Source organism: Coloeus monedula, assembly GCF_965178545.1.
Source record: "Coloeus monedula genome assembly, chromosome: 24".
NCBI lineage: Eukaryota > Metazoa > Chordata > Aves > Passeriformes > Corvidae > Coloeus > Coloeus monedula.
The window spans coordinates 2794142-2857766 of NC_138804.1; the positions used below are offsets into that span (position 1 = coordinate 2794142).

Here is a 63625-nt window from a genome sequence, read left to right on the forward strand (position 1 = left end):
CCCGTTTGTGCAGCGCTGATGAGGAGGGAAAATGGGGACAAAAGGGAGAATGATCCCATTTGAGGGGGTGACTGACGGCTCCCTGCTCGGGGGAGGCTGCAGCAGGCATTAATTCCTGACACACTCGTGATCAGGATCAACTGCATCGAGCTAAATCCGGACTCAACAGGAGCTGCTGGGACTCGAGGGGCTGGTGCAGAGCTCCAGGAGGAAACAGCAGCTGGGGGCTGGAGAGGCTGCCCTCAGCCTTTGGAACAGGTCTTACTGGCATTGTCCACCTCCTGGAGAACCTTGCTGCTGGTTCCTGGGAGTCACTGGGGAAATCCCTGACCCGGGAGCAGCAGCTCCTTTGGCTGGGGTTGGATTGGCTGTACCCAAGCAGAGCCCTGTGCCCACGGGAAATTCAACACCAAAATCCTGGTGCCTTTTGCAGTTCTCTTCAATATTTGGGTTGCAGTGACCTTTCAAATGAGAGTTTGGCAAAGAGGGACGACGTGCCAGGGCTGGGCTCACTGTTCAGCACGGCCCAGGGAACTCAACAAGACAACGTGCTTAATTCCCGTATTAAGGAAAAAAAAATCCTGGTGTCTGTTGGTGCCCCAGGGATGGTCACCACAGACCTCCCCGTCTGACGAGGTGCCAGTTCTCGTGCAGTGTGAGTAATGCTCTTTGTCAGCTCCGATAAAGCCTGAAATCTATCACCAGCCCTTTCCTCCAAAGGTTTTGTTACAGAGAAAAGTAATTACAATTTGTCCTTAATTCCAAAAGTGTGCCTGGAAAACTGCCTGGGAGGAGGCTGGGGGGGGAGGGGGCTGGTCCAGGGCAGAGTCACAGCCTCGTGCCACCTCTGGGACCCTGAGCTGCCACCTCGGGGGCTGCTAAAGCTGGAAATGGAGTAGGGGAGGCACAATGGGCAGCTGGGGAGTTGGCTGCTCTCGAGCAGGTCCTGTGACACCGATGCTGCAGCTCCTGGTCCTTTGGCAGCTCCTGGCCATGCTGGGGAGGGGAGTCACCCCTGTGAGCATCCCCACAAGTCCCTGCCCTGGCCAGCTGGGCCTCTGGGCTGATGGATGACACAGAATTTGTTTTTCAACCCCAGTTGTTCAGCGGAAGGGGAAAAGCTCTCCTACTGCCTCTGGACCTGATGCGATGAGACATGTGATGGGGAAGATGAATTGAGGGCTGCATCTGAAGTGCCAGATACATAATCCATCCTAAATAGGCTTCATTAGTGCTAACAATTAAAGTTACCATTGTGGATTGGATACGTTTTCTATTAACTTTGCCCTTGTCTGCAGCTTGGACTCACCTCGCAATAATGAGCTGTGTCACTTCTGATCTATTTCTCATAATAGCTCCTTTCTCCTCTAAATCTGGGCAAAATATGATTTATAGGCAGGGCTGTCGTCTGGGTGTCAGGCACAGGGAAGGGGTAAATGTGGGCTGGAGCTCATAGCCCTTGCTGGCTCTGTGGGGAGCAAAAACCGTCCTGGGACTGGGATTTGGGGTGATGTCCACACCTCAGGGGTTGTCAGGACAGAGGTGAGCTGGGGCAGGGGCCTTCCTCGTCCTGCTGGAGCAAAAGGAGTGACACCATCTGAGGATTGAGTCCTGAGCCCCAAACCCCTTGGCAAGGATCCACCTGCCATGGATGTGACCATGTTTCCTTTCCCCTTGGACAAACACGATCCCAACAGGCAGCAGATGTTCCAGCAGCCAAGTTTTCCCAGGACAGGTGGTTTTTTGGGGATCTCTTTGCATGTCTACACCACCTTTCTTGCCTCAACTCTGAGGAAACGTGCCTGGCTTTCTTACTGGTACAGAGTGCCCTGCCATGGAGCGTGACTGGTACAGCTCAAGGGACTGGGGCTGGACTCATCCTCCTGGCTTGGCCAGAGCTGTGGGCAGCAGGAGGGTTGGAAACCTGCCCCTGTCTCCTCCACATCCAAATCTCCTTTGTCTCAGTTGAGCTCCAAAGCTCTGCCAAATGGAGAGCAAGCCACAGCAGCAGCAAAAGCCCTCCTGACAAATACATCCCCCTCCTTCAAGGCTGACTGTCACCTCATTATATCAGCAGTGATGAAGGGAGGAAACTGGCAATCCTCTGCGAGGTGTTTTGGTGATAAATTGAGAGTGCCTGCTGTAAAGCTGTAGCATATTATGATTCTGGGTAGATAAAGCAGGAGGCAGCAGTGGCCTGACCCTTTTCTTCTGGGCACCACAGTTTGGAGGAACACACTCAGCCAGGGCATCTTTGAGTTTAAATAATTATTTATTGTGTTTAATGTGAAGCCTGTGTTTCATGCAGGCAGAGGCAAGAGAAGTTCCCATTTGATGTTTTTGTCGTGTTTCCCACCCCAGAGCTATCCCGAGTCCTGGCTCAGCAGCACAGGTGGAATGAGCAGGACTGGCTCACTCTGCCCGCTCCCCTGTCCCTGCAGGGCTTGGATCTCCAGCAGGGTTGTTTGGAGAAAAAAACATCCAGGACAGAAAAAAACCCCAAGGAGTTGTGACAAACAAGATCCATCAGCCCAAGTTAAACAGCGTGCAATGCTCTGGGACCTTTCCTGATAATTAAAAGCAATGTGATGGCTCCGTGCTGGTGAGAATTTATTCTGTCACTTGGCCTCAAAGAAGCCTCTGTGCCAGGAAGTGTCACTCGTGGGTGTCAGGGCTGTCACTGGAGTGCTCTGGTGTGGCTGTTGGGGGTTGTGGCCCTCCACAGTACAGATGGATGAGCAGGCAGGGCTGGATCTTGTCACCTTCTCCCTGTCACCTTCTCCCTGTCACCCTCTCCCTGTCACCTTCTCCCTGTCACCTTCTCCCTGTCACCCTCTCCCTGCCTGCTGGCCCTTCCCGAGCAGTGGCACTCCACACTGGGCTTGTGTTGGAGGAATTCACATCCATCCCAAGGAAATACTTCCCATCAGCGAGGCAGCATCACTGCCAGCAGGCAGTTGCCATGGCAATGAGGGTCTGGAGTGGCCTGGGCAGAGGATGACTGGGTTTTTTTGTTTGTTTGTTTTGGGATTTTTTGGGGGTTTTATTATTATTATTATTATTATTATTATTATTATTATTACTATTATTTTTATCTGGCCCTGGTTTCCTCTGTGGGAGCCAGAGCTCTGCAAGGCCTCTGCTCCAGAGTGTGGGGACAGGAGCTGGGCAGCAAGGGGAGATGGGCAGCAGTGAGGGGGTGCAGGAGGAGTGGGAAGTTCCACTGGGGAGGGAAGGAAGGCATTGATGTCCACATCAGCACCATCTTCTGGCTGGAGAGGGCTGGCAGGGCAGGGGCAGAACCAGCGTGGCACCCACATCTTTTTGGCACCCACATGGCCAGAGCAGGACCCTCCCTGCGTGCTGGCACTGCCTGGAGGTGACCCCAGCCCAGTGTGGGGGTGCGGTGCCAGCACTGCCTGGTGTGGGAGGACACCAAAGCCCTTTGGAGGAAGGTGTGGCCCCCTCCACCCGGCCTCAGGCTGGGCCTCTGTGCAATGGGAGGCTCCTACAGCTGGCTGAGCAGTTTCTCAGCAGGCTGAGCAGTTTCTCCTGCTGTTCCTGCTGTGACAGAGCAGTCCCAGGCAGCCGGCGTGTCCAGGGGAAGGTGTGGCTGCTCAGGGGGTGTTGCACACATTGGTGCTGCAAACGAGGGCACCGAGTCTGTCAGACAGAGTGACATGACCCCTGATCAGCTGGGTGAGCTCAGAGAAGGGGATGATTTCGCTTGGCTGGGGCTGAAGTCGCAGCACCACATCAGCTCTGTGCAGGCCTGCTCGGAGCTCAGCTGGGCACAGCCTCCTGTCCTCCATCCCCTTCCCCTCTGACCCGAGATAGCTGAGCACAATCCCCAGATTTGTCCCTACTCTTCTTCTGAGAGGCCGTGGATGGGGCTGTAAATCTTCCCCAGCACCAGGATGTTCCCTGTGTGGGTCTGTGCAGGACAACTGCAGGGTGAGATTTCAGCATCGCCCACCCCCTGCTCTCCTGCCGAAAGCCTGGCACGTCCTGCACTGCACAGGAACCTCAGGGAGAGCCCAAGGTCACCAGGATGTCATAGCAGCCCTTGGAATTGAGATTTTATCTTGTGGAGCTGTTTGGTGCTTTGCTCTCAAAGCCATCCTTCATCGCTCCTAAGGGAAGGGACTGCCTGGCCCGGAGCGCGCGGAGCTTTTCGTATACACGGTATCAATCTCTGAGAGGGAAGCACTTTTATATTGGAGATCTGATGGAGGAATAAATTCCCACAGAAGTAGAAAGGAGAAGCTAATAGGCTTTTTCACAATGAAAGAATAGATCTGCTGACAAAGGCACTTCCAGGGCATCAAAATAAACTGTATTTTCTGCGAAGACCACGGATGTCCCAGAGCCCCCTTGCCTCCACAGCCACCCAGCCAAGAGTGGCCATTCCTGGGATGCTCAGGGCTCGCTCCTGAGCCCCATCGGGGTCACCTCATGTGTCACCCACACAGAGAAGTCTTTGGTGGTGTGTCTTGGGTCAGTGATGTCCCTCCTGGGTTCTGCTCCCTCTGCTCACCCCCTGCTTGCCTGGACACCACTCTCCACTCCCAGCCAGCACAAGGGCATTGACCCACCCTGCCAGAGCCCTGCTCCTGGTGCTCTCCATTATGGAAGAAAAAGGCTCCCAGTGCCTTTTTCTTTTCCCCTCTTGAAAAAATGGGCATTAATTTGTCTTTCCTATCAATTCATTTTCCAGTTAAAACCACTCTCTGCCTGCCCTTGCTTCCCACCCCACAAGAAAACAAACCCTCTTGAGGAAATGGTGCTTAGGAGACCAAAATTTACTGAAGTCTTCCATGCTGCAATCCCCAAAGGGGTGGGGACGGGGGGAGAGGAAATTATTTGTTCAATTGATTATAAATGTTTTAATTTAAATGTCTAACGTAGAAGATAGTCAGATATAAACCAGCAAACTACTGAAGTGGTTTATGGGTCCTTAAAGAGCAGTAAACGCTTGTTCTGATTCTGCTAAGATCACTCAAACGACTTTTCCTCCCGAATTCAGGGTAGGGTGCAGTGGGAGGCAGAGAGGGGGAGATTTCCTCTTGTATTTCACATCCCCCCAGGCAAGTTGTGATAAACGTTTAACAATTCCCTTCTTTGGAGCCCGGAACTCGCCTTTGAAAAACACAATGGTTGCCCCGTGCTGCTGAGAGGTGGAACGAAAAAACAAAGAAGAAGAAATCTTCTGGGTCAAGGTCACCTCTTGCTGTAGGATCGCTCCTACACCTACCACATCCCTGTCATCCTGCTTGATATCCCGGCCAGCCCCACGGCCGGGGACGGCGCTGCCGTGATTCCACAGCGAGGGATGTTTCAGGTACATCTGTCTTTGTTCCCTGCCTGTGTTCCCTGCCTGCTGCACAGCACCAAAGCCCTCCGTACACAGCATTAATGAGCTGATTTACACAGGGAGAGCTCCAACCCGCGCTTTATCTTGTCAAAAACATAGAAATGCAGAGTTATGAGGCTTATTGTAGAGAGAAATGTTGCCTGCAAGCGAGAGATCCTGAACGGAAGTTTCTTGAGTGACTGAGGCAGAGGGAGTCCGTGGGTCTGTGTGTGGCTAGAGCAGAACAGACCACAGAATCATGGAATATCCCCCTGGAAGAGACCCACAAGGGTCATCCAGTCCAGCCCGTGGCCCTGCACAGACACCCCAACAATCCCACCCAGTGCATCCCTGAGAGCGTTGTCCAAACGCTCCCGGAGCTCTGGTAGCCTTGGAGCCGTGACCACTATGCTGGGATAAATTTGCCAAGCCAGGGCCTTGCTGCCACCAGGATTCTCCTGCTGATTTCAGCTCTCACCCCCTCCTCCTGCAGCTTCTTGCAGTCCAAACCCACTGTTGCCATCTCATTCCCTCGGCTCTGTTTTCCCTGCCACCGCAGTGTCCCTGCTCCCTGCCTGCTCGGTGACTCCGACAGCAGTGCCACTGCTCCTTCTCCTCCACTGTTCCTATTGTGTGTCTGAAAAGGAGCAGACAGCTTGGGAGAGGGTAAATTGGACATCTAATAAATGCATTTTCTCAGTTCTTTTTTCCTCTCTTGTCTCCAGATCGTCCTGCCCTGAAAACTATTTTCCTGGAGTCCTCATTGTTGACCCCTAGAGCTCCAGAGATGTTACCTAAACTAAATGGCTTTGCTTTTCATGCTCCAGCAAAATCTCTCTTGCTTCCAGCACAACTCATCTCCTACCAGGCCACACAGAAACAGTTACAGCAGCAAAAGGCTTCTACACTCACAATTACAAGTCATTGCGATGCACCACTGGGCTGAGCAAGAGTCTGTACAAAGAAATTTGGATTTGGGGATTATAGAGGGGGGGGGGGGTATTTTTATTTTTTGTCAGCCTTTTCCCAAGAGGAAAAAAAACCAGAAGTGGTTTCAAGGTAGGTTTCTCATCAGCAGGGGGCTGTGTTAGTGGTGTCAATGCCCGGCTGGCTCCATCAGCCGGACCCCACGGCATGGCCAGGGGGATATTGAGGGCTCCAGCTCCTCAGCACCAGGCAGGGCAGGTTTTCTGGGAAGCTCAAACCTCATGCCTGTCCTGAGAGCAGGAGCTGAGCAGCTGCCAGGGGAGAGCAGAGCCTGTGCAAGTGTTCAGGGACCTGGGGCACAGGCGTGTGGCAGCCACCTGGAGGGGTGGGCAGCAGTGCCAGGAGCTCAGGAGCGAACACCACAGTGCTGGGAATGCCAGGAGCCACCACTCCATTCTCTTCCAGGGCAGGCAGGAGCATCAGGAGCAGGAGAGAACCAAGCTGAGCTGTAACCTGCCTTGTTAGAAAGCAGAAAGTCTCTCACAAATGGATTTCCAATTTCCCATCCACCTGCTTAGCTGAGACAGATTTCTTGCTTTTATAATTACTTTTTGAGTAGTTACAGGATCTGGTATCCAAGCAACTTGATGCCTCTTAAATCCTCTTGTACATCTGTTTTTTTCTGTTGATTTCTACGTGTTGGGAAAACATCCACCAATCCCTTAAGGCAGACACAACTTTTCTCCATGGCTGTTTCTCTTCCCCAGAGTCAGCTGTGTAGGCACCATGCTGTGTCAGCTTTGGGGGGTTCAGGTCTGTGATGCAGCAGCTCCCACAGGCTCTGAGTGGCAGCTCTTGGTCTCATTTCCAATAAAATAGTGGCCAAAAAAGGCTGCAATTCATCTTGTCTTCCCAACAGCATCCCCAGGCAGCTTCCATGTCTCAGGATGTCTTCCCATGGCTCAGGTCCGTCCCTGCTCCATGGGCCATTCAGGCACATGCTCAAAACCTCTTCATTTTGGGGGTGTTCGTGCCCATCTGGGTCAAGACAGGTTGGAGATGCTTCAATTAAAGCACAGCCACAGTTAATTGCTCTGGACTGTCCTTCAGGGGCCGGGGCAGGAGCAGGAGCAGGGCTGGCAGTCACACAGTCACATCTCCCAGCAGTGCAGGAGTGCACAGGGCCCGAGCTCTGACTTTCCCCTCCTCCCATTCATCTACACTTGCACGGACAGCTGAAGGAGGAGGGAAGCAGGAATGGCACACGCTGCTGCTCCAGGCCCCAAGAGGCTCTTCATTACCATGCAGAGAGCACGGGGAAGTCAAGTCACCCTGCGAAAGGTCACACAGCAACACGCGCTCCGGGGCTCTGACCTCTGGTGGGGAAAGCGTAATTGAATTAACTTTTGCTGGCTGTTCACCTGCTGGAGTCATCTGGAGGTCTGCATGTGGGTCACATCGTGGGGGCTGCTGGTCCCTGTGTCCTGGCTGCAGCCCTGGCAGCACTGTCCCTCTGTCCCTCTGCCCCCAGGCTGGGTGTCCTTCAGCACAGACACAGCGCTTGGGCTTGGAGCTGTCGCTTGTGGTCGTGGTGGCAACAATTAGGCCATCAGTCAATAAACTAATACTCTCATTTAGAGTCATTAGGGACTGCGGATCCAAGCATCTGCTTCTGCTAATGACTTTAAAAGTTGGCTAAATATGGCAGACCTGCTCTCGCGGAGAAGGAAGCAACAGGAGTTCGATGCGGAATTGGGCTCTGGTGAACACGACATCAATTTTAATTAGCAGGCATCTACAGCTTCCCAACTAAACCAAAATAAGTGGCCAAGGGAGGGTGCTGGAGGCTGCTCAGGGCTCGTTTTGGGAGCCCAGTTTCCCGGCACAGGGGTCCCAGGTGGCTCTGCCAGGGGGAGTGAGCCCCAAGGGTGCCCTCCAGGCACCAGCCCAGCTTGTGCTCAGCGCTCCCTGGGCTGTGTGCACAGCGCTGCTCGGCTGTCACACAGATCTTTTAATCTGGTAAGGAATCATTCATTTCCACCTTCAGGCCTAACACAGGCTGCCAGGGGGATGCTGAAGTCTGAAAAGCCCTATCATAGATCTGTTGTAGCTCAGAGAGAAGGGAAAAAGCTTTTCCTCTAAATGACTGTAAATGTTTTTCGCTCGGAGATGGTGGCTCGGAGATGGGGCTGGCGATTTATGAGCTGGTGTTTGACCTCACTGATGGACACCTCCATCAGCTGTCACCTCCCAAGGCCACCATGTCATGGCGTGGTTTGGGGGGGAAGCAGCAGCCTCTTCACTCAAGACCCCTCAGGTTGGATGGTGGGAGTGCTCCATGTCCTGCCTGTGGAGCGTTAAACGTGGGAATGTTCTCTGGGATCTTGACAGGCAGAGGATGAAACACTCCACAGAGCCCAACACATCATCCTCCCACAGTGCAGCACCACTGTTTTCCTGATCGATCCATTCCTGCAGAATACCAGACATCATGTTTTTCGGGAATCTCATGTTCCCCAATGCAGGTTAAAAGCAGCAGGTAAAAGGAGCAATTTGAAAAGTCCTTTTCCCTTTTCTTGCGCAGTGAGGCAGATTGAGGCATTACCAGCAGTCAGGGACGTTTTAAGGCATGGCCTGCTCAGGATAAAAGCAAAGTCCCCACACAAGATTTGGCTTTCAGTGAAGATTTTCTCTCCCTGGCTGCCCCATCGTGTTCCCAACCTCGTGTTGCACCCACTCCCAGCCGTGGGATCAGGACAGGGTTATGGACAGCCCAGTGCTGAGAGTAGGTTTATTGCAGCTCTTCAGAGGGAGTTCTGATGAGTTTAAAAAGGAGAAAATCAGTCTGATTTTTAAGGTGGGATTTTCTTCAGTATCTACAGCAATCTACAGATCCAGAAAGGTCCTTGTGAGTGAAGATAAACTGTGTGGCACAGAGCAGGTGCCTTTCCATGGCAGTGCTGTGCTGGATGAGCACAGCTGGTGGGTGTAGCAGCTGTAGGGATTTGTATGAATTGCTTGGAAAGGCCAGGTTTGGTGGCTTTCCAGGCAGGGACCCCCAAAGAGCATCCTTGAAAGTGTGAATCCTTGAAAGTGAGAACTGGCTTAGGGGGCTGGAAAAGGGGAAAATCTCTTCCTCTGGAATAAAAGCCCAGCAGATATGGGGCATGGGAGAGTTTTCTGAGGAGGGAACTGACCAAGGGGCTGCTCAGGCACTGCTTGGTGGGCCTCAGGGTGAGGGTGGACATGCAGGAAGATGTGTCTGCTCCAACTGGGGCTGGAATTTAGGGGGCTGTTGGTCAGCAGAGCCGCTCCTGAGTCCTGGCAGGGGAAAGCCCCAGCCAGGGAATGCATCAGCAGCACTGGGAGCTGGGAAGCAGCAGCCCAGCCCTGCAGCTTGCTGGAGGAAGATGGAATGCTGCTTCCGTAGCCAACGCTCTTGATGCTCTTTTTAATACATATATTAAAAGGGTGCTAATAAGCAAATCCGTCAGTTATGCAAATGAGTGGCAATTGCATCTTGAAGAGCATCCCACAGTTTAATTACATCATAATTGCAATGTAACACTTTAATTACCATATGCATCACAAAATCATGAGCACTGTTTCTAATCTCTTCACTAATATTTCAAATCAAACAGATTGCACAGGGCCCGGCGCTGCGCTGCCATCCTGCACAGGGAAAGGACGGATTCATCCCATCCCCTGCAGGATGGAGGCTGGGAAGAGGTTCTCTGTCCCTGCCTGGCCATGCTGGTAGCAGATGGCTGCCTGAGTGTTCCTGGCGGGTGTCTCCGACCACATCCCACTGTCAGGGACGTGCTGGAGTTGTGTGCCTGCACTCCCGGGAGCAGAGAGAGGGTGGTGGCCACGCTGGGCACCGCTCCAGGATTTTCCCAGAGATCCTGGTTTAAACCTGGACCCTCTCAGTCTCCACCCCTGCCCAGTTTGGGGTGATCACACCAGCCTGGTGAGGCAGCTGATTAGATAAAGGGATGAAGATTTGCAAATGGCTGTCTTGGAAGAAGCGATTTGATGAAAGAGCTGCCCGTGATCCTCCCTTCCCCACCCAGCACAGAAAAATGAATTTCACATTCTCCCTCTCACCCCAGAGAGGAAAACAATAAAGCTTTCTGGGGCACAGCTTTAGCTGGAAGCCTGGGAATTCGATTTGAACCAGTTGATTCAGTAAATCTTCCCAGTTTGCATGTTTTACTTTTCCTCCCATCCGGCTTCTTTCGTTCCCCCATAAAGCCACATCTAATAAGTGACTTAAGAAAAGTAACAGATTGGCTTAAAAAGGGACTAAAATCCACATCTGGGGATTAAGAGATGAATGTTTTTAAACAGAGATGGGTGTGATGGAGTAATGGATCAGGAGAGGAGTGTGCTGGGCAGGTGAATCCCTCCTGTCTCCATGGCAGTCCCCAGCATGGAACTCTGCTGGGAAGGGGCTGGGGGCTCCCTGCTGGCCCCGTACCCGGCTCTCCTGGCACATGGAGCAGGACCAGGGTGGCCTCCCAGCCCTTTCCAGCACTACTGCTCTTACTGCAGGTTGCACAGTTGCTTTGCCATGAGCTGGCAGTGATTTAAAATCATCCTGCGCTAATCCATATAAATTCTTTTAATCGTGGATTTAATCTTCTAAGCATGCGGTAATTAAATTACACATCAGTCAGAGGCACATCAACAAAAGGTGTGAGTTTACAGGCCCGTGGGCAGGGCTTCAGGACAGCCCACGGCCAGGACAATCATTTGATTCCTCCACTGTTGCCTTGTCACTGGTTTTTCCCTTTCTGTCTCTTGCTCCCAACAGAGTCATTTCGGTTGGAAAAGCCCTCCGAGAGCATCGAGTCCAAGCTGTGCCACATCCCCACCTTGTCGCTGAGTGTCACATCCAGTCATTCCTTGGACACCTCCAGGCAGGGGGACTCCAAACCTCCCTGGGCAGCTCCAAGGCCTGACCACCTTTTCCATGCAGAAATTCCTGCTCATGTCCAGCCTGACTCTCTGCTGGCACAGCCTGAGGCCATTTCCTCTTGTCCTGCGCAACAAGGAGAAACAGGAGAGGAGAAGATACAGCCCCAGAAGGAGCTGATGGCCGGGACATGGCCTGGAGCAATCCACATGCTGGGATGTTCCTGGAGAGCAGGAGGAGACCTGGAGGAAAGCACTCCCGAGCTCCCCGAGCAGAACACTTTGATGGGCTGGCGTTAATGCAGGGAAACACCGTGATACCAGAAGCACATTAACAAATTAAACTTTGGCGCTGGGAAGGGGAAAGTCTCGGTGAACTGCGAGGTAGGGAGAGGACTGACTTCGGGAATGTGACAATTACTGTACTTAACATTTTTTTTACATTAAGAGCCAAATAGGAGCATATATTTAATTCATTAAACCAGTCTGAAGTGGCTCCCTCCATCCCAGAGCCGTTAATCGGTGCTCAGTATCTCCTAATGAAGGGGTCCCTGTAAGGTCAGCCCGACGCTCCTTAGCTAATCGGAGACTTATTTGTTTTGCAAATTGCTCTCCCATTTTGAACCACCGCGCAGTAATTTCCATGGCGGGGAAGCAGGAGAGAGTTCACGGGGCTGGGCTTTGAAGCCCTCAATCTGTCATTGGGAGGAGGATAAAAATAGCCTGGGAAAGAGAAGGAGCAGGATGCTGGGTTTGTTCCAGACAATCCAGCCCCGTCTTCCACGTCGGGACTGAGCGGTGGCTGGAGGGCTGTGTGGGCAGTGGCACCATCCTGCACATGCCAGGGGACTGGGGACATGGTGTGACACTGGGAACGCCTCACCATGCCTGGCTGGGCACTGCTGTCCTGCCCTGCCCTGCCCTATCCCTTCCATCCTCCTGTGAGGTCCACGCGGGACCTTGTGTGGTCCATGGGGGTCCTGCCCATGTCCTCTGCCTGAACATCTGCATCCTCAGATGCCCAAAAGCAGGGAGGCTGTGCACAGAAAGATGTTTCCAGGGATGGCAGCGTCCCTGGTCGGTCTGGCAAAGGTGGCTCTGTGGGAGTGGGGCTGTTCCAGGCAGGGATGCAGAGCACAAAGTGGGGATTTTAGGACAGAGGGTGAGCAGTGGGGACACCCACAGAGCCTGAGGAAAACACAAAGCATGAATTAGCTGTTTAAACCCTTTTCCTTCTCTCCCTGAGGCTGCTGCAGGTCTGGCTGCTGGCCTGGAGCACAACAGGTCCACTTTGACTGGGCATTCATGTTTATCTCTGGTAGAGGAAGCATCTCCCACCCTTTCCATGGATGAAGACCCTCTGCCCTCCTCCATTCCGCTGTTTTACGGATGTGCCCGTGGGAACAAGCTGGCTGACAAGGTGTCCCTTTGCATCCTGATCCAGCTCCGTTCCTGTGGCACACAGGGCACAGCTCCTTGTCCCCTCCCGAAAGGAATGAGATAGATTTGTCTTTACAAACAAACTGTGGGTCTGCTGTTAGGTAAAGATAGATGCTGAGAGATGAAAGAAGCAATGGGAAGAACCATAAATTCCATAGGAAAAGAATAAAGGGGGTATGCATTAGAAGGGGGTCTGTGTTAGGCAATTTGGGGAGTCTGTACCTCTCAAGTACCTCAGCCAATGGGAAAGAGAGAGGGAAATGTGGCCGGGAAATTGGGATAAAAGAAGGTTGCGCCCTCCAGCAACCTGAGAGACCCCAGGGAAATGCCCCATGGCCTCTCCCTTTATTCAAAAAAGGTAACAGGGCTCCTCTGTCTCCTCTTGGGACATAAACCTCTGGTGTTTGTGGATTAATTTTCCTGACACTCCTCACCCTCCAGGGCTGGAGAGGGTGAGGTGGGACCTGGACTTTGCTTTTGGAAAACAGGGAAGAAGGCCTGCATTTTGTATTTTAGGTCCAAAAGCAGAGTGAGGTGTAAATTGGGGCTGTCAGCCTTTCCTTCCCAATCCATCAGCCGGGAGCTGCTCCCTCCCCCTGTCCCACAGTGAGTGATTGAGAGCCCGGCGGCCGCTGCTCCCGATTTCCCTCTTACACTGAGAAATCAGTAGCGAGAGCAGAAGGCAGAAGCTCCCTGTGCTCATGCTGGGGCTGCTGCCCTGGCTCTCTGGTGACTGACCTTTGGCCATGAGCTTTTAGCAGGGATTTTCCCCTGGTTTCAGAGCAAGATGACTGGGAGCACCAGGAGCAGACCCCAGCTCTCCTGGCTGCTCTGCTCGTTCCACTTCGCAGTCGCTTGAACTTACAGCAGTGCAGGGGGAGAAAGAACCTTTATTTTCCAATATCACAGACAAAAAAAGACCCACCACCTTTACTCTCATTTCCCCTTAAAGTAATGATGTCTACAGTGTAAAGAAAGCATTCCACTGAGGCACAACTTTTTCCCAAATGTCATGGAAATGGAGGAACTTCAGCAACTGTATGTTTGTGCAAAAGAGGAGAGAAAGTAGATTAATTTTAAAAGGTTACATTGATTGCAGTCAGGCATGGACCTGCAGCAAGGAGCCCAGTGCAAGGAGGAGTGGGAACAAGCTGCTTTCCTCTCCATGGAGCCGTTCCACCTCAGCATCTCCCCAGGATGCTGGGGCACCCCCAGTGCCACAAGCCAAAAATCCTTAACTCTGAGAGGACCAAGCACGGGTGACCCTGGAGCCTGGGAGAGAGTAGCCCTGGCTCCTGAAACACGAGGCTTCGTCCATGAGCAGAGCCCTCATCGAGCTTGGGGTTGGTGGTGAGGAGTTCCCTGGGAACAAAGTAAAGGGTGAATTTTTACTGGGCTTTTATTTCTCTGCAGGATCTCTGACATCTGGGAAGAGTTCCTGATCCTTCAAGGTAATGGAGCTGGTTTCCTGCAGCTCTGTTGACACACAGAATGAACTCCAAAGCCTCTGTTTCCAGACAGGCTGGGGGAGAGGTGGGAGCACCAGACATGGTGGTGGAGAAAGTTGAGTTTGGTGTGGTCTCCCCATGCCAGCCTGGGGTTGTTTGGGGGCTGCAGTCCTGGCTTGGCTCTGCTCCTGAGGGCAGGGAAAGCTGCCTTTTGGAGACCTACCCAGTGTTCCCTGGTGTGCTCTTCCAGCATCTCCAGAAACCTTGGGTTCGGTTAATTCCTGGAGCAGTTTGTAAGCACCAGAAAGTGGCAAAGGCAGCCTGGAAGGACCAGCAACGCCTGTCTGCTGCACGAGGGAAGTGCTCCTGCAGCAGATGTGAGCTGTGAGCATCACCAGGGCAGTGTGGTGCTCAGAGCCTCCTGGTCCCTGGGATGGCTCTGCTGATTTGGCCTCACTTTAGCAGAGATGGGTCCAGTTACCTTCTTCAGGCACTGGCTGCCCTTGTGTTACACCATCTGGCCTGGCCACCGGCCCCTGCCGTGGGGATGGGATGGACACAGGCTCCTGGGGAAGTGTTTCTCCTTGCCACCAAGGCACCATGGCTGGTGCTAGTAACAACTTCCATCCTCTTCCAGGGCAGCAGGACATAACCTCAAGTGGTCACTTGCCATTGCAACTCATGGGATCTTCTTTTTCTCACAAGGACTAGAGCTGGGGGCAAAGTCACCCAAGAAGGAAACAAGAGCCCGAGTCTCTCTCATGAAAGCACAAGGGAATTTTTAAATCCCAATGACCAAATTTCCCTGCCAGAGCTCCTCTCCTCCTCTTCCCTAAGGAACGACCTCTGTGTGGCACCAACGCAGGTGCAGGACCGGTCCCTCCGCCGCCGCCTTCGCCTTCACTCCGGCATTTCCCACATCAAGCGTGAACCAAGGCTGACCTTCCCCGGCGGGCGGGAAGTGCCGGAGCTGTACCTGCATCTCCACATCAATGCCCGTCCCCTCAAGGTGCTCTCTGTGCTTGAAAGCCATCCCGGCGGGGTTGTGCCCCGCAGCGTGGGGCCGGGGAGGCCCATCCCAGCTCGGCGCAGCCGCCGGTTCCCCGCGCTGCCCGAGCGGTGTCGGGGCTCTGGGCTTCAATGGCAGGAGGAGGAAACGCTTCGCCTTGATCAGGAGGGATAAGAATAGCGAGCGGCAGGCGGCGGCCGGTGGGGTGCGGATGAAAGGCGGCTGGCTCTCATTCTTCCCCCGCCCGGGGTGATCTGCCCCTTCCTTTCCCGAGCCATAATTGCGTGGCACGCCGCAGATGAGTGTCACACTCCACCAAAGCCCGAGCACCGCGAGGCCAGGGCTCCGGGCTCGCCGTCAATGAGCGGGGAGGCAGCGAGGATGCTTTTGATGCCGCTCTTCTTCCTCTGACGTGCTGAAGAATTATCAGGCTCTGAGGAAGGCATTTCTCCAGCTTGGAGCTTTGCCTCGCTCTGCGAAGGAGAACAACTGCTGCTCTGCCATTCCGAGAGGGCAGAGCGACAGCACCGGCCCATCCCCCAGGAAGTGCTCAATGGGCGCCTGGCCAAGGCCAGACCCAAACCCACCATCCCTGAGCCCCCCACAGCACCCAGCCATCGCAATGGTGGACACACCTGTGACCCTTCCTGATATGGTCATTGGCTTTTGGTGGCTTCTGCTCTTGGAGGTCATGCTGGAGACAGCCTGGTGTGGGGAGCAGAGCCCTTCGAGGTGTTGTGACACCTCAGCACCGTGATTTCCAAGCCCAACAGCTGCAGTGGGGCATCGTGGCCTCCCACTTCCCTCTGTTTTTTCAGGTGCTTCCTCTGGCTTTGTTTTCATTAATTTATCACACGCATGCAGAACATAAGCGGGCTCGAACCTCCATCTCCAGCAGCTGATATCGAATAATTACCCAGCGTATCCCACCTGGAGAAGCGTCCCCAGCTGGCCAACAAATTGCAAAGAAGTTCACTGTATCCTTTAGAGCAAGAAATTACCCTGGAGTGTAAGTTACGGCTCCAGCAGCCCTACAGGTACAAAAAATAAAATGAAAAGGGTGGGTGAGATGGAGATTTAAGTGGTGCTGTAGAAAACACTGAGCTGGGGACACCTTGATCTGAGAAAACTGGGGGGTTCCCTTTGGAGAAAGGGGGCCTGGCAGCAGTGTCTGAAGGAGATAAAAGGGAAAAACCTGACACAAGAACCTGGGAACATCCCCTCAGCTCTCCCAGGGCAGGCATCTCACAGCTGAAGTCCTTTTCCCTGCATTGGCGTGATGCTGCACAACATCATCCCTACAGCTGGCTGGTATTTTTGGGGGGCTATTTTGTCCTATTTTTAGGAAATGCCAATATGGATTGGGAACTTTTTTTGGGTCTGGGAGGGAAAAGGTCAGCCTGAGCAAATTTCTCAACCTGAACCGAAAACAGAGAGGGGTGACAAACCCACTCCAGCTTCAGATGGAGCTAATTAAAGTGCTGACATTTTAAGACATGATGATGTGAAATCTCTTGCTTCAAGCCAAGTCTGGGCCCTTTTCAGAGTTCAGTTCTGCTGCCCCGAGTTTCCAGGAGAGGTGCAAGCCAGCTGAGAGGGGTGATGGGTTGTTTTTAATGGAGTATTGTCCTTACAGTGCAAGAAAGTTTTTAGCCTTTGGAAGAATCCTATAGCGTCAGGCTGCCTGGGCAGAGAACCCCAAAGAAGCGGAGCTCCCCAGCTCAGGCGCCTGTGAGAGGGTTTGAGTTTTGGCTCTGCTGTGTTTTACCCTGCAGGGACAACAGGGGAGGAGAGCCCCAGCCCCACAACATGGGGGTAATCTGGGGTAGGCACACCCCAAAACCTGTAGCACCACCCCAACAGCTCTCCCCGGCACGAACAGTGACATAAAATCCAACTGTGTGCCGTTTTCCAGAGGATGGAGGCTTTTGGGGTGCCCCCGGGAGGGGAGGGGAGGGTGGGCTGTGGCAGGGCCGTGTGCCATGTGCTGCCAGCGGGGCCGACACGCGAGGCCAGGGCTGGCTTGGGGGAGGGAGGGAGCTGCAATCAGGAGCTCTATTGTGGCTCTGGGCTGCCGGCACAATGCAGCATTGAGAGGCAAAGTCAGCTCGGCTCAGTGGGGTGCGGGAGGTGATTTGGGGGAAGGAGAGACAGGCTCTGACAGGTAGAATGAGACAGGAGTGATGGGGAGAAAGCCAGACTGATCCCAGTGCCTGCAAACGGCTTCTGGCTCCAAGCCGGGCTGCAGGTCTGGGAGGGTGAGTGAGCTGTGCTGCTGCACTGAGAATATCCCCGGGGTTGTTCCCAGGAGGGACCTGTCTGCACCAGCCCTGGAGACAGGGATGCACCCAGGCGTGAGCGAGACGCAGAGGGGTGGATGGACAGACAGACAAACGGGCTGATCTGCAGGGAGAGGTTGATTGGGGCATGGGGAAGCACGAGCCCAGGCTGCAGCAGGAAAACCCTTCTGTGTGAAGGGAGCTGGCAGGATGCTGGGGTCAGCAGGGGATGGATGGGGCAGCAGCATCATTTGGGGTTTGGGACTCATTTTAAAGCCCCACTCCTCATCACCATCCCTTCTGCAGGTGCCCAGGTGCACCTACCCCTGCCAGGTAAGGGCACAACGAGTCCCAAAGGGCTGTGCTGGTGCCCAGCAGGGGCAGCCGGGCTCTGGGGAGCCACAAGCATGGCTCTGTCCAGGCCCCAGCCCTGGGGAAAAAAAATAATGTGGGGACAAATTATTTTATTAGCTCAGAGAAACGGTAAAACACCCTGAGCTCTGCCCCACCATCGTGGTCTCAAGGCAGGTGAGATGCTGGAGGTGAGTTGGTGGGTGTGAGGATGGAAGTGAACTGGTGGATGTGAGGATGGAGGTGAACTGGTGGATATGAGGATGGAGGAGAGCTGGGGAGTGTGAGGATGGAGCTGAGCTGGTGGATGTGAGGATGGAGTTGAGCTGGTGGCCTGAGAATGAAGGTGAACTGGTGGATATGAGGATGGAGGAGAACTGGTGGGTTGAGTATGGAGGTGAACTGGTGGATGTGAGGATGGAGGAGAGCTGGTGGGTATGAGGATGGAGGAGAACTGGTGGATGTAAGGATGGAGATGAACTGGGGGGTTGAGTATGGAGGTGAACTGGTGGATGTGAGGATGGAGATGAACTGGTGGGTGTGAGGATGCAGGAGAGCTGGGGGGTGTGAGGATGGAGATGAACTGGTGGATGTGAGGATGAAGGTGAACTGGTGGATGTGAGAATGGAGATGAACTGGTGGATGTGAGGATGGAGATGAACTGGTGGGTGTGAGGATGGAGGTGAACTGGTGGCCTCTCCCCGGCTGAGACATTTTCTGCTCCGTCATCCTGAGTTTTCTGCTCTGTTTTGCCAGGCTGTTCCGGGGGAGGCGGCGGTGCCGCGCGGCGCGTTCTCCCAATGCCATCTAGTGTCAGCTCCGGCGGCCCCCGACAGTTATTTTAAAGCATCAGGGCTGATTTATTGCAGAAGGCTCTTTGAGGGCCAACAGGCTGCCCGGGCTGGTTATTAACAGCAGCACGGATAACTAACGGGTGGGTGCGCAGGCTGGGCTGGATTATTTTTATTATCGCTCCTGTTTCGCACCAAAAACCCACCCTGGCAGGATGGAGTGCGAGGATGCAATGCCGTGTCCGAGGTGATTAAAGTCTTTCAGCCTTCAGCCACTTGTCTCGTAGCCCCGACATCACCTGAGGCTTAATCACTCAGAAAAGTGCTGTCATGTCCTATTGTCGCCGTATTGGGAGCGCGACCTCTTTCCCGTTTAGCTGCCATCTGAAAAGAATGTAACTTGCCAGGAGACAGGCGTGACTCAGGAGACTGGTAATGGGATATAAAGACTTTGACCTGCCGGTCGCCCATTTGGAGGCCGCCAAGGTCAGTGGCAAGGGCGACGATGTCCTTTGCACGGTGATTATTTGGCCAAACAACCCGAAACAGGCACTAATGGGTCCGTCCCTGACAGTCAGCGGGGTTGAGCACTGAGTTGGACTCTGCTCCTACTGTGAGGGCATCAAGTCCCCCAACCCCTCCCCGCCTGGGTTTTGGGGCTGTGTGACTGCCCACGGTCCCCTCCTGCTTAGGAATTTGTCCTCCCCGTCTTTCCCTTGCCACCACTGCAGGGTCATGGTCTGCAGAGGCTGAGAACACTCTTATTTCTGCCTTTTTAGGGGCAAAGAGCCACAGCAGCACCTCCCCTGTGCCCCATTCATCCGCCTCCCGGTGCAGAGGAAGGACAGACGTGCCCTGTCCCCTGCTCGCCCTGTCCCCCGCTCTGCTCAGCACCATCAGCTGCCGTGATTTAGGTCCCTGCTAACCTCATCCTCATCCTCAGCCACTGCTGACCATGTGAATTTATCTCCTCGGTAGAAAACCCATCTCATCGAGGCAGTTTGAGTCGGTGATTAATTAAGGTCTCCCTAGAAATGAGGTTACTCCCTGCAGCCTCACGTATAAACGTAAGATTAATGGGTGCTGGCCGTGTTAGACGGCCACGACCGGGGCTAGGCTTGGGAGGGTGTTTGCCTGCTCTCATCCAGATACTCCTGGAACGCGGGTTTTCAGTGGAAAAACTTCTAAACAATCCCGTGGGACGGGGAATGCAGCTGGCGGTGCAGCCACGGGGCTGAGGAAAGGGGTCCCGGGGCTGAGCCAGGCGCGGAGCAGCCGGTTTGGAAGCAGCAGCCAGCGATGCTCACGGGACTCTCCCGGTGGCTGAGCCCACATCCAGCCTGCTCTGTGTGTCTAATTTTCACTAATCTGTTTGGGGTTTTTTAATTATCTGCAAACAAGGTGCCTTCTTCACGGAATAACAATGGTGCTGGGGACAGCGAGCAGTGGGAGGCCGGGCTGTGCCCACACCCCTTCCCTGCGCTCAGCACCGCTCCGTAGCTTTGCCCAGGAGTTGTTTGTCTGCCCTTATCCATCATCAATCATGGGATTCCGCCCTGCTAACCAGCATCTGCATGCAGCGTCTCCGGCAGCAGGAGCGAGTCCTGCTGAGCTGGTGTGTAAAGCCTTTGCAATCACCCTGTGCCACGGAGCTGGAGGAGGGTTTAAATACAAGGCTCTTTAATAAGATTAAAAGAGCCCTTTCTTTCCCCACTGGTTTTCTGCTCGCTCTTCCATGCTGCTGGAGCCCTCGGGTTCTGTCAGGGCCTGGCTCTCCGTGGGCTGACAGGTTTCCTAACTCCCCTCCCTGCACTGTCAGCACAGTATCAGGAACAGCGAATACCAGCTGCAGGAGGAGGAAGCCCAGGTCAGAGCAGCCTCATGCCTCGTGTGTTTGGGTTTTGTCCGTCCTCAGTGTCATCAGTGACCTGGAGAGAAGCCTGTGCCTCAGTGTGTGCAGCAGGAAAATGGGTCTAATCCCGTTTACCTGTCTCCTCCGGAGCCTCTGCGGTGTTTGATTCATGTCAGCGGCTTGGCTGGTGACTGCGGGATGAATGACGCTATATAAATGCAAAGTGTTATTAATATTTCATGTTGTAGTGAAAATGTACTAATGGGGCTTGTTCCTGGAAGATAAAGTGCTGCCATTAATACACCTTTGTGTCCCCTGCGCTGGGGACTCACCTGTGGAGGGCTGGAGGGGGCTCTACCCAGAGCAGAAACTGCCCATCACACCTGGCAGCTCCCCAAAAGAGAGGATTTTTTTTTTTTTAAGAGGAGATTTTAACCCAGAAAAACACAAAGAGCCACTTCTGACACCCACAAAATTAGGGGTACCTGGGGCAGAAGGTCCCCCCATCCACCACTGGGTGCTGGTGGATGGGTGCTGCTCTGGGCCCTCCCTGCCTGCCCTTGGGGGGACACAGCCCCTGGGAACCCCCTTCCCGGCACAGCCACTACACAGGCATGTTAAAAAAAATAAAAATGGGCTTGTTTGATTTCAAACTGCAGAACTCTTCCCTGGAGCCATCCGCAAACACTGGTAATTTACTTTACAGCTGTTTAGATTTGTTTCTCTACATTTTTTTTTAAACCCCAGCAGAATTGCAAATGAAACGTGTGTTTGCTCCTCAAATGACTCCAGCCGTACATGAACTCCTGCACCCCGCATCTTCTCCTCGGACGCCCTCTCCTCTGCCCCCCGTCCCTGTGCCCCAGAGCTCTGAGATGGGGGTCAGACCTTAAAGAGGGAGTTCTCTGAGCTGGGAGCTCATCTTGGGAGGGCTCCAGATTCTGGTATCAAGGAGGAGTGATGGGAAAGAGACTTGTGCAGCTTGGAGGTGAGGGGAGCACAGGTAAGCAGTTAATTAATTGCCAGTGAAATAATCAGCTGCCACCCATTCATCAGAGGGTAGTGAGGGATAAAGGCTCTGCTAAATTACTGCCATGGTGCAAAGTTTCAATAAAAAAGGATTATAAAGGGCGGTGTTCGGCTGAGAGGCCCCCGGTGCCGTGGGCGGGGGTTCCCAGAGCTTCGGCCACTTTGGAGCAAGGGGGATGGGTGCAGGGAAGGCATGGAGGGACCCCGGGTTGTGCTGGACAGCAGCAGCTGAGGGCAGGCAGCCCTGAGCTCCCACCCTTCCCCACGGCGGAGCAGCCGGCTCAGCCCTACCCCGCACGGCAGCGCTGCGGGGCCGCCCTTCGCCTCGGGAAATCTGGCATTCCATGGGACACGTGGGGATCTGCCTGGAGCCTCATCCCTTCCCCCGGGAATCTCCTCCTCGCTCCCAGGAGCGCGGGGGTGACTCATGTGCTGTCTCTTGCACCGGGCGCTGCGTTCCTGCCCTGGGCAGGCGCCGACCCGCAGCAGCGCCGCCGAGGGACAGCCGCAGGTGAGCGGCCTGGGGACCCTCCTCTGCCGCGACCCCCGGCCCTGGGGAGGTGGGGAGGGCGCTGGGGAAGTGCGTCTGACACCAGGGAGATGGGCACGGCCTGGGCTGCTGCCGGAGGAGTGCACAGGGAAGGAGGAATCTGAGGTTTGCATGTTCCTCCAGGGATCCACCGTGAGACGGGAGCCGCCGGCTCCCACGGGAGGGACGAGAACCGGGAGCGCCCGTGGTCACTCCAGTCCTGCAGGTGGGTGCACTGGATGGGCTGTGCAGAGCAGGGGATGTGTTTACCCCCGAGAGCCCCCCCGGCGAGGGGGAATCTTGTTATTTCACTGGTAGGTAAAATATTTAAGGAGAGCCAGTGCCAAACGCAGCCCTGGGAGTCCTGCTCGCTGCAGCTCCACGGCGCGTGGGGTGTGTTTGTCCGGCACGATGCGAGCCGGGGTCAATTCGGCCATGCAGCGGCGTGGGGCTTGTGAAAATTGGTTGTTTTGGCTGCCCGGCCCCACGGCAGCTCCTCGGCATCGCAGGGGCTGTGCAGCCCCCCAGCCCAGCCCAGCCTCTGCCCTGCCGTGGGCTCCCCGGTGCGTGGGCACGGCGTGGGGACAAGGAGCAGTGGCACAGGGCTCCTCCTGCACTGCCCGGGGGAGCACGGAGGTGACGGCAGATTCCAGTGATGGGAGAGGACGCGGCAGCGCAGCCGGGTGAGTCACGCCCCGGCTGCTCCTATTTGTTGCCCGCCTGGGCCAGGCTGGTAACGTCAGGAAAATTAATAACAAATACCTGGGCAACGAGGCGGGAGCTGGGGCGGGATGGGGGCCGAGCCGTGGGCTGGACCTGGTGGTGGCTGGAGGATGCTGTGGCTGTGGCAGAAGCCCCAAGCGTCGCCGAGTCCCCGTGTTCGCAGAGTGGGGGACGGTGCTTGGAAGAGATGCACCACCCGGACCAGGTCTGTGCTGGGCACGTGTCAGTGTGTCCCCGAGTGCCAGCACGGGTCAGAGATGGTCCTAGGAGGCACACAGGGGCTCTTATGGGTACCTCTTACTGCTTCTACAGCGTCACAGTATGTTCTCTCTTCCCAGGCCGGCTAACGGGATCAGGGAGCCATGAACTGGGGGTCGTTCGAGAAGCTCCTCAGAGGCATCAACCAGTACTCCACAGCCTTTGGCCGCATCTGGCTCTCCCTCGTCTTCATCTTCCGCCTGCTGGTCTACCTGGTGGCGGCCGAGCGGGTCTGGAGCGATGACCACAAGGACTTTGATTGCAACACGCGGCAGCCGGGCTGCACCAACGTCTGCTTCGACCACTTCTTCCCCATCTCCCACATCCGCCTCTGGGCCCTGCAGCTCATCCTGGTGACGTGTCCGTCCTTCCTGGTCCTCATGCATGTGGCATACCGGGAGGCCAAGGAGCAGAGGCTCCGTGAGGCCAGCGGGGACAACTATCGCCGCATCTACCCCAACCCCGGCAAGAAGCGGGGCGGGCTCTGGTGGACGTACCTGTTCAGCCTCATCTTCAAGGCCGGCGTGGACATGGTCTTCCTCTACGTCTTCTACCGCTTGTACAAGAACTACACCCTGCCCCGGGTGGTGAAGTGTGAGCTGCCGCCCTGCCCCAACGTGGTGGACTGCTTCATCTCCCGGCCCACCGAGAAGAACATCTTCACCCTCTTCATGGTGGTCACCGCCTGCGTCTGCATTGTGCTGAGCCTCATCGAGGTCGCCTACCTGATCGGGAAGCGGTGCCGCGAGCACCTGGAGGCCGGCGGGGGGGACAGCCGGCGGCACAGCCACGACTGCCCCGTCTCCTGCGCTGACCCCGTGGGCACGGGCGGGCAGGTGTTCCATGGGGTGGACTACAAACCCCCTACGGCCGCCATCCCACTCACAGCCTCCTGCCCCAGCACGCTGTCCAAGGATGAGGCTCGTTCCTAGAGCTGCCCAGGAGAAAGCAGGAACCGCTCACCTGGCCTACAACTCCATCCTGCTCTTCCTCCTCCGTGCCCCAATGCAGGAGCGCTGAGGGTGGCAGCACCTTGGAGCTGGGCTGTGCCTGAGGGGTCTCTGCTTCTCCTGTCCCGGGAAAGGCACTTTACATCATCCTGCTGAATTTGGGGTAAAGCAGGGGCTGTAGGACACATGCTGTTCCTGGGAGTGACAGGGACCAGCAGCTCTGGGGCAGCTGTGAACTGACAGTGGTGCCCAGACTCTGAGCCTGGAGCAGCCAGGACAGACACCCTGATCCCCCAGGAAACCCCTCTTCCTATGTCTCACCCTACATCAGCTACTCAGTGGGTGAGAGGGCCACCTCAGACTGATGCAATCGTCATTAATAACATTCATTAGTTGAGTGGGGACAAGAGCAGGTCCCTGGTGCCGCAGCCACCGCGGCAAAGTGCAGGCATGAGGATCTGGCTGGGCAGGCAGCGCCCGCCGTGGGCTGCTGGATCATCCTGCCTGGCCGGGGGAAAACACCTGAGCAAAACAGCCAAACACAGGAGAGGAAAAACACCCAACCACTGATTAAACAATAACATTAAATGGCAAAATCTGATCTCGTTTATTGTTGTAATACTTCGCGTTCGGCCGTGACATGGGCAGTGCTGCCACTTCCGAGGCCATCAGAGGGAGCTGAGCGTTAGCTGGCATGAATAATTAACAATAATTTCATGGCAAATGCACTCACAAGTAACATTAACATTGAACATGCAGCACAATCTGTTACTGGTTTTCCTTTACTTCGAGGGTGTGATAATTATTTTTTCCATGAGCAGCAATGGTGCCAGCACTCCCTGGCTCTGTCCCAAAGGAAGTGGCACAGGGGGTGAGGGAACACCATCGCTGTGTCATTTGTGGCTGAGGCCATTCTCAGTGACAGATCATTGCAGTGAGCCAGCTGAGACCCTCTGTGGGCAAAACTGAGCTTCCCACCGCCCATCCTGGGGAGAGGACCAGCTGGATGTGCTGGAGGGGGAGGCAGAGGGGCCACTGTGGCCAGGGGGATGCCGAGGACAGGCAGGGCTGAAGGGAAGCCAAGAGCAGGCAGGGCTACAGCACTGCTGGATGGGAGGGCAGGGAATGAACCAGCCACTGATGAGGGTGAGGATGGTGGAGAAGCCCTGGGGAGATCCCAGCCACCGACACAGAACTGTCTAAGCGCACAGCAGCTCCTTGTGCTGACACCAGTGAGTTTGGGGATCTTTGGGGTCAGAGAGGCAGAAGGTGAAATACAGACAGATTTTTTTCCACTTCTTAGGGGAAGCTGTGCTGGCACTGCCTTCCTTCCGTCCACTCCTGTTGCTGGATTATCCACCTGAAAGTTTTCTTTATGAAGCCTGTAATGTCAGAGGACACAAGCTGTTCTTTGTGTGCGAGCCATTGCCCCGATTGAAAGAGCATGGGCTGGGCTGTTTGTTTTCCAGCAAGGTTGGCCGCTCCTGCTCCAGGCTGCTGAGTGAAATCCCGAGGTGTTCCCCTCTGCAGGCGCTAATCGGGACAGAGATGAGCCCCAGAAAAACCACCCTGTCCCACTTCTGCACATCAAAGCACAGCTGGAGCTGCTGCCCATTGCGAGACACCTGAAGATCCAGTTGCTGGATGTTGTTGTGCCGTTTTGTCATGCTCGGAGCAAATATTGCAGAGCTCTGGGTGTCTTGCACCATCCAGGCTTGGGATAGGTAGTGGTTGGCTGGAAAAACAGGAGCGTTCGGCTGCTTCTTTTGATGTGTTCCCCCCACTGGTGCTGCAAAAACAGGGGGCTGGATGCTGGGACACCTCCTGGGACACAGAGGCAGTACCAGTGCCAGCAAACCAGGGGTTGTGCCACAATAAAAGCTGAATATTTCCCAGATTTTGCGTCATCACACAGGAAATTCCCTGTATTTGCTTGCGGGGTCCCAGAGGACCTCCTAAATCTTGGGGTGAGGGGATTTTAAAGAAACCCACCACTAACTCCAGCCCAGGCAGGGATGTGGAGGGGATTGCGTGCACAGGTCAGGGGTAGCTTGGCCTTCCCAGCTTGGGCTCGTTTCTTCCCTGGCCAAAACCCGCCTGTTTGCTGGGAATTGAGGCGAAAGTCCCTGATTTATGTCCAGCCCCGGCTGCTGGCTCCCAGGATCCCATGACTCCTGTGCCCCTGCTCTTGCGGGGGAGTGTCATCCCTGGGGATGTGGCCCTGGAGGGGGACAGCTGTTGGCAGGCACAATCCTGCCATGCCCTGTTTAAGACCCTTTTAAAGGGACTTTGATGTTTCCCTGCTGGTTTGGCGCCCGCCTGCTCCACTGTTTGGGTTTTTCCTTTATGGAGGAGCCAAGGTTGAGCCTCTCTAAGTCACTGGGTGTTCCGGTGCTCACATGTGGCACCGAGGCCTTTCACCTGTCACCCTGCCGTGTCAGAGCAGGGTGGCTGCAGCGTGACGTGCCCTGGGCATATCCCTGGAGGCTCCCAGGTGCTGAGGTCTGCAGAACCGTGCTGGCACCTTGTCCCTGTGCCCACACTGGCAGAAGGACAGTAGAGGGGGTGCAGGGATGAGCCCTTCGATGGATTTACGTTACCCAAACACCCACCTCAGCATTTCAAAACACTGCAAAGCACAGGGTGTTTCCACTCCCCACCCAGCAGCCTGAGGGAAATCTTCCGCCCGTGCCAAAAGCGCCTGAACTTTCTCACCGTGGCCACATGGCCGCTCCTGAAATTCCAAAACTGCAGGCAAGAGGCTGCCCAGGGGTGATCCGGCCCCACTCCTCACCTGGCCCTCACGGGGTTTGGCCGTGGGGCAGGGAGCAGCTGCCTCTGCAAGGAACCAGAGCTGCCGGTGCTTCTCGACAACTTCCCTCTCTCCAGGGTTTTTCATCTCACAGGCCACAGCCCCTAGATTCCTGCCGAGCTCCTGCCACACCAGCTCTCTGCAACAACATAGCTCAAATTCCTGATCCGGGCAGCTCCGGGTGAGGGAAGGCTCCGGAGACCCTGCTTGGCTCTCATCCGGGATGGGGGTGCCCGTGTCTGCCCCCTCTTCCAGGCTCACCCCATCCTGTGCCCCCAGGCTCCCACCAGGGTTTGCTTTGGGTCTCCTGGGCTCCCATTCCTGTGTGTCCCCAGCCTGGCAAACCTTCACTGGCTTCATTTGACCTCCTGGAGCCAAAACGCCTCTGGCAAGTGGCTCCTTGTCTGCCAGGAGAGCAGGGAGCAAATCTCTCCGGGCACCAAGCACCCCGGGGCTCTTCAGACGTGTCCCCATGGGAGGGGTGGCCCTGGCGAGGTGCCGTGTGAGGCTCGGAGCACGGCTGACCGGCCTCAGGGTGTGCCGGAGGATTCCAGGGAAGCCTCGAGGCACTCAAGAGACCGCGTGAGCCGCAGGCGAAGGGAAGCACATTCCTGCCCGGCTACGTCGGCACAGGCATCTGTTGGGGCTGATCCATGGGGCAGAGGGTGGGATGCGGCTGACTCAGCCTCCTGGGAGCCACCGGTGCTCTGGGGAGAGGGACACCCCCTTAGGGACACGTCCCAGGTCCCATGGGGGTGCGGCGTGAGGCAGCAGCAGGGCAGGGTCCCACTGCATGGAGACCCTGCTGCCACCCTGCTCTGTGGGAAAGGTCCCATCTGGCCACACCGGCCCCGCCAGGGCGGTGGCTGCAAGTTCCTGTAGGTTGGAGATACCGATGAGCTGTTGCAAAACTATTACTAAGGCAAAATCATTTTAAAAGTGGGTTACAATTGCGTAATCCGGGACTCTGAGCAATGGCTGCTGGTGGGCCCACAGCTGGGGGACGGTGCGAGGTCCCTGGTCTTGCTGCCGAGTCTGCAGTGCCCAGACCATCCCTGCAGGGGATGGGACATCACCTGGAAGGAGCTGCTGGTGTTTCCTGTGGAGGAATCCGTCTCCGCTGATCTCCCTGCCGGATTTGACCTGCCTTTGTTGTTCAAGCCAAGCGTGTGTGTGCATGTGTGCAGACAAGAACCTCTCCGGGAGCTGTTTGCCAGACTCACCCAGTTACTGGGAAGTGAACCAACCACCTTCCCCTCCTCTCGCACACTCAGTGCCTCAGACAAACCCTGGGTGTGCAGGAGGGCTGCGGCTGGGAAGGAGCTTCCCTGCTCCGAGAGGCGCCCGGATCCAGACACCTTCCTCCAGCCCTTTCCCACCTAGACAGGTACTGCCTGGGGCACAGGGTACTGGGGGGCTGCCAGGGAGCTGCTGGTTGAGGGGGGACAGCCCCATGGTGTAACGGGGTGCAGGTGGGACCTGTGTTAAGGTGTTATTGGGGTGCAGGTGGGACCTGGGGCTGCTGTGACTCTGGGGTCAAAGGTGGGGATCCCAACATCACACAGTGCCACATCAGGACCTGACAGGCCATGCCAGGGTCCCCATCCCATGGAGTGATGCAGGGGGATGGCACGGTATGGCACCCCGAGGAGCAGCAATGGCCACCCCAGACCTTGCTCCTCTGTCCCACCGCCCTCCCCAGGGACCAAAAGAGGCAGAGCCCCCCCCAGGAAAAGTGGTTCTGCTGAGTTTGCACCCCAGGTGGGAGCCGGGTGCTGTCAGGTCCAACGCCCTGCGCCCACATGGGGCAGGACCCAGCTGTGACGCAGGGGGTTGGCATCCTGGGGGCTGGCAAGGGTGCCGGGCTCTGCGGGAGGCAAACCGGCACTGCCGGCACAGCTGAGCACACCTGAGCACTTCCCCTGCTCTGTCTGGCTGCCAACCAGCACTGGGGGGGCCTGTGGGACTCACACAGTGCTGCACACACCCCCCAGCACGGGGATTGGCACAGAGCTTGGCACAGAGATCGCATCCCCTTCCTGCCCCACTGCGGGTCCATGACTGGGGCCAGCGCTGGGCCGAACCAGGCACACAGGTGCTGGGCAGGTAGGTTATGGGCAGGTGAGTGCTGGGTGGTCTCACTGGCACCAGGGATGGGGGCATGGGTGAATTGGCAGGCTGGCAAGGGGGCACAGGCTCTGGGGGCATGCAGAGGCTGCAGGTTCCATCAGCGCCAGCTTTCAGGGGCAGAACAGCAGCTCCCCTCTCCCAATTTTAAATCCAAGGGTTGGGTGGGAACACAGTGATTGTTCCCCACCCAGACTCCCGACCAAGGGTTTGCCAGGGAGGAAGTTCTGGTTTCAGACAGGGTAGTGGGGGAAGGTGTGTGGGCATGGGCAGAGGCGCGGCCCTGGCACTCGGCACACACTGCCGGGGACCCCAGCCTGGGGCCACTCGGCTCAGCCACCCTTCCTGGTGTGTCCCTGGGCCAGAAGTGTGGGAGCACAGCCACAGGTTCGGGGCTTGCTGCAGGGTGGCCCCGGCCAAAGACGGGCTCCCAGACAGCTCCATGGGCTCCAGGCAGTGCTCCAGATTCTTTTCTGTCCCTGCAGCCCTGGGACACCGCAGTGCGTTGGGTGAGAGGACCCTGATCACCAGTTTGCCATCACATCCCAGCCATGCCCTGTGCTGGACACTTCCCACCCCACAGCCCCCGGTGAGCAGGGAAGGAGCCTGAGCCTCCTCCAGGTACGTCTCGGAAAGCACTGGGCGGGCAACAGGCAGCGGCAATTCCTTAAAAGTGGGAGTGACCCAGCATTCTGTGAATCTCTTTGTCAGGGCAGACACATTCACAGCCCAGAGGGTTGTAAAAACCACCTGGGTTTGTAAATCCAGGTGCAGTAAAGCTCCGGGTTAGGCTTAGCATGTCACCCTCCTCACACAGGGCAGCCCCAGGCTGAGCTGCGGAGCCGGTTTGACCGTCGGGACCTCCAGCATTGCTGCTGGGAGCGGAGCACTGGCCGGGGTGACTTGCCGGTGACACACACGGACTGTGACACACACGGACTGTGACACACATGGACTCTCACTTTCTGCAGCCCCGCTCTCACCTGTGCTTGGGCTGCCTCAGGCATCACCTGTGAGACAGAAAACCAGTCCCTGGCATGTCCCAGCACCTCAGCACTGCAGGAGCAGCCATTTCCCCTTTGGCTGTTGATCCTGGCCTGCTCCAGCAGATTGTGCTGCCAGTTTGCACCAACATGCACAATCAGGCAGGGAGCTGGTGGCAGGGACTTGGCCGAGTGGCTCGTCCCTTACAGCAAAGGCTCTGTCAGAAGTACAGAGAGACTGAGTCACCTCTGTCCCCAGGAGCGTGTGAGGATGGGCTGTACTGTCTGCAGGGGTGAAGAACCCCTATCCCAAATGAGTGTAATGTGGTGGGAGAGAGTGTTCAGAGGTCAATGGGATTTAGTGCAGTGAGAGATGTGCGGCCCCAGTGGTGTCTCCCATTGCTCCTCACGCACTGCTCCTTCTGCCTCTCCAGGTCAGGTGACTCTGGACTCCCTCGGCTGCCATGGATTGGAAAACGCTGCAGGGGCTGCTCAGCGGGGTCAACAAGTACTCCACAGCCTTCAGCCGCATCTGGCTCTCTGTGGTCTTTGTCTTCCGTGTGCTGGTCTATGTGGTGGCGGCCGAGCGTGTGTGGGGCGACGAGCAGAAGGACTTTGACTGCAACACGCGGCAGCCGGGCTGCACCAACGTGTGCTATGACCACTTCTTTCCCATCTCCCACATCCGCCTCTGGGCCCTGCAGCTCATCTTTGTCACTTGTCCTTCCCTCCTGGTCATCATGCACGTGGCCTACCGGGAGGACCGCGAGAAGAAGAACAGGGAGAAGAATGGGGAGAATTGCCCCAAGCTCTACAGCAACACGGGCAAGAAGCACGGCGGGCTGTGGTGGACCTACCTGCTCAGCCTCTTCTTCAAGCTTATCATAGAGATCCTGTTCCTCTACCTCCTCCACAAAATGTGGGACAGCTTTGATTTGCCACGGCTGGTCAAGTGCACCAACGTGGATCCCTGTCCCAACACCGTGGACTGCTACATCGCTCGGCCAACTGAGAAAAGGGTCTTCACCTATTTCATGGTCGGAGCCTCCTCCATCTGCATCATCCTCACCGTCTGTGAGATCTTCTACCTCATCTTCAAGCGAGTTGTCCAGAGGGCAAGGAAGTGGAAGAAATCCACCAAGCGCTCTGTCAGCTACAGCAAGGCCTCCACCTGCCACTGCCACGTCAAGTCGGAGGAGAAGGACGACAAGTCCCAGCCTAGGTGTGTGACAGCCCTGACTGCTGTCTGAGGGGTGCTGGGAAGGGTGGGGGGGTGGGAAAGAAGTGTCCTGGCACGTGCCAGGGATGGTTGGCACCAGAGCGGGACCACCAGTGATGCCACCACCAGACTGTTCAGCCAGGACCTTGATGGCTGTAAGGGGAGGGGGATACATCCATGGGAACTCTCCTGCTTGGGACCGTGGGTGGACATGCCTGGTGGCAGGTGGGTGCTGGCTGCCTGTGGCCATGCCTGAGGGTGTCTGTTCTTCCCACAGAGAAGAGCTGTGAGCTCACCCGTCCCAGCCGGTTCACATTCCCCTCAACTTGGCTTTTCCAGCCTACCAAGTCCCTGAACCCTCAAGAGGCAACCCGTGTGAAAAATGAATAAAACCCCACAAAATAATGTCCCTGGAGAGAGACTCATGTGTACCTAAGCAGACCCAGGTAAGGCAAGGGCAGCCCTGGAGCTCTGCAGGTGGTGGTGCCACAAGCACGGACATCACAGCAGCACACAGATCCTCCACGCCCAGCAGCTTCTCTTGGGCCCTGCAGCTCTGCTGGGAGTGAGGGCACTAGTTGGTGCCAGCCAAGGCTGGTGTCACCCAGTGCAGCACCAGTGCTCCCAGCTCACTGTGCCTCACACATGCACAGTCCCGAACACTGCTTTCTTTTGTACCAAGAAACCAAAGGAATTCTGGGCTCCGTGGTGAGAGCTCTCTTCATGTACTCAAAGTAATGACAGAGGAGCAGGGCTCCGGTCTGTTGGCAACTGCTTTGCTGGCCCAGTTTGCACAGTTTGCTAAACCAGGGTCAGGGCAGCTTCTCCCCCTTGGCTCACACTAGCACCGAGCCATGTCCTGCCCAAATGCCTTTGCTGGCTCTGCTGCTTCCCTTGGTGCCTCTGTGCCCCCACTCACCTCAGATGTACGTCACACAAGGCACGAGCTACTGATCCAAATAGCCAATAAATGTCCTGTTCAGAGACACCAGGATCTCCTCTGCATGCTGGAAATTGGGGGACTGGTGAGGGCAGAAGACATGGATTTGCAGACGTTCCCCAGGAGCCCACAGCCACCTGAGCTCATCCACCTGAGCTGGGCATTGGTCGAGCCCATGGCCAAGCTCACGTCTGCCCGTTCCGCCTCTCCTGGCTTGTCATGCATCGTTAAACTTTAATTCAGCAGAACCGCTTGCTGACCCCCAAGGAAATCAAGGAGGGATGAGTATCAATTATTTACTAAACCTTGATAAATATTACAATAAATAGAAATGATTTCCATTTAATCTCTCCTTAAGCAGCGCTAGCGCAGGGTCCACTGTTCCCAGCTCTGCTCAGCCTGCCCGCGTTTCACAGCCCCACGAGAGTGTGGGGTGTGCTGAGACCCCCGACAGCAAAGCTCTGTCTGGAACCCGCGGTGGGGTTCCCGGCCGGGCTCCAGTGGGGCTCATCCCGAGAACCGGTGGGATGCGGGATCGCGACCGGTGGGCTCCGGTGGGGCTCAGCCCGGGAACCTGCGGGATGGGGGCCAGGCACCGGTGGGGTTCATTCCGGGAACCGGCGGGATGCGGGACCGCAGCCGGGTTCCGGTGGGGCTCCAGCACCACCCAGCGCCCGCCGCGCCGCACGGACCCTCGGGGGCAAACCACGAGCGCCGCAGCCGCGGTCCGGCCGAGGCGGGCAGGGACGGAACATCCCCGGGGAGGAGTACGGACTCGGCCCCCTGTTTCCTGCCCGTACTCCTCCCCCGACTTCCCCGGGCCCCGTACAACCGGAGACACCCCGTCCGATCCCTCACACTCAGCGCGGCCCAAGCCCGGTGGGACGTGCCCGGTGCGGCGGAGGTGAGTGCGGGCACCCGGGACCGCTGGGGCACCGGGACCACTGGGGGACACCGTGCTGGGGACGGGGCACCCCCTCACCCCGCTGCGGGGGGGGGAGTGTTCCTTTAACGGCACAGCTGACACTTCTGTGCTTAATTAGCAGCGGTTAATGAGGAGCCGGGGCTGCGGCTGCCCTCTCCCTCCCTCACAGCCGAGCTGAGCGCCCGCGGGCTGCGGCCTTGGTTCCCCGGAGTGGCAGCAGGGTGGCGAGCGGTGCCGGGGGTCCTCTGGTGAGGGGAGGGTGCTGGGGCTGGGGTTCATCTGCAGCAAGGGAGCTGGTGGGGGGGCTATCCGTTCAGTTTGGAGTGAGCCCTGAATAGACATCGGGGTGGCAGCTGTACCCCAAGGAGTTGTGCTTCCCCTCTGGACCATCCTGCTCTCTGCTTTTTGGGAAATTTGTGAGCCCCCAGCGTGCCTCCTCTCCAGGTGCTATGACCCTGAGCTCCCTGGGAAGCCCCAAAACAGTCCCTGGTTGTGGGCTCTCCCCAGAGCAGCCAGGACAGCCACGAGCTGTGGGCGCTGCTGGGAGGGGAGAATCCCTGTGATGCTACTTCTCTCTTAGCCCCATGTTCCTGCACAGGGCAAGGCTGTGTAGGAGGAGCCTTCTGGGGCTCCTAAATGCTACCTGGAACCCTCCCTCCCTCAGAAGTGGGATGGTCCTTGGTGGGTTTGCTGGGACACTCTTCAGAGCAGCTATATCCTGAGAAAGCACAGGGTTTAGTTGGTCACATCTGCCCTGTTCTCCCCAGCGTGGAAACAGGGAATTGATGTGGCTGCTCTCTTCTCTCTGCTGGCAGAGGCAAAGGGTTCCTAGAAGATGAGTGACTGGGATTTCCTGCAAAAACTGCTGGACCAAGTCCAGGAGCACTCGACCGTGATCGGGAAGATCTGGCTCACTGTGCTCTTCATCTTCCGCATCCTCATCCTGGGCTTGGCCGGGGAGTCTGTGTGGGGGGACGAGCAGTCGGATTTCGTGTGTAACACCAAGCAGCCGGGCTGCACCAACGTCTGCTATGACAAAGCCTTCCCCATCTCCCACATCCGCTACTGGGTGCTCCAGTTCCTCTTTGTCAGCACTCCGACCCTGATTTACCTGGGCCACGTTGTCTATCTCTCCCGGAAGGAGGAGAAGCTGAAGAAGCAGGAGAGTGAGCTTCGGGCTAACCACAGCAAGGACCCAAAGATCGAGCAGGCCCTGGCAGACGTGGAGAAGAAGATATCCAAGATCTACATGACAGAGAGTGGGCGGCTCAAGATCCGAGGGGCGCTGATGTGGACGTACATCATCAGCGTGATCTGCAAGAGCATCTTTGAGGCCGGTTTCCTCGTGGGCCAGTGGTACCTGTACGGCTTCTCCATGGTGCCCCGCTATGTGTGCAAGAGGGACCCCTGCCCCCACCAGGTGGACTGCTTCATCTCCCGCCCCACTGAGAAAAGCATCTTCATCATCTTCATGCTGGTGATGGGCCTGATCTCCTTAACCCTGAACCTCCTGGAGCTCTTCCACCTCTGCTGCAAGAACCTGCTTAGCAACATCAAGAAGGCGTCAGGGCCCGCTGGACCAAGCCAGGACACCTTTGTGGATGACATGGTCTCGAGTCCCTACGCACCCAAGCACTACCCCTTCCTGCCCATGGCCGAGAGCCACGCACCCTCCTACCTGACCTACCACAAGCTCTCCAGCGAGCAGAACTGGGCCAACTACCGCAATGAGGAGAACCTGGCCCTGGCCAGTGGCAGGCCCCTGTCGGACCCCCACGCCCCCCAGCCTGCTGAAGCCTCTGCCCCAGAGGAGAAGCCAGGCAGCCGGCCCGGGAGCTCAGCCTCCAAAAAGCAATACGTGTAGTGCCGGGCTGGCCCCGGCTGGCAGGGGGACCTTCCTTGGTCCCTCGTGCCTGCAAAGGTGCTGGCTGTGGGCAGGCAGCTGCCTCCTGCCTGGTGCTGTGCCATGCACATTCCCCTCTGGAGGCTCCAGAGACCTGCCTGTCCTGGGACGGGATGCTCGGGAGTGCGGCCGTGGAGCGCAGCCTCCGCTCTCTCCAGTTTTCCCCACAGACCCTGCAAGGAAGGAAACTGCGCAAAGTTCCCTGAGATGCCGTGTCCTGTGTGCCTTGCCACGGGAAAGAGAAAGCCCTGGAGCAACGCTGTGGAACAGGCTGTCCCCGAGGCCATGGCTGGAGGCTGCTGGCCATTGGGAGCTGTGGCTCAGCCGGACCCCAGAGCCAGGAGCGCAGCCATGGGAAGCTGCTCGTCTCCAGCCTCCACACAGAGCAGGCTGAGCTGGTGACTGCCGGGAAAAGCTGGGCTGGGGCAGCGTTGACAGATCCTGGCCACCAGCCCCATCCCATTCCAGTGGCCCTGGCACCTGCCCAGGGTTTGCTGCAGGAGCTGCCCCCTCCCCATGGGACACAGAGGGGTTAAGCCAGCTCTGCTGTGACCAGCAAATCCCAATGGCTGCAGGGTCACTGTTGGGTGACCCAGGAGTGTGAGTTCCTCCCCTCCCGGTCCTGGGCTCTTTCCCATGGGATGTGTGCCTTTAAGTTATTTTTAACCTGCTGGCCTGAGCACGGAGCTTTCTGCCTTAAAGGTGCAGTTTGCAGGGACTTTGGGGAGCTGTGTCCAACCTGGTCATGTGCCTTGGAGCCCTGTGGGGTTTAGGGAGGAATCAGCCCAGCACCTGTTAGTTTGGGGGTTATTGGATTTTTATTACTTTGCACTAGTCATCTCCTGCTGTGGGCTGAGGGGCCAGGGGGGATGGAAGAACCACCTGTTGTCACAGGAGCTGTCACCCCGACTTCCCCAGCCCACTGATGCTGTGAGAGGGGATTGTCCTGCTATGACCAAGGGGCTGCAGGTCCTGTGTGACCCAGGTGTGAGTGTGGGATGTGGGCACTGCTCTCAGCACTGTTTCCCTTCCCCTGGCAGACTCTGTGTTGCATCTTGTTGAATAAAGTTGGATGAATGAGAAAAGGTGAAGGTGGTGTGACTGTGCTTCCTGCAGCCTCCAGCTTCCTCTGGGAGGACAGGTGAGGGTTTGGGGCTGAGGGAGGGACAAATGCTGTCCTGTGGGAGTGAAGGGTCTGGGGTGGAGGGGAAAGTGGACACCCAGTTGTGCTGGAGGTGTCACTCACACACTGAAACCTGTGTGCTTTGGCCTCTTGTCCCCTTGAACCCAGTCTCAGCTCAGGGTTTTGACAGAGCTGTCACGTCCCAGGCTCATGGTAGTCCAAAGCAGAGCTCAGCCCCTCTCCCTTCACTGCAGATAAACCCAGCAGAAGCCATGGAGCTGCTCATGGCTGCATAATAGGTGGAAATGAGCTGCAGATAAAGGCACACAATGTAGCTGGGGCTGTTGTTTAGTTCCCCAGTCAGTCCAGGCCAGAGCAGAGCCTTCTCTCTGTCGAGGGCCTCCCCAGTGAGGGTGGGACAGGCTAAAAATACCCTGGAGAAAATGAAATATGGGTGATACGGGGCAGTATCGCTGCCATCGGCCACTGGAGGAAATGAGGAGGGAGGCACCCGGCTGTGCTGCCCTTGGGCTGGCAGCCGAACCCACCCTTTGCTTCCTCCCTGCTGGGGATAAGGGGGGTGAAACCCCCCGGGGTGGGCATCTGGGGTGCACACCACCAGCTCCCAGCTCTTCCCTGTGCCCTCCTGGAGGATGCTGGGGTAGATCCACTGTGGAAGAACCCTGCCCTACTCCCAACTGTCTCTGGAGGGACCCTGCCCTGCTCCCAACTGTTGCCCAGCTGGGACCTCCCAGGATGCCCAGGGTAATGGGAGGCCACATCCCAGTGCTCCCCAGGTATCAGCAGAGCCCTGCAGCTCTGGGGGGAGCAGCTCAGCGTGCTGGGCCAGAAGGAAATGCCCAAATGAAGGAGAACGGAGCAGCCGCACCATGTTTACCCACCTCATTGTCCCCGGGTCACCTCCGCTCTCCTGGACTCCTATTTTTGTTGGCACTGGGGGAGCATCACGCTTTTCCTAGCAAACCTGCAAGGTGGAAAACAAGACAGCCGAGACCCCCCTTGCCTGGACACGGTGCCCGGGTGCTGCACAAACACAGCTCCATGTCCTACTATTGTTCCTGTGTTGTGACAAAGTGGCTCGGGGCAGCTGCAGTGACCCCACGCCGCCGGGACGCGCTGCCAACAACAACAGCAAGGGGCTCACCTGCGGGCCAGGCTGGGGAGGGGGCAGCAGCAGGGCTGGGGTTGGCAGCAGCCCCTCAGAAGGTGGGCGGGCAGCCCTTAGGCAAATAAAAGTTTGGAGCTGATAAGAACCCAGGCTGGCCCGGCAGAGCCCTTTGGCACAGCCCAGGGACAGATAGTGGCCGGACGGACACGCAGGGCCTTTCTCACACCTCCGCACTCCCTCCTGAGTAAACAGGCCCCTCCAGTCCTTCGTGGGAATGGCACTCGCTCCCCTGACACCCAGCCCTAGACGATGATGCTGAGCCCCATGTTGGCACAGGGAGCCTGGGGGCTGCGTTGAGGAGTTCTCCATGGGCACCCCCAGAGTTAGGAAATGCTTTGAGGCAGCTCTGCCAGTCGTGGAGGGAGCACACAGTCCCCAGAACCCCAGTTCCTGCTGGGGGTGTTGGTCTAACACCAATCACAGTCCCCAGGAGCCCTGGGGCTCCTCTGCAGGGAGGCTTCTGCCCTCCTCCCAGTCCACACTGGCCACTCCCTGCTCAGCTCTGCCATGGCCTAGGACAGAGGGCTGTCCTGCCTAAAAGGCTTTGCCTGAGATGCTGGCCAAGCACCAAGAAGTTTATTTTTAAGCTTTCCCAGCATACAGCAAACAGTGAGTGTCTAAATCTGACCGACTCAGGAGAGCCGAGGTGGGAGCAGAATCACAGCTGAGGGGGAGGAAGGGCAGAAAGCTGGGCAGAGGGGTGCCAGGCAAAGCCACAGCATGGCCACACTTGCCCACAGGGCCCTGTCAATTCCTGGGTGTGTCCTCAGGGGGAGTGGGAGCAGTCAGGAGCATCTTCCTGGGCCAGGCACAGAGCCCTGACCCCAACACTCTATGCCCACAGCACCCACCATTGGGGCAACCCCAAACCAGAAATAATCCTGCTCTTTCCAGTCGCTGCCAACGGTGCACAGCAAAGGAAAAGCAAACCCCACGGAGCTCCCTTCCTCCCCGGGGCTATATTTAGCCCTCCACGCGCGGGCATGGCAGACAATGCGGCCCTGTGTGAGAACCACAGGCGGAGGAAACGCGCTCAATAGCTGCATCCTGACATTGTCACTCACCCCTGGCTGTTTCCTCACATGGAGGCACCAGGACTGCGGTGCTTGGCACCCTGTGCCCACCCTGGGATGGGTCCTAACCCTGCCAGCAGCACAGGGCATCATCCTGATGCAACACTGGGCAAGCGGAGGCTGCTGCCTGCAGAGCCAGCGGCTTTTTGTGGCATGGGAAGGTCGATGTGGCCTAAAAACAAGGACCCACAGTGGTCCTGGCATGCTGGGAATGGGGAATCAACCCTGAGCTGTACCTGCAGGAAGACCCAGTGCTGAATGGGAACATGTTACACTGTAGCTGTCCCCAGCCACGGCTCAAGGGACGTGACTTGGTGTAGAGCAGAGCTGCTCCTCTCCCACGGCACTTCAGAGCTTTTGCTGGCCACAGAAGGAGCCACCAGACACAGCATGGAGGGAGCCATAGCAGGAAGCGACACATGGAGTCTGGGAAAGACTTGGCTGCTCTCAGGAAAAGGGCAAAACCAGAGCCTGGGAAAAGCCTTAGCTGGGAGGGAGCAGAAGTCCCCAGGGGCTGTGGGGGACACGCTGAGGGGATGTTCTGTTTGCTCTCCAGCGCAGCTGGGGTGAGCACCCGCCATGTCCCGGGGCTGTGGGGACACCGTGCTGTGGGAAGGTCCGGGTGTTCCGGGGTCACCCCACTATGGGCAGGTCCAGGCCGTCCTGGGGTCACTGCACTGCGCCAGGACGGGACACCAGAGTGTCAGTCCCTGCAGGCCCCTGTTCTCCCCACCAGCTTCCACCCTGCTCCTCTCCTCCCAAAGCATCATCACTCCCGGCCTTGCAGGAAGGGCCCAGATGGCCTTGGGCCCATCCCTGTGCCAGTGCAGGGTCACCTCATCCCCAGCCCTGCACAGCTGGAGCATCCCCGCTCTGATCTAACCGGACATCCACGGCAGCCACCCAGGTGTGCCGGATGGCCAGGGGGATCTCACTGTACCCCCCACACAGCAGCTGTCCCGGTCCTCTGAGCTACCCCAGTGAGCTGGGGCACAGCTCGCCCCTAGCATCCTGCCTCTGGAAACCACCACCTGCTCCTCTCATGAGCTGTTCACGATGGATCCTGGGAGCAGGGCAGAGGGTCTGTTGGCAAGCTGCAGCTGCCCTCGGGCACTGCAGTCAGCCTGACCCTCCATGAAGCTGGGGCAGAGCCATCACGGGCTGGGCTGGGACTGGGAGCACTTGTGGCTGCCAGATCCATGGCACCGTGCAGTCACAGCCAGCCCCGGGTGCAGGGACATCCCTCAAGCTGGACAAGCCTTGGAGGCTGCTCTCACACTCAACACTGGCCTCCTGGCCAGGAGTGGGACTCCTTGCTGGGGGAGAGGGTCGCTGCAGGCAGGGCTCCCACAGCAGCACCCAGCTGTTCTGTGCTGGGAACAGCTGGATCACAAACCCCCTGGACCAGACCGAGCATTTGCACATGAGAGGCTGAGCGCAGGCTCGGTAGGGCAGGGGCTTACTATAATGGTTTATTCAGCAAAGCTTCCTCTCGCTCTTCGTGAGCCGCCGTGGCTGCTCTCCCCAGCCCTGAGAGCTGTCCGCTCCTATTCTTGTCCCGCCGGCACTTCCCAAGCGGCACATTGTTGGGATTCAATGGGAGGAAGGGTGGGTGTACAGCACCGAGGGCTTAGGAGAAAGGCAACGGGTCTGGGAAGCAGCTTCACCCCTGTCCCAATGCCTGCGGGAATCCACAGACCTGCAGCAATGCCGGCGGATGGACAGGAGTCCCCAGACACACGGAAAACAGCTGGAAGTGCCACAGGCAGGGGGTGGGAGCAGGGCAGGGGCTGCCAGCCAGGTCCCATCAATGCCCAAGCTGTTACCATCAGGGCTTAGTCCTTCCTCAGGGCATCACTCTGGCACTGTGCTGCAACAGCCTCCCCGACCGACACTGTGTGGGCCCGGGGCAGGAAATGGGGCAGCAAGGCCCCCCCCAAAGCCCGATTGTGCCCAGCCGGCCCTGGGAACAAGAGGATCAATGGGCTATAAACAGCCGGGGGAGCCGCTCCGGCGCGGGGTGAACAAAGGCATTTCAGAGACAGCTTCCGAGCTAGTCCCAGCTGGGAGAAGGAACGGGACCATTCCCACCCCAGCACCACAATAGGGAACAGCCATCACCCCACAGCCAGGCTGGGAAAGCAGGAGATGAAGGGAAGGGGCTACTTCAGGGGACAGTGCCAGCCTGCCAGGGTGACAAGGTGGTGGCACTGTGAGCCCAAGTGAAGGAGGTGGCAGTGGGACAGGTTGAGACTGGCTCTACATCACACCCAGGCTCCTCCTGCACCTTCTCCCCCAGGCTCAGCTGCCCTCGCAGCAAAGGTTGGAGCATTCCCGGTGGTGCCGGGCCCTGAGCCCAGCCGAGGGCAGCGATCCAGCCCAGGACTGCAGCTCGGGAGGCAAACAGAGCCGGGAGCACGGCAGTAAAGCTGTCAGCAGGGCAGGAATGGCCCCGGCCGGGGGCGCAGGACGGCGCGGTGTGAATGCTGACTGGCTGCTGACCTCGGCGCTCGCACCGGGCCTGGCAGATTTATCGTCCCCGGGAGGGGAAGGCCAGCCCGGGGCAGAGCCGGGGCCTTGCTCAGGCACCACGGGAAAAAACAAGCCGGGAGGCAGCGATAACCCCGGCCCTGGCCCTGCTCAGGCAGCTCTGGGGTTGTCCCTGCTGTGCCAGCAATGCCTGAGCCTGCAGGGGACACTGGCCACTGGCTCCAGCGCTTGCTGCCAGCCTCTCCCTGCTCAGCACCGCAGTGGGATCCCTGTCCCTTGGGACCCCACCCTATGTTGTCACAGCCCTTCTCCTCAAGATGAAGAGGTCAAAGGGAAGCAGATGACACAGCTGGGGGAGTTGGGAGGGAGGCACAGCCACAGCACGGGCTGGGAATTCAGTGCCTCCCCCTCCTTCCTTGCCCACCACCCTTCTGCCAGGCCTGGAGGTCAGTGCCCAGCGAGGGACAGCAATGGCATTTGTCCCACTGCAGGAGCTGCTTCTTGAACATACAGGGAGCAGAGACATGCTCTGAGACAGGGCTGGGGCTGTGCTGATGCAGATGACACAGAGGCCCGAGGACTGACAGAAGTTTATTGTGCAGAGGGCAGAGATCTCCCCGTTCCCGACACATCGCCACGTTCAGAGCACCACGATGGGGCAGGAGCAAGACTTTCACCTCCCCCTGTCACCGTTGCTGGGAGGGATGATGCAGGGAGGGGGTCCCCAGAGAGCTCCATGGCTGCTGGAATGGCATTGTGGCGTGGGGCTGTGCTGGGGTTCATCAAGAGCCACAGGGGATCTGGAAGCAGGTCAGCAGTTCTTCCTGTCACTGGCAGTCAGCCTGACCCCATCCCATGGCACTCAGGTCTAAACTTCTTCTATCTTCACACCATAGAAGAAATCAAACCTGAGGAGACACAGATGGAACCAGGCCGAGAGTGTTTTGTGGTTCAGGAGCCAGGCCTGGTGAGAGCTGAGGAGTTTCAGACTCGCTTCATCTCCACACAGGGCTCCTTGCCCGCTCTGCCACGGAGCTCTGGGTACCTTGAGCAAATCCATAGGGTGGGCAAACCTGACCCTCCGAAGGGCCCGGGAGGGTGAGGAGCAGCAGGTACAGGAGGGAGACTGGTGGAAGCAGTGCAGGTGTCAGGGGAGTCTCCAGCAGCCGCTCCAGGGCACTGCCTTTGCCCAGATCACCCTTTATTAACTCTTTTCGGGGCGGTTCCTGTTGAGCACTGCCCGAGGGGCGAACTCCAGCTTGTCCTTCAGGCTCACCACCTTGGTCAGGTCCTCGCCCGCGATCTCCTGCAGCTTGCGGTCCTCCCGCTGCTCCGAGATGCTCTTCTCCTCCTGGGCCGTGGGCGGGGGGTCTCCGCGCAGGAACCACTCCAGCTGGGAGCCCACCAGCCCCACCACGAAGGCCACCGGGAAGGTGACGTACGGGGCCTTGGAGCGCACGGCCGCCCACAGCACGGACCACATGCCTGCCGGGGGTGGGACGCGGCGGTCACCGGCCGGGCCCGCCCGCACCGGCGCCTCAGCGCTGGCCGCACGGAATGGGGACCCGCGTGGGCCGCGCCGGGACCCCCGCCCGGGTCCGCAGGGACCCCCGCCCGGCCCCGGCCCCGGCCCCGGCCCCGGCCCCGGCCCCGCTCACCCGGGCCCGGCCCCGCCCGTTCCGGTCACGGAGACAGCGCTGCCGTGAGGGGCGAGGCGGGGAGGCGCTGCCCCCTGGCGGACAGCGCGGGAACCGCAGCGCTGGAGGAGCGGCACCGGCTGGGGACACGGGGGGGGGACACGGGGGGACACGGAGGGGGAGTAAGGGGGGACATGGGGGGACATGGGGGGACAGGGGGGACACGGAGAGGGGACACAGAGGGGGGCACAGAGGGGGAGTAATGGGGAACACGGGGGGGAAATGGGGGGACATGGGAGGACAGGGGGGACACGGAGGGGGAGTAATGGGGGACACGGGGGGGACATGGGGGGGGACATGGGGGGACAGGGGGGACACGGAGGGGGAGTAATGGGGGACACGGGGGGGACATGGGGGGACATGGGGGGACGGGGGGGACACGGGGAGGACACGGAGGGACATGGGGGAACAGGGGGACACGGAGGGGGAGTAGTGAGGGGACACGGGGGGACACGGGGGGACATGGGGGGACACGGAGGGGGAGTAAGGGGGGACACAGAGGGGGGGCACAGAGGGGGAGTAATGGGGGGACACGGGGGGACATGGGGGAACACGGAGGGGGAGTAAGGGGGGACACAGAGGGGGGGCACAGAGGGGGAGTAATGGGGGGACACGGGGGGCACATGGGGGGACGGGGGGACACGGAGGGGGTGTAATGGGGAACACGAGGTGGGGACACGAAGGGGGGCATGGAGGGGACACGGGGGGAACAGGAGGGGGAGTCATCAGGGGAGACGGGGGGAACACGGGAAGCCACAAGGAAGGACAAGGGGGGATGACGGAGGGGAGTCGTGTGGGAGACAAGGGCGTGTCACGGGGGGAGTCATGCGGGAGAAGGCTGGGGGAAGTCACAGAGAGACACCCACGGGGGTGTCGTGGAGAGACATCCACGGTGGTGTTATGGATAGGTGTCACGGGGGGAGCCACGGGGAGACACCCACAGGGAGAGACCCCTGGGGAGAGTCACGGGGTGTCCCCCACCGGGAGACACACAGGGGGAGTCACGGGGGTGTCCCGGGGAGGAGAGCCACAGGGAGACGTCCATGCAGGAGTCACGAGGAGCGTCACAGAGACATCCACGGGGGTGTCACAGGGAGTGTCATGGTGGGAGACTCACGTGGGGAGTCACAGGGGGAGTCACGGGGGAAGCCATGGGGAGAGATCCTCTGAAAGACACCCACAGGAGGAGAGCCATGGGGAAAGTCTCACAGGCAGAGACCCCACTGGAAGAGACCCATGGGGAGACCCGTGGGAGGTCTCCATGGGGAGATCCATGAGGAGACTTGGAAAAGGCCCTCTCCCACCCTACGGTCACCAATTCCCCACCCCTCAGACACCCATTTCCCACCCCACGGACACAAAAGGACGGGAGACAGGTGAAAGGCGAGCCCGGTGCCGGCCATGTCCCCGCAGGGAAGTGGCCGCTGGCCCGGAGTAACCAAAGTCATCTTTATTAATTGCGGCGGTTCGTTACAATAAAAAGGGAGCCACGTGTCACGGTCACTGCACGGCGCTGGCCAGGGTGGGGGCCGGGGACCCTTCCCAGGCACATCCCTAAATCCGGGGTGCAGGGGGAGTGGGGTGGGGAAGGGCCTTGGGTGTCTGAGTGGGCGCTGCCGTCACGGAGGTGTTTAGCACCAACGGACCCCCAGGAGTGAGGGACTCCAGCGAGGCGTCCCCCAGCTGCCTCTGATCCCACCGCCCTGCCTGAGGGCCTGGGCGAGGTTTGGACCCAGATTTCGGGAGCTACCTGCACCCACTGGCCCTGCCCTGGGGGGTGGCTGGTGATGCTGCGTGGGGCTGCTGGCGTGGCAGGGTGAGGGACAGAAGTGGGGTCCTCCCCCCTCTGCCACCAAAAGGGACACTGAGGGGGACAGGATGCTTGGAGAACGGGGATAAGGACAGGGATGAGGCAGATGCAGCCTCCTGCCCCACCACACTGCTCTGCCCTGGAGGGGACTCTCCACCCTGTTCCTGGCTCTGTGCACAGTGATGGGGGAGCTGGGAACAGCCACATCCCAGAGTGTTCCTTGGCCCTGAGAGGCATCAGGTACGTGACAGCCCTATCCTGGGGTGTCCCATCCCCACCCCCATCAGGGGAAGGTGTGACCCCCTGAGGGGGTCTCTAGCAGCCCCACACTCAAGGGGCAGCTGCTGGCCATGTCCACACTCCCATCCCACCCACTGGTGCCAAGGTGTGGTCCTTGTTAGTGCAGGTGGGAACGGGCGCACTAGAGAAGCATCTCCCACCTGCAGCAACGCACAGGGACATTATTCCCTGTCCCTGACTAGTGCCACATTGCAGAGGTGCTCCCAGACTCCAGGCTGGCAGGAGAGAAGGACAGACAGATGAGGGATGGACTGAGGGAAAGGAGGACTGAGCAGGAAGGGGAGAAGCGCGTGACGATGCTCCGTGCGAGGGAAGCGGGGCGGCTCGCCGTGACCGGGGGTCTTTGCTGCTCTGGCCCGTCCCACCAGGCAGGACACAGCGCTGGTCACGTGTAGTTTCTGGTTTATTCCTTGGGTTATATTTATATATGTATATAGGGGAGGGAGCCCTGGGTCCCCACGGCACCTGAGCCGCAGGCGGGGGGAGCAGCGAGGGGACCCCTTTGTCCCTGCCACGTCCCAAAGCCTTGTGCCGGCAGGGCAGGGCTGGGGGGCTGTGGCTGGGCAAGGGCTGGGGCCCCTTCCTTGCCACACACCAGGGGATTGCACTGAGTACAGAGAGGCGGGGGGGCCTGCCCGCAGCCCCCTCCCCTCCAGCCTGGCTGGGCCAGGTGCTGAAGGTCACCTCTCTTTGGGTTGGGATGCAGGGGCGGGTGTGCAGAAGGGCTGGGGAGTAGGAAGGGGACAGAAAGCTGGGACACAGCCCCAGGGAGGGCAGAGGGAGGGAGAGCCCCGGACCCCAGGAGAGGCTGGCAGGGGCATGCGGGCGGGGGGGCAAGGGGATGGGGCAGAACCGGGCTTTGCGTTCACCCGCCGTCGGATCCACGAAAGGGCTAAGATAGAAAAGAGAGAAGCTGTGAGTGGGGCCAAGAGCTGCCCCAGGGTGTCCCCGCGGCCCCCCATCACAGTGAGCTACGGCCGCGCCGTCCAGTCCGGGTAGAAAAGCGGAGGCTGCGGTCACAGCCGGGTCTGCGCCTCGGGGATGTAGATCTCGATGCTGTCCGCGCTCTCGGTGGCCGAGCTCTGGCGGAAGGAGGCCGCTCGCTTGGCTGCCAGGAGCCGCTTGCGGGCCTCCTGCCGCTGCCGGTCCACCGAGTCCAGGGAGCGCTCCTTCACCGGGTGCACCTTGGAGCGCGGCGGCTTCTTTGGTATCGGGGGAGGCACCTTCTTCTCCTCCTGCACAGACAACAGAGGCTTCAGGCTGGGACCTCCCGTCAATGGGCATCCCAGTGGCCTCGCAGCAGCTGCTGCTGTGGGTGCCAAAGCCAAAGTCACGGTGAGAGGCTCCACAGACCCTCCCACAGGCTGCAAGGCAGGACTGCACATCCCTTCATCTGTCCCATGCCAGGACCCTGCCCGGCCCTTTGCAGGCCACTGGGATGTATCAGTGGGAGAACAGCCCTTCTCTAACCTCATTTTTTCCCAGCTCTGTTTTTCAAGGATTCACTAAAGCAGCCACCAGTGAGAGCCCAGCAGTGGTTTGGGTGCAGAGGTGCTTGGGGACGAGGAGGGAGGGAGAGGTGACAGGGACGAGTGCCAGTGGCAGAGCCCTGCCCTTACCTTGGGCTCCATGATCTTCCACCCGTTGGCCTTGAGCTGCTGGAGCTCCCCGAACTTCATGCTGACATCCTCAATGGAGAGCTGCAGGAGGTCCCAGAAGCCAGCCAGGTCTTGGAAGGTGGGCACAGGGAATGCGTTGGGATCCTGTGGGGGCAGAGGGACAGAGTGTCATCCTTGTCCATCGGTGGGACATTGGCTCCGCTGGCCATGGGGCCATCCCACCCCCCGGTGCTGGGGGCTCTGTGTCCAGCTCTCCTCCATGGTGGTACACTGGCTGAGGGTGTGAGACACCCCTGCCCCACCGCAGCTGACCCCCAGCACCGCTGCCCACTCACCATGTTCTGCTGGCAGAGGCGGTAGAACTGCTGCACCTTCTGGGACATGAGGAGCTGGGCACTGCCCACCGCGCTCCGGATCTTCTCCAGGACTGGGGGGGAGAGCAGACAGTCACGAGCAGCTCAGAGCAGCTCAGACCCCTCCGACACATCGTGTCTCTTCTCTCCTTCAGACCCCTCTAGCCCCAGAGGGTTTCCCGGTGTTTCTTGCCCTCACCCAGCCTCTTCAGCCGTGTCAGGGAAGATGCTCCAGAGTGGGAGCATTGCAGGACAGTGACTGTGCCCCCCCAGCTCTCCAGGATCCCCAGCCCCTCTTTTCACTGCAACACCCCACCCGACTCACTCTCCTCGGGCAGGTCATAGTCCTCCGCCTCCCTCTCCATCTGCTGGCACCAGCCCTCCATCTTCTCCACCTCTGCCTGCAGCAGTTTGATGAACCACTCCCCATCGCGGTGGCACGGGGAGGCGCGGCCGGAGTCGGGGAGGCTGCGGGAGCCCCGCTCTATCCAGGCGTCCCGCCGGGGCACCTCCACCGTGTCGTACTGCAGCTGGTAATCCTCGCGGTACGCCCACTGCCCCTGCGTGTGCACCGTCTTGTACACGGCGTACTGCCGGCCCGACTCGGGCTCCGAGGAGTGCCGCTGGAAGGGCCGCCCAAACTGCAGGGCTTTGTCCTCGGTGGCCACGGCCAGGCCGGTGAAGCCCTCGAGCTCCAGGTCCGCCTGCACGCCCGCCGTCACGCTGTTGGAGCGCTTGAAGCGCGCTCGCCTGCGGAGAGAGGGAGAGCGTGGGGACCCTCGCAGCCAGCGGGGATTGTCCTGACCCCCCCCCCCATCAGGTACCACAGGGGCAGGGTGAGGGATGCCCACAGGCAAGATGATGATGGGGATGCCGGGGTGGATCCCGGAGCATTTAGGGCCACAGGGAAAACCCTGAGCAGCTGCAATCTGCCAGTCCCTCATCTCCTCTGCTCTTAGCTTGTTTCCATGGCTACCAGCACTGGACCGAGGATAGAGAGGAGCATGCACGGGACTGCATGGGCACAATGCCGGAGCTCCCCTCCTGCAGGCCATGAAGGTTCTGGCACACCTGGCATTCCCATCCCAGCCAAAATGTCATGGGTAGCTGCAGAAGTGCCCAAAGGTTCATCTGCACCTGGCATGGGCTCAAAGCTAAGGGCTGAGCTCAGCAGAGGAGACCGAGCACAGGGCAGGAAGAGGGCAGCCTCTTCCCTGGGCAGCAGAGAGGGCAAAGGGAAGGCCAGATCCTGCCCCAGGTGGGGGCAGCTGGCCTGGGATGGGTATGGTGCTGAGCTCTGGGGTTTCAGCCAGAGCAGAGGGAAAAGATGCTGTGTGGTAGTGGTGGTGTGCAGAGCTCAGGAAGCCGCTGGGAACCCAATGCATCAGTGCAGTGAGTGTGGCAGGTCTCAGCCCAGTCCAGCCATGTGGTACCTTTTGTCTTCCTCCACCTGCACCCCAATGGAGTGAAATTCCCTCTGGCTCCGGCTCTCCGTATCCGAGTCAGAGACGGCCTCAACCTGCCAAGGGGCAGAGGGAGAGCGCTGGAGGGCAGCCCCAAGATGCAGCGTGGAGGCTCAGCATCGCCCACACCACTCAGGCAGCCCACAGGGAGAAGCGGAGCCCACCTGGACGCCGATGGACGGACGCCACTTCCGCTGCCGAGCCAAGCTCCGCAGCTCCTCCCGGCCAGGGATGGCCTTGATGATGAGTGTGGAGGGCTTGGGAGCGGCGCGGGGCTGGACCGGGGGCAGGTCGAGAGCCACGGCCGTCACCTTGGAGCTCTCCAGGCTCTCGGCCGAGTTGCAGCGGGCCGTGGCATCTTTGGACCAGGCGGGGCTGCGGGCGACCTCGCTGGGCAGGTAACTCTCGTGGGTGGATTCGGTGCTGCTCTGCGCCGTGACGGAGATGAGAGGTTTGGCTTTGGTTCCTGGAGGGATGGGAGGTGGAGCTTTTCTGTAACTGAAGGCTGTTGTGGGAGAGGCGCAGGATGAAAAGGCACGTGAAAACACAGACACTTGCTCATTGCCCGTCACCAACAGGGGCCCCGGGGAATGCTGCCCATCTCCTCCCACAGCACGGGGCTCATGGCCACACAGGGTTTGCCCCTAAGCTGGGTTAGATCCGGACTGGAGCTCAGAGGGGCTGTTTGGCCGGTTTTGGGGGTTTGAAAACACCCCAGACCCACACTGGCCACATTGCTGCAGCACCCAGCAAGGGGCAGAGATGGGGACAGAAGTAGAGGGAAGGAAGGAATGGCAAATGGGTGCTGGGGACACAGAGCAGCCCCCTGACTGGGACTGAACCACCAGCAGGACGCTCACACCCTGTGCCGGGCACTATAGGGGTCGAGGGACAGGAGGAGGGCAGCAGCAGCCCTTGGCAGGTGCCCAGGTGAGCAGGCAGGGAGATGTGGGGGTCCCTCACGCGGCCAAGCCCTCACCACCCCCCAGAACTCACAAGTGCTGGGCTTCAGGATGCTGCTGGTGATGGGCGGCCCAGGAGGGGCCGACATGGAGAAGAGCGAGAGGCAGTCGTCGTCCTGGGAGCAGCCCGCCTGGATGGCCCGCAGGTAGCTGTGGCTCCGCATGCGGAAGCAGCCGGGCAGGTCCAGCGCCTCCACGGCCTGCGACTCCACCTCGCCGAAAACCGACTCGCAGACAGCCTCAAACTGGTGGTTGAGCTCGTCGTTGATCTGGGGAGAGCGGTGGATGAGGCTCAGCCAGGGCAAGGGATGCTCAGAGCGACATCCACCACATCCTTGCCCCCACCTGCCCCGTAGCACCTGTGCCATGGAACGTACCTGGCCGGTGGTGAAGGAACGCCCGTAGCTCTGTCCCCGCGGGAGCATTCGCGGTGGCGTGCAGCAGCTGGGACAGTTACAGATATATGAATCAGAATAGTGCCTACTTGCAAACCTAATGAGAGACAGTGGGAATAGAAGGGATAGCACCAAAAGCAACACATTCCAGCAGAGCATTCGGAAACGCAGCCGCAGCGATGCTCCCGACGGACACCGCTGCTGTCCCCACTCCTCACTGCCCCCAAAACTGTCACCCGCTGGGACTGGAGCACGTTCCAGTCATCGCCCTTTGAACATGCCTCCTCTCCCCATGCTCTGCATGTGGCTGCAGCAGCAGATCCCCCCAAAGCCCAGCACAGCCAGGTCCCCCCCAGTGCCCTGACACAGAGCAGGGACAGGGCTCGGTGCTGCTGCACTGGGGAGCACAGCTTTGAGCAGGGACAGTGACATGAGTGGGGACAGTGCCATGAGTGGGGACAATGCCATGAGCAGGAACACTGCCGTGAGCAGGGACATGCCACTTGTCCTCCCAGGGAGCCCCGGCCCATGGCCCCACTGCTGCCTGCAGTGCTGGGACGGGGCCGGGAGGCAACAACCCTTACTTGGTCCTGGCCTGGTCGGCGCTGGAGGAGCGGCGGTAGCTGTCTCGCCGCGTGGCCGCCCTGGGCAACACTTTGGAGCTGATGTCCGAGTCGGCGCTGTCCTCGTCGCCCATGGCCTTGATGTAGCTGCCGCTGCGCATCCGTCGGCACGGGATCTCCCCGTCCTTGCCTGCCGGGTACCCGCTCCACTCGTCCTGCGGCACCTGGAGCAGGAAGCAAGAGTGGGAGGATGCGGTGGCCGGGGTCCCACAGGTGGGATGCAGAGCCGAGCCATGTGCCAGCCGAAGCCCATCCCAAGTCCAGCATGTGTGCCCGGCTCCCCTGCCCTCCCCACGCACCCCAGAGCTGCAGGGACAGACCCTGGGGGCTCTGACCCCTTTGGAAAGCCCCAAAATCCAGGAGAGCAGTTCCCTCCTGACAGGCACAGCTCCCCATTCCCACAGTGTGCGGTGGCGCAGCAGGTCCCACCTCACAGCCCCCCCGACAGGAGCGTCTGGGCCAAATCCCACCCATGCCAGTACAGCACCCGCCTGACGTATCGGGCACCAGTCCCGCCACGTGCCGCTGACGCCAGCACCACGGGGTCCTTACAGGGCAGTGGCAGGGGGATGGTGTCCCCCAGGGCCCACAGTGAGGGTGGTGGGGCCGGCACCCTGCCCCGATGCCCCCGCTGCCAGCAGAGACTGGCCCTGGCCACCCCCACCCCCGGCCAGCACGGCATTGCTGCTCCCTGTCTCCTTCCCCCGGGAAAGGGAGAGAAGAGTTAATTAGCTTTTAATTGGAAGGGGGGTGACCTAGAAGGGAGCCTGGTGATGAGGCAGGCAGTGGCACCCAGCCAGGCACACAGGCAGGATAAAAGCGGCGAGAAGGGAGCAGACACAGGGCTGCTGGTGGCCCTGAGCTGACAGAGCTGGTCTGACCCCAAATCCAGCACAGGGCAGAAGGCAGCAGATGGGCTTCAAGGGGACAGCAGGGACCAGCACAGGAATGGGCACTGGCGACACGGAGCAGATCTGGAGCATCCCCACAGCACCCTAGGCTGCTGGATGGAGGGTCCCAGCCCTGGCTCGCCCCATGGCATGGTCAGCCCCAGTCCCCTCGCCCTGCCCAGCCCCTCACCTGCAGGTACTGGTACGCTCGGTCTTTGGCCTTTGCTTCCTGAAGCATCAAGGTCTTCTCGGTGCCGCCGGCGCTGGGGTAGGCTTCACGGGCCTGGCTGACGGTCATGGTGTGCCAGGCACTCCTCTTGAGCGTCTGACCATCCAGAGACATGGACATGCCGGCACAGGCCAGGCATTTTCCTTCCCCGCCGCCCTTTAGACTCTTCAAGGTCAAGTCTCTGAAGGCACTTTCGGGAGCGTCCACGCAGTACTGGGTGCCCTGGTCGGCGGCGTGCCGGCCGGACACCATGTAACTGCTGTCGCTGTCCAGGTTGTCGTCGGAGCTCCACCAGCCCAACATCTTGGACCGGTGCCGGGAGTCCACCTTACGGTCCTTGCTCTTGCTGCGTTTGCCATGGCGGGACTGGTGGTGGTGGTGGTGATGGTGGTGGTGGTGGTGGTGGTAGCCGTCCCCGCGGCCGTCCATCTTGGCGCCGTTGTAGTCCCGCTTGGCCGGCGCCTCCAGGGAGTGGGACTTGGCAAAGAGCTTCTGGACGGAGTGGACGAGGTGGCGGATGCGGCTGGGACTCTCGCTGCGGGGCTCGGCGCCGCCGGCCCGGGGGTACTGCAGCGTGTGGAAGCCGTCGTGGTGCAGCGGCAGCTGCTTCTCGAACTGGTCCAGCAGCGTGGGGGGCAGGCGGTTGATCTTGCTGGCAGGGTGGGCGGTCGCCATGCATTCGTCGCAGGAGTCGTAGGGCTGCTGCGCGTGATGCATCCTCGGGAAGGTGCTGCTGGCGCTGACGGAGGGCGGCTCGCTCAGGGGCCCACCCGGGCACTCGCTGGCCGTGCCGGGGCTCTGCGCCGGGCAGTAGGGATGCTCCAGGGAACACGGCTCGCTGGGGCTGAGCAGGTACGGCGGCTGGCCCTCGGGGCCGTGCGGGATGTAGTCGGCAGGATGCTCGCAGTCCTCTGGGATGCAGCGGCAGCGGTGGCCGGAGGAGGGCTGTGTCTGGCTACGCTCCCCATGGTAGCCCTTCATCATTTCAGCACCCACCCCATAGCGTCGGCATCTCGCAGGGATGTCCCTGCGGGCTCATCTGTGGGGACAGGGACAGGCAGAGTGTCAAGATCCCCTCTGCACCCCACCACCAGCAGAACACTGGGGCTACCTCACAGGAACCAGCTAAGGAGGCTGGGAAGCTTCCAGGGCCGGATTCAGCCCTGGGTGAGGCCCTGTGAAGCACCAGAATCCTGGCTCTCCTCGTGGTGACAAGAGCACAGCGCCTGGGCCAGGCACCGTGGGTCAGCCTCAGTTCAGGTGCTCAGAGGGGGCAGTGGGAAGGAGAAGGTGCTGCCGGCAGCGATGCAGGCAGCAGGGCCTGCAGACGGCGAGGGAGGACACGCTGCCATCAGCAGATCCGTGTTTTCTTCTCCAACACCAAATATTATGAAGTGTTTCTCCATTAGAAAGCGGCTCTGGCTGGGTTTTTCAGCCGTTGCGATTCACAGCGCCGCTAATGAGCTGCTGCGGGGTGCGGGGGGGCCGCGCTCTGATGTCTCCATCCAGCCCCACATGGAGCTGTGGATGGAGACCCACAATTCAGGGCCCTCCTGCCCTGCCAGTCCTCTGGATGGGGAGGCAGGAGCAGAGGTGGCTGTGCTGTGTGAGGGGCAGCCCCAGGCCGAAGCAGGAGGATGAACGGCATTGAGCCAGGCTGAGCCCGCGCCAGCCACTGGAGCCGCCTGCACCCATGGAGGTTTGTGTGCCTTACAGTCCCTCAAAGGCTCTGTCTTTAGTTTGACTGTAAATGAGCAAATTACTTATTCTCCGGAGTATCTCGGCTAATTAACAGGCATCGTTAACACTCTTGTTATCATATTTGGGCAGGGTGCTGCGGGCAGCACGTCTCGGAGACTGGCTGCAGGCAAAGGCGACCGTGGGACGTTCCCTGCAGCATGTGGGGATCAGACCATGGAGACTAGAACCGAGGGACACTGGGAGGGCCAGGGCTGTGTGAGAGGGGGTTGTGTCCCTGAGCAGCCCCAGAGGCGAGAGCAGCTGTGGGTCCCCAAGGGCTGTGGGAGTGGGCCACGATGGCATTTTGGCCCTGAGCAGCAGACAGGGCCCTGGGAACACATCTGCCCCAAGCCACCACCACCTTCCTTCCTGGCTTCGAGGCTGGATGGCTCCATCCTGCACTGCTCCCCACCCTCAGATCCCACTCCTGCTCTAACAAGGCTCCCTAATTGCTGCGTCTTAACCTGAACAGAAGGATGCTGCAGCTGGTACAGAAGACGCCTCTCCCCTCCTGGGAGAGCTGCTGCGAGGAGCAGGAGCAGCAGCGTGGGATGGAGCTGCCTCCTTGCCCTGGGATCAAGCAGCAGGATGGAAGGACAGACAGACAGACAGGCTCCCAGCCCAGCTCTGCCTCCACGGGCTGAGCTATCATCTCCTGCTCGGGGAGGGAAGCTCTCAGCTGATCCAAATATTGCTGCCGCGGCGGCAAGAAGGAGTCAAAATATCTGCGTAGCCCGTCAGCACGAGCCCGCCGGGCTTTTGTGCTCAGCAGGTGCAGGAATTCAACAACGCCGGAACCGCCGGCGAGGCAGCGCTGCAGCTCCCCCGCACCTGCGGAGCGCTGGCAGCGGGTGGGGACGTGCCGTGGTGAAGGATCCATGTCCCCGCTCACCAAGGCGACACGGGCGTCTATGCCTTGCCCAGGGACCAGCCAGGCTCCCTGAGGGCAACCTCGGGATGGAGAAGCGGTCGGGATTGATCCTGTGGGGCTCAGCACAGGCAGCACAGCCCAGGGTCCCTGTTCCCGTGTGCCAGCGGGGATGGCCACGTGCAGAGGATGGGAGAGGCTGCCCAGCCTGCTCCTCTCCCCTGTCCCAGGAGGGCAGTGTGGGCAGGAGGCTGGCACATGGGACTGGGGCAGCCGGCCAGAGTGTGGCTCATGGGCAGATGGCCGAGATGTCCCGTCGAAGGGCAATCCACTGCGCAGCGGATGGAGGGATTTGTGCCACCAAAGCACAGACTCAAGTCAGGGGGGAAAAAACCCAGCCCAGCTGAATTTTGTGCCATTTAACACCAGGGTAATTACCACCAGTGGGAACCTACCGCCCACACAATTATGTGCTAGGATAAACTGGAAGAGCATAATTACCATTACAAATAACTCACTCCTTGCCTTTATTGCATCCAGAGCCTGGAGAAACTCCCACCAGCGGCTCCCCACCACCACCTCCCTCTGATGTCTCTCCCCATTGCGAGGGTCAACACAGGGAGGAGAGGGGCTCATAGTCCCTGGTGCTCCAGGCCGTCCTGAAATTCAGCCTCGTGCTTAATTTCCCATAGGAGCACTTGGCAGAGACAGTTCCACTTCCCAGCAGCTCCCCATGAGATCCCTGCCTTGGAGGCAGCGCCGTGCCGAGGCCCAGGGCTACAGGGATTCAGGGCAGACCCATCAGGAGCCCAAGTTTCCCTGGGACCTCACAGCACCCAGGATCTTCCCATCTTTCCTCCAGCTCCAGGAACACCAGTGGGGAGGTGAGAGGACATCAAAACCCCACCACAATGTCTGGGTCTGGCAAACTTCCCTTACACAGGGCAAGACTGGGTTTTCCAGCATTTCCAGGTCTAACCTCAAGAGATGGGGTTGATGGCCCTGCACTCGGGGAGGTCCTGGCCTGTTGCCCTTCCCCAGCAGCCCCACCATGGGTAGCCCATGCCAGGGTCCCAGTGAAGCCTGTTGGTGGCACTCACCGCCTGGCGCTCAGGGGGATGCTGTCCTCATGGCCCTGCCAGCAGCAGCTCTTCCACGCTGGGAATCCCGGGGGCAGCAGGCTCTGGGGGAGGAGCAGGAGGGGGATGAAGCCAGAACAAGTGTGTTCCTCCCCAAAACCAGCCTGACCCACCTCCCTGTGTATTTTTTATCAGCCCAGCCTTCCATCCTCCCCCGAGGCCACCCCACACCAGCGCAGCAACGGGGACAGCTCCGCACGGCCACAGCCACGTGTTTCACCCAGTTTAGCCCCAAAACCATCCCCGGTCCCATCCTGTTATGCAATTCCCTGCCAGCGGGTGCCGGAGCCGGCCCAGCGGCCACCTCGCCATCGACTTTCATTTGCTCTGGATCCGGCCGCTCGCTCCACAAAGCCTCCTCCTGCCACCCCGGCTTTCCAGCGTCAGCAAAGGGACTTTTTCCAGCTTCCAGCCTGAGAGAGGCGCAAGCTCGGCCCATTCTGCTCTGCAAATTAATGCGAGGTTCTGCCAGCTTGGGTCCTGCTGGGGACCTTTATGGCTTGGGATGAAAGCAGGAGAGAACAAACACGCAGCGTGAGCGCCCGGCATCACGCACGAGCTGGAGCCGGGGAAAAAAAATAAAATAAAGTGGTTTTCCCACTTAGGGGCTGAGCAAATTTGATCTACGGTCGTCGGAAGAAAATAAATATGGAATACCGCCAGGTCATTTCCGCCGTGCTTTTAATCTATTTACTCTTTCCCAGCTCATTGTAAGCGACAAGGGTTGTGGAAAGCAAACATTTTATTTTATTACTAATTGCTCTGTTATTTTATGAGGCTGAATTAGTAAAATTTACTCAGCCTGGAGGAAAAAAAAAGAGGGGCTTGGTAAGATATCACCTAATTTAGCACAGAAAGGGGAAAGGGAAAGAGAAAGGTGAAGAAAGGGAAAGGGGAATGGTGAAGAAACAGAAAGGGAATAGGAAAGGAAAGGGGGAAAAAAGAGAGGAGAAGGAAAGAGAAAAGGGCGAAGGGGAGAAAGGAAAAAGGAAAGAGGAAAACAGTGTGAGCAGGATGCAAAGATCACAGAAAATACCCTGGCTGCAATCAGGAAATCAAAACCAATTACTGTTAATAAAAGAAAACAGAGCAGCTGCAGGCAGGCACTGCCTGCAGAGGGCTGTGAGGGGCAGGATCCAACCGGGCACCACTGGAAAAAAGGGATGAGGCAAGATTTTTAAAAAGTCATGAAAGATGAGCTGAGGAACTGCAAATGTGAGTGGAGAAAGAAATGTTTACCCAGGCCACTGAGAAGGGCCATAAGCACTGCACTGCCCAGCACAGCCGGCTGGGACCCTGACAAACCTGGGGGGCTCTGGCACCCCAGCAAATCTGGGGAACCTGGCACCTCCACAGAGCTGGGGTGCTCTGGCACCCCGACGTAACTGGGGGGCTCTGGCACCCCGAGGCCGGGGGCATCTCCCCTGGTTTAGCCCTGCTGTGGGACGTCCTTTCTTGCTGAGCACAGGCGCTTCCCAGGCACCAAACCCAAACCCACGGTGCCCCAGTGCTCCAGCCCGGCACGGCCGCCCCGCTCCACACGCCGGGAGGCTGAGGACAGGCTGTTCGACGGGCCGGGCACGTTATTAAGCACATGATTAATTTTGGCACCAGCCCCAGCTGCCTGACAGCTCCTTCTCCAGGGCTGGGAGAGCGAGCGCGAGAGGTGCTGCCTCTGCTGATGCAGCGGTTGGTGGGATGAAAAATCCTGCAATGCAGCACTGCTTCTTAATGAGCCATTTGTCTTTGAGTCTTCTTCACTCATTACCATGCCGGGAGAGGGATGGGAGTTGCCCCACGTCCCCATCTGAGCAATTACTCCTGGAGCAGAGCGAGGAAATACGGCCACGCCACTCCCAGCTGCCAGGGATCTCGGCACGGCCGCCAGCACTGGGACTCCCCTCCACAACACCAGTGACTCTGGCTGCTGCCACCACAGGGGGAACAGGAACCCCCTTCCTGCACAGCATGCACAGCACAGGACCACCCACCCTGGCCCCAGACCTGATTCTCTGGGGGCAAGAGCCGTGCTGCTGTGCCAGGTGCACAAGGGAGCTGGAGCATCCTGGAGCTGCCAAGGCAAAGCCAGCGGAGAGAGGAGTCTGGCACTCCATCCCTGCAAAGCCCAAACCCAGATCATGGTGGAAGAGCCACATCTTCAAAAGCCCTTTAGGATGGGGAGCACCCAGGCCTGGCAGCCAGATCCCAGGAAGCCAGCTGAGAAGGAAAGAGGTGGCATGAGGAATGGGCCATGGCAGCATCCCTGTGGAGGTGCCAGCAGAGGAAGGGCTGCCTGGGGTGAAAAGCTCCATGGCACAGGCACCTCCAGCCCCCTTGGCCCCGCAGTGATGCTCATCCTGCCCACAGAAGCCAGGACATGGCACATGGGACATCGACTGCCAGAGCTGGGACCCTACAGCGAGAGCATCAGGAGTGCAGCCAACTGTGTTGGGACACCACCCTGGAGGGACCCCCAGGCCAGGCAGGGCTCCAGGGACCCCAGCTGGCACAGGGTTCATGGGCACTGCAGCGCATGGATGAGCACCCATCACCGGTGATGCCCACGGACAGCTCCCCTCCCATGGACACTCTCGACATCTGCCTGCACTGCCTGGGGCCAGCGGCAGCCGGCACTCTCCTCCAGTGTCCTCCAGGGCTTGGTGGGAAAGGGGGACACACAGGTAACACCGGGGAGCCCAACGGGACGGAGACACCACAGCCTGATATTCACCTGCAGCAAAGGGAAGGGACGAGCAGGGACATCCTCCTGTGCCACACTCACCCTGGGGGCTCTGCCCACATTCCCACCGGGCACTTCACTCCAGGGACCAGCAGTGACCCAGGCGGGCAGGCCATGGTAGCCCCCTCAGACCCTGCAGCTGTGCCAGGGGCCCCAGCTGGCAGCAGTGCTGGATGAGCCCCATTTCCCCATCACCCCCATTCTTCCCTCCCACCCGCACGGAGCCACCAGACGGGCTATGCTGCCGAGGCTTAAAGAGCCACTTACCTCCTGGCCATGCCATGTAATGACTTAAGCCAGGGATCACTCCAAAGCCTCTTTGGTGATCTCGGGGCAGCACAGCCTTAGCACTGAGCATGGGAGCAGTGACAATCTCTGTCCACCCCCTGCCCATTCCCTCCAAGCCCCTGGGGAGGCTGACCCTTCCATCCCCAGCTTCACTCGCACTGAGCCCCCGGCAGGCTGGCACTTCCATCCCTGCTTTGCTCCTGCCAGGTGCTTGGCTGAGCCAGGGCTCTCACCTGCCACCAGCGCTGGCTGCTCCTCATCCTGCTTTCCCCGGCACGCGGCACTCCCCGCTCCAACCCCAAATAACACCCATCCCAACCGGTTCCCTTCACAGCACCGTCCCCTCCCACGGCTCTTCCCGCAGCGGGGCCGCAGGGGCCGGAGTTTCCAGGAACGGCGAGGAAGCGGAGCCCTCGGTCCCTGTGCCAGCAGGGATGCTCCGGGCCATCACGTCCCATTCCCAGGCTGCATCCCCTGGGGCCAGGGCTGGGATGAGCACAGCGAGCCCGAGGCGTGGCACAGCCCAGCTCGCCAGCAGAGGACCCAAACTGCCGCTTTAATGGATGGGCTTAATTTGCAAAGCTGATGAAAACCTAAATATTTAAATACATAATTCTGCACAATGCTCTTAGTGCGGGGACAGAGGGGAGGGGGAGCACGGCTGGTGAGTGAGGACATGGCAGGCATGGGGGATACTCTGGTGGGACCACCTGGATCACCTGGGCAAGGGCACCTCCATCACAGTTTGGGGACCACCCACACCCTTGTCCCCGAAACCAGCAGCACCCACAGGATGGGTGCCGTGGGGTGCTCTGCTGCTGGCACTGGAGACCTGCTCCACCACCAGAAGCATCCCAGAGTGAAATGGGGGGAAAAAGGAGCGTGGTCCAAGCTGAGGAGCTGTGAAGGGCAGCAGATGAGCCCCATGGAGATTACACCACCGATATTCCTGCTACAACAGCTTAGAGATAAAAGAGATTTGCAGGATTTACCAGCAATACAAATTGAATATTTAATTTTAGCTGCAGGGGAGGAGCGGGGGCTCATCACGGGGGTGCACGGAGGTGTGCAGGTGGTGGGCCTGGAGAGGGGTTTCCAGCTCTTGGGGGAAAACTGGTGTCAGGGCTGTCCCCACAAGCCAGAAGGGTTGGGCAGTGTCATGCCAGTGGGACCGGACACCCTCTGCCCAACCTACCCCTAATCCCACCAGCCGCTCACTGGCTGCCAGCTGCCTGGTACAGCCTCTGACAGCACATGGGAGCTCCTTCAGGATCGTCCTCGGATGAACCACGTGTGTGGGCCCGGCACCAGGGATGCTCTGGGGGTGCCCAGGAGGGGTCCTGACCCCACACGCTGCCCCTGAGCCAAAGCGTGGCTGCTTCACTGTGCTCCCCTCTGCCCTGACCAGGATGTACCCAACAACAAAGCTGTGCCTGGGCGAGGATGTCCCTGGATGAGGCTGTAGCAATGTGAAAAGAAGGCACACGGACTTATCTCCCACATGAGGCCATTTGCCAGCCAGGACTTTGCAGGGAACGGAGCTGGAGGCAGCAGGGAAGGAGGCAGATCCGAGTATCCTGTGGGATGGGGTGGAGAAACCCCCAAGGGGACCCAGCCACCCTCTACAAAGCCAGAACATGGACAGAGGACAGGCAGGAACAGCCCCCTGCCAGCTGCAGGAACAGGGCTGCTGGCTGGCCCCAAGCCCAGCACGGGGTCCCCATGGTGCCACCGAGCCAGGTGCCCATCCTGGCTCACCACTCCATGGCCCGTGTGCCATGCTGGTGCGGGTGCCAGTGCGGGGCAGGCTGGGGGAGGACGGCAGAAGATGAATGAGGGAGTCGGGAGGCTAATGGCATTGTCTGGAAAGTAGGTCGTGTGCTGAGCAAAAAGATATTTATATCAAAGCTCGTTCCCCCGCAGAAGCTCCTGAGCCGGGTGCAGGCAGCACCACGAGCCCATGGCCACTGCTCCACACCCCTGTGACACCCGTGTGGCACCCTCATGGCACTCCACACCCTCACGGCACCCCCTGCCCGGCCCCACGCCCAGCTCTGGCTCCCTGGACACCCACCAGCCCCAGGGCTGCCCCGCTCAGGGGTGGCAATGCCAGAGGTGAAATCATCCCGATGCAATGGGAGCCATGGCAGTTCTTTGCCTTTTGCTGACTGGCTGCAGGCAGCGGGCACTGAATGGTACCAGGTTATTTTTATTTTAATGCAACCTTTGCCAAGGTGTGATACTGCCCTGGGCACTCCCCAGATGGGCACAGTCAGCCCAGGACGGCCACGGCGGTTCCTGTCCAGCCCAGCCTCATGCCAGCTGCACCTCTCCCAGCATCCAGCTCTGGCCATGCTCCTCACATCACCCCTGACCTGAGCTTGGGCCAGGTCTCGGCCTTGTTGCAAAGCTCGGTCACCTTTCCCGCTGGGAGCAGACCTATGCTCCAGGATCCCTCCCGCACACCTCCAGCCTTCCCAGAAAAGCCAAGAAGTCATCCCAGAGAGCCCAGATGGAGCCAGTGACAGCCACGAGGTTTTGTCCCCTCTGGCCATCTGCCCCAGGGCTGTGGGCATGACCCAGCCAGCAGCCATGGGGCCATCCGGCCCTGCTCTCCCGTGCCCATCCCCATCCCACACCTGGCAGCCTGTGATCTGGCACGGGAGCAGGTTCATTTCCCATAATAGCTGTGTCGGCTGAATTTACAGCCTCACTCCGAGTTATTAATAATAATGGCCTCACTCTTAAGTAGGGCTTTTCATCTGCCTCAGAGCCCTTTCCAGAGGACGTCTGCAGCATTATCACCATTTTATTCTCGTTTCAGTGGGCACAAGAGTGAGATGGAGAAGGGGCAGCTGATCCGTGGTGTGGAGCGCATGGTCCCATGGGGAGCCCGGCCACAAAACCCCCGGGGAGGCTGGAAAGCCAAGGGCCTGTCAGGATGCAGCCACGGCGCTGAGGCTCCTGCCAGCCGTGCCGCGGTGATTTACACCGGCAGCGAGCCCGGGCCCTGCCGCACGGATAAATCCACTTCAGGCAGCAATAAACCAGCGTCACCACATCGGTAATCCGCAGCGCTCCCACCGCCGTGAGGAATCCAGGGGCAACGCACATGTGCCGATAAATCCTGGACTTGCCTCAGCAGGGAGGTCCCTGGGGGGGAAATCCCCGGTGGAGCCGTGGCCGGAGGGGTGGGTGCAACCAGGCTCTCATGGGAGATGCGCGCAAGGGAGACCCTGGGGATGGATCCAGCACATGGGACTTGCAGCGGCCACGTGGGACCGGGGACATCCCCGAAACGCCCCCTGCATGTCCCCCCGTGATGCCCACCCACCCCGGGCAGCTCCGGTGTCTCCCTGCCGTGTGCCGCAGCGGGGCTCGATGGGCAGATTTATTCCCCTGTAAGAGAGCTTTGATCTGAAGTTATTTTTTGTTTACTAGCAACAAGGTATTGTAAATACATCTTTGCTGATAATTATAGAGTCTGGGCGCACACCTTAATCTCCATAAAATATCAGATGCTACAATTTGCCTGATTTAATGAGATTGGAGGCTGATAAGCCGCTGAGGTAAGCTGTAAACTTGGGGGGGAGGAGGGAAATGATTGCAAATGTGCTAAACCGCCTTCGTCCTCCTCCTCCTCCTGCTGTTGCCACGTGCCCAGCCCGGGAGCATGTGCCCAGCCCCGTAGCCCCCTGCCCAGCTCCCGGTGTGTGCCCGGGCTGCGCCGCAGCAGTTTCACGCAGGGATGGGCATTTAGGGCAAACTGAGCTTTTTATACAATTTACCTCATTAAAACTCTAAGAGCTGTGCGCGGCACCGGGCTGCAGCCGGGGGCTCTGCCTTGGCACACTCTGTTCCCCACAGGACCCATGCCATGCCGGGGGGAGGCAGCACAGCCCGGGTGCCAAGCCAGGTCCCTGTGCCAGCCGAGGTGTGAGGACAGGGTCCCCAGGGGCCTTGGGGGCACGGCTGGGCTGCACGGGCAGGTCAGGATGCACCCGTGGCCATGCGTGTCCATGTGGGTCCAGGTGTGTCCATGTGGGTCCAGGTGTGTCCAGGCATGCACAGCCCTACCTGGCACCACCGGCCATGCCAAGGGCAAGCTGGGGTGGGGGGTCCGTGCTGGAGGGGGCTACACACCCAAGGCCACCCACCTGCGTGAGTACAGCCGTGCCCTCGCCACGTCCCTCCGCAGACACGAGGGTCTGTGGAGTCCCAGGTGCCCGGGGTGGGGGTCCCCTCCTGCAGGGATGGGGGGGGCCCTGCCTGGAGAGCAGGAGGCTCCTCCCGGTAACGAGCAGCACCGTTTCCACAGCAACCTTAAAGGCCCACAGCTGCCACCTCATGCACGGACCGGCTGTGGCGTTTCTGGGGGACACCCAGCCCGTGCCCCTGCCCTGCACCCTGGCCTCAGACAGCAGCACCCCGTCCCCACACCCAGCAACCCTCAGTCCATCTCCCCCAGGTGGCACCTGGGCTCACCCACAGCCCCCTCCCTGCACTGAGACCCCAAAGGGTGCAGACTCCTTGCACCAAGAGAGATGGGACCCCCCCAAACCAGCCCTGCTCCCACCCCCACGTCATGAGGAGCCAGTGGTGACCTACAAATGTCAGGCTGATGGGTTAATTAATTTCCCTCTTCCTTGGGCTGTTATCAGATGGAATCAGACGTCACCTGAGACTGTTAATTGGGCTAATTATTCCAGTTTCAGATTTTAAATAATTAGTTACTGTTGACTCCAGCCTGACTTCCGCAATTTTCTAAAAAAAGGTCAGATGGTTCCTGGAGCCCCAAACCCAAGAGATGGGGTGGAGGGACTGCAAGCACACCAAGACCCCTGCGCTGGCTGTGGACACTGGGGACAGCCCAGTGCCTTGTGCTCACACCAGAGAGGCAGGAGAGGGATGTCCTCTGCCTCAATGGCAACAGAGGGAAACCAGGAGGGGGAAGGGGTCATGGAAGCTCAGGGTGAAGGGTGGGGGGTGGGAGGGGGCCCATTCCTCCCTCCCTACTGTGGCATGGTGACAGCTGCCTCAGGCTGAGCTCCCTGCCCAGGCCGAGCCACAGTAACCCCCTCCAACAGTGCCCAGGTCCCACCGGGCACCTCATCCCTCCTGGTTTGACTCCCCAGGGATGAAATCTCAGTCCAGGGTTTTCTATGATTTTCCCACAGGTTTTCCCAGCTGTCCAGCATCAAGACACACTCTGGGCACTGGGTAGTGGGCACACGGGCAGCACCTGCCCTGCAAAGCCCAAAGCAATACCTGGTGCCCATGGGCTCCCCGCAGGGACTACCTGTCACCTGCCCAGGGCATTGCAGAGAGGGACAGGCTGGGCAGAGGGACAAGCAGAACCAGCTCATCCCCAGGCTCATTCCCTCAGGAACACCACGCTTTCTCCCAGCCTTGTCCCCGCTATTAATAGCCTTCACTAGCCTCCTCGGGAGCCATTTGCATATTTGATTGCAACTCCGGGGCGGGGCAGGGCCCTTCAATCAGCCGCTCCCGCAGTCTCATTTGCATGGGTTGACATTTTGTTCTGGGAGCAGTGACACCGGCACTGCGGTTGGGGACACGGTTCTGGGGGGCCGAGGTGGGCACAGTGTCACCAACCAGCTGCTCCAGGCACTTCCCATCAGCCAACCTGCGCCTACCCGGGAGCACCAAGCAGGGCCGGCAGCCCCTCCCTGGCTGTCCCAAACCCGTCAGGGAGTGATGGAGCCTTGGTGGCCCATGTCCCCACGTGCCCTGCGCTGCCCTGCCCCGCTCTCCAGCCCGACTCACAACAACCCGTCCCTGTCCGACCTGCCCGGCAGGACGATCAGCAGCGCCCGGTGGAGGAAAGGCTGTGCCCAGCCCAGCGGGC

The 63625-nt window shown here is 59.0% G+C and overlaps 5 protein-coding genes across 5 annotated transcripts; 3 read left to right on the plus strand and 2 right to left on the minus strand.

Annotated features, from left to right (window-relative positions):
• Positions 1 to 23010: 23010 nt before the first annotated feature.
• On the plus strand, positions 23011 to 23838 carry LOC309581704 (gap junction beta-5 protein-like; the record flags this gene model as incomplete). The annotated part of the gene is made up of 1 exon (XM_082296440.1): positions 23011 to 23838. One exon carries the CDS (start codon positions 23011 to 23013, stop codon positions 23836 to 23838), a length of 828 nt encoding a protein of 275 aa, XP_082152566.1.
• Positions 23839 to 30242: 6404 nt separating this feature from the next.
• Positions 30243 to 31028, plus strand: GJB3 (gap junction protein beta 3; the record flags this gene model as incomplete). The annotated part of the gene is made up of 1 exon (XM_082296424.1): positions 30243 to 31028. One exon carries the CDS (start codon positions 30243 to 30245, stop codon positions 31026 to 31028), a length of 786 nt encoding a protein of 261 aa, XP_082152550.1.
• A 1746-nt stretch (positions 31029 to 32774) lies between these two features.
• GJA4 (gap junction protein alpha 4) lies at positions 32775 to 35719 on the plus strand. The gene is made up of 2 exons (XM_082296547.1): positions 32775 to 32841; positions 33678 to 35719. The coding sequence occupies exon 2, from the start codon at positions 33698 to 33700 to the stop codon at positions 34724 to 34726; it is 1029 nt and encodes a 342-aa protein (XP_082152673.1). The 5' UTR covers positions 32775 to 32841; positions 33678 to 33697; the 3' UTR covers positions 34727 to 35719.
• Positions 35720 to 41212: 5493 nt separating this feature from the next.
• Positions 41213 to 42304, minus strand: SMIM12 (small integral membrane protein 12). The gene is made up of 2 exons (XM_082296758.1): positions 41686 to 42304; positions 41213 to 41548 (listed from the first exon to the last, which is right to left on the minus strand). The coding sequence occupies exon 1, from the start codon at positions 42121 to 42123 to the stop codon at positions 41845 to 41847; it is 279 nt and encodes a 92-aa protein (XP_082152884.1). The 5' UTR covers positions 42124 to 42304; the 3' UTR covers positions 41213 to 41548; positions 41686 to 41844.
• Positions 42305 to 45463: 3159 nt separating this feature from the next.
• DLGAP3 (DLG associated protein 3) lies at positions 45464 to 51962 on the minus strand (the record flags this gene model as incomplete). Its single annotated transcript, XM_082296397.1, has 10 exons — positions 45464 to 45682; positions 46067 to 46210; positions 46402 to 46493; positions 46745 to 47169; positions 47853 to 47938; positions 48047 to 48387; positions 48879 to 49113; positions 49222 to 49288; positions 49824 to 50026; positions 50943 to 51962. The coding sequence occupies 10 exons, from the start codon at positions 51960 to 51962 to the stop codon at positions 45464 to 45466; spliced, it is 2832 nt and encodes a 943-aa protein (XP_082152523.1).
• Positions 51963 to 63625: the final 11663 nt, after the last annotated feature.

Coding starts and splice junctions, on each gene's coding strand:
- GJA4 (XM_082296547.1), top strand. CDS start 33,698: ATGAGTGACTGGGATTTCCTGCAAAAACTGCTGGACCAAGTCCAGGAG.
- SMIM12 (XM_082296758.1), bottom strand. CDS start 42,123: ATGTGGTCCGTGCTGTGGGCGGCCGTGCGCTCCAAGGCCCCGTACGTC.